At 46.0% G+C, this 69,188-nt stretch overlaps 2 protein-coding genes across 2 annotated transcripts; both read left to right on the top strand.

Annotated features, from left to right (window-relative positions):
* Window positions 1-14,103: 14,103 nt before the first annotated feature.
* Window positions 14,104-38,952, top strand: wdr26b (WD repeat domain 26b). Its single transcript, XM_060913545.1, has 14 exons — window positions 14,104-14,699; window positions 15,758-15,857; window positions 15,939-15,995; window positions 18,030-18,166; window positions 22,823-22,920; window positions 30,806-30,962; window positions 31,045-31,183; window positions 31,276-31,416; window positions 31,678-31,797; window positions 31,879-32,024; window positions 32,126-32,204; window positions 32,295-32,424; window positions 36,351-36,545; window positions 36,689-38,952. Exons 1-14 carry the CDS (start codon window positions 14,410-14,412, stop codon window positions 36,712-36,714), a joined length of 1,815 nt encoding a protein of 604 aa, XP_060769528.1. The 5' UTR covers window positions 14,104-14,409; the 3' UTR covers window positions 36,715-38,952.
* A 16,275-nt stretch (window positions 38,953-55,227) lies between these two features.
* On the top strand, window positions 55,228-66,523 carry fez2b (fasciculation and elongation protein zeta 2b). Its single transcript, XM_060913543.1, has 9 exons — window positions 55,228-55,483; window positions 55,781-55,950; window positions 57,039-57,147; window positions 57,354-57,467; window positions 57,792-57,933; window positions 58,042-58,298; window positions 58,966-59,041; window positions 59,155-59,220; window positions 66,349-66,523. Exons 1-9 carry the CDS (start codon window positions 55,364-55,366, stop codon window positions 66,363-66,365), a joined length of 1,071 nt encoding a protein of 356 aa, XP_060769526.1. The 5' UTR covers window positions 55,228-55,363; the 3' UTR covers window positions 66,366-66,523.
* The last annotated feature ends 2,665 nt before the right edge of the window (window positions 66,524-69,188 follow it).

Below are 69,188 nucleotides of genomic sequence, written 5' to 3'. Positions count from 1 at the left end.
ATTTTAAATAAATACAAATAAGATGCAATAAAACAGGCCTGGGTGCTGAAAACTGAGAATGAAATGAATAAATAAGAGTATAGGAGTAAAGGAGAGCGGTGGTGTATCTGTAACTTATTATTAGTGCAGTATTCCACTGCAGCTGTGCTCTCTCTCTCTCTCTCTCTCGATTCTGACGTTTCCACTGAATATTTTTTCAGGGTTGAGGCTCGGAGACGGACACAAGCGTGGAAACCTTTTATTTCAACAGGACAATCAAAGGAACAAAAAACGGCAGGCACGAAAACATGACAGTAGAAGCGAGGAACATGATGAGCATCGGCATAGAAAATAAAATCAAACGCAAGACAAACTAGCAGAAAGTGGGGTTTAAATCAGGAGGATAAGGAGTGAAAGTGAAGCAGGTGTGTGTTAATGCTGTCTATGAGCAGGTGTGTAAGTCAATGCTTGTATGTTTGAGCGAGTCGGAGGATACGGCGTACACAACAGTGGATGTGTTGCTCGAACAACATAAATGTTCAGAAACAGGAAGAGACTCAACAGAGACGTGATGCTGCTCGACTCGTGCCATGTTGCTAACGTCTCAGCTTGGGATTTTTACACTAATGGTCTCACCACCCTGCGAATTATGAGTCATATCTGGTTTTGTAGGGTTGGTGCCCCGTTAAATACATTCAGGTGCGAAAACGCCACATCCGTTACTTTTCCTTTATGGAAGACTGAGTAGGAATGAAAATTTGTTATTTATTCTTTGTTGTTTTTTAACTCAAACCTTAATGGATTATAGCCAGTGGCGGTTCTAGGATTTTTCTGAAACAGGGGCCACTATGGGGCCATATGTAACCTTCAGGGGCCAACAGTGTCGCCACTATCTTTATCCAGTGATAACGCTGCTTGAATGAACATCAATGGACGTTTTCTTTTCAACGGCTAGTTTGTGCTGTGTCCATGCAAACATGGCACTTCTGTGATGGTCAGATTTACAGTGATCTTTAAAACCACCACTTCTGCACAGTGCTTTCTTCCAATTGCAGAAGCCAGATTCGGACTTAAATACAGAATTTGGTGCACTTGGAAGTGAGAAGTGGCGGCAAGGGTAGCAAAAAACAGAGTCTTTAGAGATAGAATACTCCAGCCACGTAAAGTCTTTGTACCACGCTTCATTGAATCCTCTCTTCCTGTTTCCCTGCTCTGTCTTGGGGAAGACCTTGAGGACAGGTTGCTCTGGACTTGGAAATGTCTGCATGTTTTTTTGTTAAATGAAAGTACAACCCCGATTCCAAAAAAGTTGGGACAAAGTACAAATTGTAAATAAAAACGGAATGCAATCATTTACAAATCTCAAAAACTGATATTGTATTCACAATAGAACATAGACAACATATCAAATGTCGAAAGTGAGACATTTTGAAATTTCATGCCAAATATTGGCTCATTTGAAATTTCATGACAGCAACACATCTCAAAAAAGTTGGGACAGGGACAATAAGAGGCTGGAAAAGTTAAAGGAACAAAAAAGGAACAGCTGGAGGACCAAACTGCAACTCATTAGGTCAATTGGCAATAGGTCATTAACATGACTGGGTATAAAAAGAGCATCTTGGAGTGGCAGCGGCTCTCAGAAGTAAAGATGGGAAGAGGATCACCAATCCCCCTAATTCTGCGCCGACAAATAGTGGAGCAATATCAGAAAGGAGTTCGACAGTGTAAAATTGCAAAGAGTTTGAACATATCATCATCTACAGTGCATAATATCATCAAAAGATTCAGAGAATCTGGAAGAATCTCTGTGCGTAAGGGTCAAGGCCGGAAAACCATACCGGGTGCCCGTGATCTTCGGGCCCTTAGACGGCACTGCATCACATACAGGCAAGCTTCTGTATTGGAAATCACAAAATGGGCTCAGGAATATTTCCAGAGAACATTATCTGTGAACACAATTCACCGTGCCATCCACCGTTGCCAGCTAAAAGTCTATAGTTCAAAGAAGAAGCCGTATCTAAACACGATCCAGAAGCGCAGACGTCTTCTCTGGGCCAAGGCTCATTTAAAATGGACTGTGGCAAAGTGGAAAACTGTTCTGTGGTCAGACGAATCAAAATGTGAAGTTCTTTATGGAAATCAGGGACGCCGTGTCATTCGGACTAAAGAGGAGAAGGACGACCCGAGTTGTTATCAGCGCTCAGTTCAGAAGCCTGCATCTCTGATGGTATGGGGTTGCATTAGTGCGTGTGGCATGGGCAGCTTACACATCTGGAAAGACACCATCAATGCTGAAAGGTATATCCAGGTTCTAGAGCAACATATGCTCCCATCCAGACGACGTCTCTTTCAGGGAAGACCTTGCATTTTCCAACATGACAATGCCAAACCACATACTGCATCAATTACAGCATCATGGCTGCGTAGAAGAAGGGTCCGGGTACTGAACTGGCCAGCCTGCAGTCCAGATCTTTCACCCATAGAAAACATTTGGCGCATCATAAAACGGAAGATGCGACAAAAAAGACCAACTAGAATCCTACATTAGACAAGAATGGGTTAACATTCCTCTCCCTAAACTTGAGCAACTTGTCTCCTCAGTCCCCAGACGTTTACAGACTGTTGTAAAGAGAAAAGGGGATGTCTCACAGTGGGAAACATGGCCTTGTCCCAACTTTTTTGAGATGTGTTGTTGTCATGAAATTTAAAATCACCTAATTTTTCTCTTTAAATGATACATTTTCTCAGTTTAAACATTTGATATGTCATCTATGTTCTATTCTGAATAAAATATGGAATTTTGAAACTTCCACATCATTGCATTCCGTTTTTATTTACAATTTGTACTTTGTCCCAACTTTTTTGGAATCGGGGTTGTATTAGACCGCTGTACACACCTCACACGGTGTATGGTTACAACAGCAAGAGAAGAGAACCGTCATCATCATGCCATCACTTATAAACAGTTTTTTTTTTGACCGCTAAGTGAATCTATGTATGTATGTCTGCAAATGTGTGCAATATATTGGATCTGTGAAATGCGTATTACGTGTATGTGGCTAGACACCTTAATTTTCTTCTGGAAATCTGGATCAATAAAGTACCTCTACTCTACTATTGTTAAGCAATGCATAGTTGTTGTCAACTGACAACTTCAACAGGATGCTGGGCATACAGTACTGTACATACCATCAGGTCCAGGTGGCGCAGCACAACTTGTCTGCTCTGACCCCTCTGCTAGGCACTGGGACATGTCTACAAAGAGCAAATGGAAAAGAATGAAACAATCTCAGTCAGTGCAATACACATTGCCTGTAATCTTTAAGTCATATTTTAAGACGAACGCAGCTTACCATTGGAGGAAGCACTATCTGCGGACTGTGGTCCGGGTCGTTCTTGTGGGTTGAAGCAGTCAGGTTCACCCTCACTCTGGCTTTCATCATTTGAACCTGCACCATCCGATAGAGCTAATACAGAAATATGTCACAAAATAAATAACCCGTATTTCTATAGACCCCTTCGCATGTCTGTAAACAAACCGACCGTTGCCAGGATGCGTGCGCAGCCTGGACTCGGAAACAATGGCGCTGCCCATAGACCGGCATTATGAGCTGTCAGATTATGCCAAACAATTGTCGTTACAAGATCGAGAATGCTACATAAATAAGTTAACTCTAACAAGTGGACATCGCCTACCGGATCCGCATTTAATTAAAGAGTGGACAGACGATGTTAGTACTGTAAGTTCCCTGGTATACAATGGCCAGATATATACTCGTACCTTATTGACCAGACTTCAGTGTACACCCACGAAAAACTTCGTGCCTACAAGTCTTTACACGCATATGATTGTTATGATGGCACAAAATCTGGACTGCTTGAGTCAAGCGAGACCTCTCCTACAAACAAAATTGCATGCGAAGCTGAGTTAACATGCTAACAACATTGTGTAACTATGACCCAGCTAATCAGACAAACGTTACCAAAATATTTTGCTACATCAATAAACGAAGACGAGAAAGAATAAAAAAGAAAGATTTAATAAATAGCCTGATCTTACAGTACCTGTGATGAAGTGGGCGCTGCAAACCCGCGCATTTTTGATGGTGCTTTCATCCCAGTCTACACGTTTGATGGCTTGTAGCCATAGACGTCGGCGATTTTTTTGGAATGGGTGAGACCCTGCTGGAATTCTGTACGTTTTTGACACCCGACAACACAACAACTAGGTATTTCTTCCAAATATTTCTTCTCATCTCTACCGTCGCGGAGTCTTTTTTGGGTCCAGCGCAATTTCCTCTTACGTATGAATGACGTTTACTGCGAAGGGGTCTATTCAAAATGCCATCTGACAACTACCAATTTAGTTATTTTAATAAATAAAATGCAATTAAGTACATTACACCCATACAACATGGCATCATTACCTAGAGGGTTACTATTACAGCTAAAGTTGAACTACATACAAGTCTAGAACTAAAGTCGACCCTTAAACTGTGCATGTCTCCTCTATGCAATCTCAATTAGTACCATTTCCAGAAATACCGGTACAATATATTGTATTATTTGTAGTCATCTGGGTTTGCCTACTACATCATGTTTTCTCTGACCTGGTGAAGAGGGGCTTGGGCTAGCAGACTGGTACTGCAGTTGTTGACCGTCCTGTGGCGCTGGTGCCCAAGGGCGCAGATGGCACTGGGGACGGGGGGGGCATGTCCCCCCCAGATTTATAGTGACCCTTATCTGTCCCTCCCACCCACCGTCCCTACGTAAGGCGCCAAACATAGGTAGAAAAAGTGAGGATTAATGTTCCGTTAGTTAGGCTAACTTACACTGCAGCACAAAGTTGAAATGGCAGTAGCCTTGTCTGTGATCAATCCATTACACCGATTCAAGAAGGGGAAAGGCTGGAACAGATCCTTACAGAGTTGGGAAAGCAAGGTGTTCAATTTTCCACGTGATTCTGGGTTAAAGGACCCATGGCATGGTGGTTTGTTGATGCTTTAAACGGGCTCGTGGAGGTTTCCGGATGTTATATCCGCAGCCTTTCTCGAAATGAACCCTCGGCACGTAGATATAGCCTCCTGGGAGAAAGCCCCATTTCAGCGCTTTTCCCAGTGCGTCGTTTTGCTAATGAGAAGCAGGAGGCGGGGAAGGGTAGACGGTGGGGACGGGTCTTATCGTTAATATTCATGACATGTAAACGTGTTACCTCTGATTGGCTAACAGCACTGTGACGCTACCTCCAGTGGGTCAGAACAAGCGGATGTGGGTGTCTTACTATGGCGAGAGAGAAGGAACAAACCGCGAAGGGAAAAATACCGCGCGCTGACGTCATTAAGGTGCGACGCGAGGAAATAAAATAAATTCAACAAATGTTTGGGTTTTTACTGAACAAACAAACAAATAAAATGAACGAGTGACTTAAAAAAAAAGAATGTGGTTTTGTAGCGCAGAGTACCTGGCTAACTGCAGGAAGCGGTTAGCTGCACAGCTAATGTAGCCATTGCAAGGCTAACGCACCGATTTTAAAACACGGCAAAACGACTTAACAGTTCTACACTTACTTGTTGGGTGTTTGAGGCTGATGCGGCAGGGATGCTTGGTACGGACCCAGGCTTCAGTGACAGTTGATGTGCAAAACCTGCCCTGTACTGTCCCAAGTTGTGGAAACATTCCTCAGGAAAATGCTTCCGACAAACATACACCGTCTTAGGTAGACTCGACGGCGTATTATTGGAGTAAATAAAATGAAGCCACTGCGTCTTCAGGGGCTCTCCCGTCGGCAGTAAAAACAGACTCTTTTCTGTGTTGTCACATCCATGTACAGCGCAACTTCCATGTTTGGTGGCAACTTTTGAGCTGGGCGGGGCAATCCATACAGTGGGTGGGAATCCAGAGGGGGGGCGTGGGGATCATCTCCGTTGCTGACGTAGTAAAGGGAAGAGCTTCTCAACGCGCCGTTTTGACGCGCCATTCTCAAATGTTGGGCATAGTTTGGTTTACACATTATGAAATTTCTAGCCACTGGGGTGACTTAAGAAGGTCAGAGGAACTCATTTTAACGTTAAAAAACCTCAGAAAGTGAACATTTCATGCCATGGGACCTTTAATAACACTGCACAGCTCATCCATTTGATAGCAACGGTGTTTCTGCTACGACTAATGGTGCGTTCAGTTGTACTCGTAAGTTGGAAGTTTGAAGTCGGAAAAGCACGGAAATCTAGCATCTACTAGCATAAACGTTGGGGTTTTCGTTTCATTTCATTAACTGTCCATTTTTTTTTCGAATTCCATGTTCCATGATGTCCCAGTTTTTAAACTGGGAAGCGGCGGAGAGATGGTTTTGGGACCCATTGAGCCTGCTTCTAGACGGTCAATTTGTTTGGCTGCAGAGGGAAATTTTTTTTTCTATCAATTTTGTTGATTGGAAAAAATACTTTTTATTTTTATTTGTGTGAATCTGTTGTTCAAGTGTTTATACTTCTGTTTTCATACACTTTTTATGTTTCTAATCATTTACATGAAGGCACGAGTGTGAATCATTTCAATTTTATTTTGCTATTAATTTTGGACGTTCCCTTTTTGTTAGAAGTTACAGTTAAAGTTTCTGTGATGAGATTCTTCATCCTGCTGAGATCAGCAAATGTTTAAATAAAACATGCAGAAGACATGAAGTTTTGGAGCCTGATTAACATAAAAGACAAATAACAATTTGATCATGTATGGCTAGTGTTGACCAGGTAGACCTTTGTCTATGGAATCAATTTTGTGCCAAAATGTTCATACAATACTTTTGAAATATCAAACAAAAATGACAAATCAAAATACAAAAAAACAAAGTCAATTTTTTATTGACTTTTATTGAATTTTTTATTTTTGTTCCGCGTCTTTCTCGGTTTTGTTTGGCGCAATTTATTTTGGTTGCGATTCCAGCTTTCTCGTTTGCGCTCCCTGACTTTTTGCTTGCAGTTTTGGCACAAACTTCACGTGTGGGCGGGCTGTCCAGGAACGCATTCCCATTGGCTAACTTGTGTTTGACTGACAGCTACGCTCAGCCATTCCCTACTAGGATTCTGGCGGACTGTTTGACGAGTGACCGATCCATTGACGGTAAACAAGGATGGAGTGGACTTCAGTGGCGACTATGATACTGAATTAATTCAACAAAGTGTAAATTCAATATCATAGTTGCCCATAGTTGCAACATCAGTCTCGTCGCCAGTTGTACTGACGCAACAGGCGCACTGCCACCAACAGTTTGGGGGTGGAACTGCACCAGTGATTATTGAATTCTCCGGTTGTTCTTCTCACCAGTTGATTGACAGAACAGGGGCACTTCAGGGGCCAATCAAATTAGAGGCAGGGCCACGGCCCCTGTGGCCCCGCCCCTGCAAATAGCAAATGCAAATTGCTTTTACTGACATTTTGTCGTTGAACCATAACACCGTCAACGCTTGCGCAGGGTGAAGCACTTATACTTACACATAACATTAACATGTCCTCTAGGAGGCGCTGTGACAAGAAACACACCTGAACTTCCTGCTTTTTAACGATAAACCAAGTGAATTCTGATGAAAAGCATTTCTGTGATTTCGTGTATTGTGCAAGACGAGCGACGCGAAGTGAAAGTCCCACTGCATGCTTGGGACGGAGGCACAAAAATAACACCATAGTGTTTAAACGCCACAGGATTAAACTCATGACCTACAGAGCCTCAGACTTTATACATTTATATTAACACAATATCCTGAGAGCAGATTTTGGATTTTCACACAGAAGAAAGAGCAGTGATGTGCCACGCTGACTAGATGGCCGACCAACGGCGGGTGGTGTGGTGTGCTGTGGTGTGCGTCACTGTGACATGGAGTTACAGTTCTGTCGAGGAGCACGGCAGGCTGCGGTGCAGGGGTCGGGGTCACGCCTTACCCTCCGTTGTTAAAGGGCAACTGAAGAAAATTTTTTTTATCATCAAAATTCTATTTCTCGTTTTATAAAATGTAGGAATGCATTTCTGACAGCTATTTTGTTGCTGCTATAGCAAGTTATGAGTGTGTGAAATACGCTCTGTAATATATCAGTCCACATGTCAAAGCAATAGCCGTAAACGAGATTCACTGAGACCTGTGCGAGACATCGTAGGACGGAAGTAAAACGTACAGCGGAAATCAAAGTCACCAACATCTGCCAACGTTGTCAAAAGACGCGCGCGCCCTCTTTCGAATGCTGATGTAATCAAGCCGGAAGTTTTCCGTGTCTGAAATCGCTCCCTACTCACTATATAGGGCACTATATACCGGGGACGCCATTTTGTAGTGCTGTCCGAAACCTTAGTGAGGATTATGTGGGAAGTGCGCTCGGTATAATATGTATTTATCACAAAAATACAGTGGTGCTTGAAAGTTTGTGAACCCTTTAGAATTTTCTATATTTCTGCATAAATATGACCTAAAACATCATCAGATTTTCACACAAGTCCTAAAAGTAGATAAAGAGAAACCAGTTAAACAAATGAGACAAAAATATTATACTTAGTCATTTATTTATTGAGGAAAATGATCCTCTGTGAGTGGCAAAAGTATGCGAACCTCTAGGATTAGCAGTTGATTTGAAGGTGAAATTAGAGTCAGGTGTTTTCAATCAATGGGACGACAATCAGGTGTGAGTGGGCACCCTGTTTTATTTAAAGAACAGGGATCTATCAAAGTCTGATCTTCACAACACGTTTGTTGAAGTGCATCATGGCACAAACAAAGGAGATTTCTGAGGACTTCAGAAAGAGTGTTGTTGATGCTCATCAGGCTGGAAAAGGTTACAAAACCATCTCTAAAGAGTTTGGACTCCACCAATCCACAGTCAGACAGATTGTGTACAAATGGAGGAAATTCAAGACCATTGTTACCCTCCCCAGGAGTGGTCGACCAACAAAGATCACTCCAAGAACAAGGCGTGTAATAGTCGGCGAGGTCACAAAGGACCCCAGGGTAACTTCTAAGCAACTGAAGGCCTCTCTCACATTGGCTAATGTTAATGTTCATGAGTCCACCATCAGGAGAACACTGAACAACAATGGTGTGCATGGCAAGGTTGCAAGGAGAAAGCCACTGCTCTCCAAAAAGAACATTGCTGCTTGTCTGCAGTTTCCTAAAGATCATGTGGACAAGCCAGAAGACTATTAGAAAAATGTTTTGTGGACGGATGAGACCAAAATAGAACTTTTTGCTTTAAATGAGAAGCATTATGTTTAGAGAAAGGAAAACACTGCATTCCAGCATAAGAACCTTATCCCATCTGTGAAACATGGTGGTGGTAGTATCATGGTTTGGGCCTGTTTTGCTGCATCTGAGCCAGGACGGCTTGCCATCATTGTTGGAACAATGAATTCTGAATTATACCAGCGAATTCTAAAGGAAAATGTCAGGACATCTGTCCATGAACTGAATCTCAAGAGAAGGTGGGTCATGCAGCAAGACAACGACCCTAAGCACACAAGTGGTTCTACCAAAGAATGGTTAAAGAAGAATAAAGTTAATGTTTTGGAATGGCCAAGTTAAAGTCCTGACCTTAATCCAATGGAAATGTTGTGGAAGGACCTGAAGCGAGCAGTTCATGTGAGGAAACCCACCAACATCCCAGAGTTGAAGCTGTTCTGTACGGAAGAACGGGCTAAAATTCCTCCAAGCCGGTGTGCAGGACTGATCAACAGTTACCGCAAACGTTTAGTTGCAGTTATTGCTGCACAAGGGGGTCACACCAGATACTGAAAGCAAAGGGTCACATACTTTTGCCACTCACAGATATGTAATATCGGATCATTTTCCTCAATAAATAAATGACCAAGTATAATATTTTTGTCTCATTTGTTTAACTGGGTTCTCTTTATCTACTTTTAGGACTTGTGTGAAAATCTGATGATGTTTTCGGTCATATTTATGCAGAAATATAGAAAGTTCTAAAGGGTTCACAAACTTTCAAGCACCACTGTACATGCATGTATTTATTATTTTGAAAACCCACCAGCCGCCTGATCTGGCATGTTTTAATTGTGCGACAGTAATGACGTAAATACCAGCATGAAAAAAAGGTCAGTCCCAGCTTGGGTCAGCCCACTGACCTTAATTTTGACCACCCCACTGGCATATGATGTAGCAGATATGCGTCTCTCAAGAGTTCACTATGCGCCATTGCCATTGGGGGATGCAAGTATGGAAGAGAGCAGCCTACTTACCCACAGTCCAGGGTTAGCATCCCTTGATTGTGGATCTTTATACCTGCTACTAACCCTGAAACCAGCGCGATGGACTCGTCCTTATCCTGCCGTCTTTCCAACTTTTCTCTACTCCACATTGGTTTGAAGTCATATGGAATAATCTCCATCACTGATGACGCTGGCAAATCTTGAAATTGATCTAAATTGGAATGATCTGGCTGCTGTGTAAAGAGTTTTCAAAATGGCGGCGCTGGCACTTCACGTTTGAAGTCTCGCACAAGTCTCATGAAGATCGCGTGGATAAGGGTAGTATCTCACTGGGCGGCGACTAGTTGGAGACACAACAGTTGCGATAAAATATGCGAATTAGTGACAATTTTCACTGAACTGATATTCGCATATTTTACCGCCATTGTTGTGTCTCCAACTAGTCGCGGGCTGTCGCAGCCCGGCTTTCCCTCGGCAGGCAGGGAAGTAGAGGAAGCCTCACGGAAACTGACTTGAGAAGGGTTCGCGACGGCTTTGCGACACCAGCGACGCATTTGCAGCTATTTTGAGAGAAATTTTGTCGCACGAATTTTTTGAACACGTTCAAAATTTCAGCGACGAAGGAGCGACACTTTACGACTCATGTGAGGAAATTGAGAAGCCCCGCGAATGTTTCAAGACACTTTTGAAACTCTCTCGCGAATGACATTCGCAATTTGTCGCAAGCTGTCGCAGCCCAGTGAGATACTGGCTTAAGCGACGCCTGCTGTGGACCAAACGAACTACATTCAACCGAAAAGTGACATCAAGTCATGATATAACGTTAATAAAACTGAAAACGTAATTGAATAAGACTTTAAGAAATAAAGCGAGTTTAAAAATGACTTCAGGACTGCAGTTGACTTGCTGACTTTGGGACCGCGGTTGTCGTGAACGGTTTTGCGCTCGGGTTTCCATTGCTGGGGAGGTTTATAGCATCAATGAAGCTGACTTTATGTTAAAACTGTTAATGTTATAGTCATGCTGTCTGTTGTTGCCCAAATGAGGATGGGTTCCCTTTTGAGTCTGGTTCCTCTCGAGGTTTCTTCCTCATGTCTAGATCAAAAGGTGCAGGCTATCTGCTGGTACCTCGTATAGTGAAGGCTACATCAGGGGGCGGAGCCTTTTCTTACAAAGCCCCACAGTTAGGGAACAGCCTTCCAAGTAGCGTTCAGGAATCAGACACAGTCTCAGCGTTTAAGTCTCGGCTGAAAACACATCTGTTTAGTCAAGTCTTGTGTTTATGAGGTAAAGGAGTAGATCTGGAGGATCCTCAGACAGAGTGTTTTGGTAAACTGGGATGTATGGATGCTGTCAGTCCCCACTCGCTTGCTCACTCGAGTTTGTTGACGGTGTAGTGGCTGCTGCTTTATGTCCCGGGGCCCCTCATGCCTGTGTTACCTTCTGGCTCTCTCCTTTTAGTTATGCTGTCATAGTTAGTTGCCGGAGTCCCTGCTTGTACTCGGTGCAATATGTATACTGTTCCTACTTATTCAGGTGACATTAGGCATACCTAACAACCTGTGTTTTCTCTCCGTCTCTCTCCCCCCAAATCCGTCCCTCTGAGTTACATGTCGGTCCTGGGATCGAGATGCTGAACCTCTTCTGCTCCTCAGACCTGCCTGATCCATCCTGGTGCCCTGTGTCTGGCTGGAGTCTCATCGCATCGCTCCTGTGGAGGACGGCCCCATGAGGACAGTTGGGGGTCGCACCTGGAGGATGCTCTGGACTCTTGCAGTGGTACTTTTGTGGCTGGGGACTGCGGTTGTCATGAACAGTTTTGCGCTCAGGTTTCTGTCAGTGGGGGGTTTATAGCATCAACGAAGCTGAATTTATGTTAGGACTGTTAATGTTGTAATAATTATAATAATAGGTTCAATTTATATAGCGCCTTTCTCAAAACCCAAGGTCGCTTTACAATTATAGACAGAAAAAAAAACCCCACCAAATAGGGGTCAGGATGTCATTCCAGTGGTGTAGCAGCCACAGTCCCACCAAAAGGCGCACGAAAACAAGTCCCACGCCGCCAGCAACATCGCTCGAACACCACACCATGGATCCACAAAGCGAGCACAGAAGCACCGCCACGCAGAGCGCTGGCGTGTCCCAAACTGCCTGCACAGCCGCTACGATGCCACCGAGCAACATCACTCGGAACATCACGCTAAGCACTAAAGCACAGAACGCTGGACAACCACGATGTTAAAACGAGCAACGAGCTCACTGCAGTCCACAGCTGGGAGCGCAGGCATCACCCACAGCGAACCAAGGCCTGGAGGGAGCCGACGCCCAAAACTGGGTCTGGAGCTACACCATAACCGGCAGACAAAACACTCAAACAAACATCAAACTACACAAACACACAGAAAAAAAGTAAAAATAAAAAAGGAGAGAAAATAAAATAAAATAAAAAAGCTCCTGTGAGAAGCGGCAGCCAGAATGCGCACGACGTACTCTCAACCGGAAACAGAAATGAAAAAACAAAACAAAACCCAGGATTAAAGATCCTGGAATGTTGTAGTCATGTTGTCTGTTGTTGCCCAAATGAGGATGGGTTCCCTTTTGAATCTGGTTCCTCATGTCGTCTGATACCCCTTTTCCACCAAATCAGTTCCAGGGCTGGTTCGGGGCTGGTGCTGGTTCACAGCTCGTTCAATTTGCCAGCCAGCTGAGAACCAGTTTGCTTTTCCATAGCTCGCGGTGCTAAGGGGAGCCATGTCATTACGTCACTGCGTTTGCATAAACCTTGGCGCGAACATCGAAGCAACAACAACAACACAAAACCCTTTTCCACCAAAGCAGTTCCAGGGCTGGTTCGCAGCCAGTGCTTAGTTTGGAACTGGGTTTTCTGTTTCCACTGACAAAGAACTGGCTCTGGGGCCAGAAAAACCGGTTCCAGGCTAGCACCAACTCTCTGCTGGGCCAGAGGAAAGAACCACGGGGGGTGGAGTTGTTAAGACCAACAACAAGAACACGAAAGATCGCTATTTTTAAGCGGCGAGAAGCAGCAGCTGTACAAACGCGAAGTCATCCATTATTATTATTATTATTATTATTGCTGTTGTTGCTTCTTCCGTGTTGTTTTTGCTTCGATATTCGCGCCAAGGTTTATGCAAACGTAGCGACGTAACTGACGTGGCTTCCCTTAGCACCGCGAGCTATGGAAAAGCAAACTGGTTCTCAGCTGCCCCCGAACCAGCCCTGGAACTGATTTGGTGGAAAAGGGGTAACGGAGAAGAAGAAGCAGCAACAACAATAATAATAATAATGGATGACTTTGCGTTTGTACAGCTGCTGCTTCTTGGCGCTTAAAAATGGCGATCTTTCGCAGTCTTGCGATTGTTGTTGGTCTTAACGACTCTGCCCCGCCGCCGATGTAAGCGGTTCTTTCCTCTGGCCCGGCAGAGAGTTGGTGCTAGCCTGGAACCGGTTTTTCTGGCCAGTGGAAACAGAAAACCCGGTTCGAAACTAAGCACTGGCCCCCGTCGCCACAGGTTTCATCGCCGGGGATGAAATTCGCGCGACAATGTGTGGCACAGATACACTCGACTCCTCCTTTCATAATGAACTGATTCATGGACGCGTTAATAAACACTAAGATTAGAGTTAAAGGAGCTGAAAGCTGTGGAGAGTCTTTTTCTTCCTTCCTTGTACGTCACTAAAGATTTCTCTCACTTCCGCCATCACTGTGACGTCGCCGCTTCGCTGCTCTATAGGAATTTCCGGTGACGTCAGCGCGTCTGGACTCCATTAGAAGCTGCAGCTGTTTGGAGAGAAACAACAACAAGGAGAAGAGAAAAAGAAACGCGACGCTTTTTTTTTTTTTAAATCTTTTCTTTTCTTGCTTTCTTCTCCGCCTGACAGTCACGGTGGAGTCCTGAGGCCGCCCCGCTCCCCCCCCTCACCCCGCCGGGAGCCGAGCGTCTCCTGTCCCCGGATCCCTCGCGGGGCATCACGGGCTTCTCACCACGGCCGCTCTCGGTGAGGGAACTCTGGCCTCCGCTTCCTCCTCCTCCGACTCGGACACCGGCGGAGCGTCGCCGCCCCCGCGGAAGAAGCGCCGAGCCTCGGCGGCGGAGGGAGCAGGAGAGCCCGAGGCTTCAGCAGTAGCAGCAGGCCCGGCGGGCCGTTCCGCTCCGACTCCCCCGCACTCCCACCCCGCTCACCTCAGCCGCAGCGCCGGCACCAGCATGCAGTCCAACGGCGCCGAACAGGGACCGGACTCCGGGCTCAGCTGCCAGAACAGCACCGCACAGAACCTGGAGAACGGAGAGAGCTCCAGCGGCAGGCCCGACACCGCGCACTCCAACGGGCTCCTCTCCGGATCCGGCCCCGGCAGCAACACGGCCCAACCCGGGACCTGCGCCCTCCTGTCGCCCGGTTCTGGTTCCGCTTCCTTAAAGAAGCTGAAGCGCCTTTCGCAGTCTGAAGAGGATGTGATCCGACTCATAGGGCAACATCTGCACGGGCTGGGGCTCAGGTAAGCACTGATCATCATGATGATGATGATTCTGATGGGCTGAGAGCCTGTTTGACACCAGGATGGGGAGAAAGAGGGTCCATTTTGCACACTGCACTGTGTTATTAACCTCTCATTCCACCAGAACGCTTCAGCTCTAAAAGCTCCTGACCTCGGCGGCTCATCCACAGGAAGAACATCTTTCAGGATCCCGCAGGTTCTGGAGCTTGAAACCCGTCCGTGATCCGCTCCTGGATCTCCAGGTTTCCTCCTGATCCGTGTTCTGACGCGCGCTCGGACCGGGTACCGCGATATCGGTTCTGCGTCTCTGTACTCAAACTCTTACTTCTCACGGTCTGAGATGCTGTGAAAGATTCACAGCCGGTCAGGACAAAAGTAACAGCGCCCTGTAAGAGTTGGAGGAAGAGGCGCTACAGTGGCTGAGCTGCATTACTGTACCGCCTGTACGCTTTTAGCTTTATTAGTGTGCTTCTTTTTCCTTGTGCAGTGACAACTAAACACGCCCTGTGTGTAATATTAAACTCGCAGTGGAAGTGTGGTGTTGAAATGCAGCACTGCTTCCTGTTTTTCTGCATTTCTCTGTTGTAAGGATAAAAGACTTTTTCTGTCCCCCCGGTGAACACACACACATACGTCACACATCTGACCGTTATGACCTCAGTAGACACACGAGCCAAACGGGGCCCAGTATGCAAATGAAGACCATGCACCATCATTGTCGAGCAGGGAAAAGGGGCGTGGTCTTTTGACAGGTGTTAATGGAATTTGCATGACTTCAGTGAACGGACACTGATTTATAAAATGTATAATGTAACGCGGCTCATCCTCGTGTGTGTGTGTCCGTCCATCTGTCTGTCCTGGTCGTCTCTGGTGCAGTTGTGCGGTTTTCAGGTGTAAAAGCTGAGCAGAATAAGAGAGAACACTGCAGTGCCACAGCAATGATGTCATCATCTCTCTCTCTCACACACACACACACACACACACACTGTGTAAATGAAGGCACTAACATACAGTGACAATTATTTAACACTGTCTCGCATGTGTGTGTGTGTGTGCAGTCAGACAGTGGATCTGTTGATGCAGGAGTCGGGCTGTAGACTGGAACACCCCGCTGCTACCAAGTTCAGAAACCACATCATGGAGGGAGAGTGGGACAAGGTGTGTGTGTGTTCAGAGTTTATAATCTAAAGTGAGGGGATAAATGTGAAATGCTGAACTGTCTCTCCTGTGTGTGTGTAGGCAGAAAATGACCTCAGCGAGCTCAAAGGCCTGATGCATTCACCAAACGCTATTGTGGTAGGGGACACACACACTTTCTCTTACTTTCTGGAATGTGTGTGTGTGTGTGGGGGGGGGGGGGGGGGTTGAATGGTGGTTCTTCCGGATTTTCAGGCATAAAAATGCGACCCTCGTGAATCATGCAAATTCTTTTTTTTGGGGGGGGGAGGACCACATTATCCATGGGCAACTCCAATGAGCCATGCGTGCGCATAATAACCTACCCTAGGTTAAGCGGTACCAATAATAAAAAAAAAAAAAAGCTAGCTAGCTGGCGTTGTTAGCATTACGGTTAGCTCGGCCAGGAAGCACCGGACAACAGGCTGGAGACGGAGCGGCGTTTTTGTGAGCGTTGTTATCAACACCTACTATAGGAATGCTGCCCACCGGAGGCCACTCAAGTTTTGGAAACTTCTGGGTGAGTGTCTGAGTGTGTGTGTGTACGCTAAAGCAGCCTGGATGTAATAATATAATAATAATAATAAATTCAACTTGTATAGTGCCTTTCAAGAAACCCAAGGACGCTTTACAATTATAAACAAAGAAAATAAATAAATAAAAAGTCCACCAAGTAGGAGTCAGGATGTAATTCCAGCCACATCGCTCAAACACCACGCCGTGGATCCACAAAGCGAGCAGAGAAGCTCCGCCACGCAGAGCGCTGGTGTGTCCCAAACCGCCTGCACAGCCGCTGCGACGCCACCGAACAACATCGCTCGGAACATCACGCCAAGCGTTAAAGCGCAGAGCGCTGGACAACCACGAATGTTACAGTAAATGAGCAGCGAGCTCACTGCAGTCCACAGCTGGGAGCGCAGGCATCACCCACAGCGAACCAAGGCCTGGAGGGAACCGACGCCCAAAACTGGGTCCGGAGCTTCACCGCAACCGGCGGACAGAACCTTCAAACAAACATCAAACACACAGGAAAAAATAAATAAAATGAAAATTGAAAAAGAAATAAAATTAAAAAAAAAAAAGCTCTGGTGAGAAGCGGCAGCCAGAATGCGCACGACGTACTCTCAACCGGAAACGGAAACCAAAAAAAAAAAAATGGATGTAGAAACACATTACACCGTTAGCTTGCAAACTAATTTAATACTTTACACACGAGTGAAGTTAGGAATTAATCAGTTTAATTCATCAACAGTGTTGTTTTCCAGGTAGTAGTTTTAAAGTGTGCTCCAGTTTGAATTCACTGGAAATTGTAGTTAGTGAGTTAGTAACACATCTATAAACGAGCGCTATTACGCATGCGTATGAACAGGCCGAATCCCAAACGGCTCCTGGTTGGAGACGGAGTGCACTACTGTAGAAGCCTTTTTATACTTTCTATAGGGCGGTTTTGGGATTCAGCCGCAGCTAGCTGCTCTTTTAATAATAATAATAATAATAATAATAATTAACTGAGTCCCAAATGCCCCCCAGCTCTCTCCAAAACCGCCCTATAGAAAGTATAAAAAGGCTTCTACAGTAGTGCACTCCGTCTCCAACCACGAGCCGTTTGGGATTCGGCCTGTTCATAATCATGATGATAATTATATGATTATTATTATTATTATTAGACTGCACGGTGGTGTAGTGGTTAGCACTGTCGCCTCACAGCAAGAAGGTCCTGGGTTCGAGCCGCGTGGCCGGCGAGGGCCTTTCTGTGTGGAGTTAAACTGCTCACCTTGAATCCCATTTGGCCGTTAACGGGGTGCTGAGTCATTATAACGTCTCATGGGTAAAGTTCTCTGAAACTGCGTGTTTAAACCACACCACACTGCTGCCGTGTCGCATTATGGGTCTATATATTCTCCTGCTTTTTTGTCCTTGGCCAATCACGTCCCTGATTAGCGATTAGCGACCTGTGCTAACAATGAAAGCTCACCGTGTGCCGGTGCGGTGTTCTGTAATTCACATTCACTTCCATCCAGCGCTAGTCTGAGCGTACAGGAGGAACTCGTCTTCACCGGGATTAACGATTAGCGTTATCGCTGTTAGCATGTTTAGCGGGGTTGTGTCCTGGATGTCTGAATAAAGTGTGTGTGTGTGTGTTTGTGTGTGTAGAGGATGAAGTTTCTCCTCCTGCAGCAGAAGTATCTGGAGTATTTGGAGGATGGGAAAGTTCTGGAAGCGTTACAGGTGTTGAGAGGAGAGCTGACGCCACTCAAATACAACACGGACCGAATCCACGTCCTCAGCGGGTAATCTAACCCTCACTCAGCCCGGCTCGGTATAAATAGAATACCGCCGCACACACACTGGCTCTGCGCTAATAACCAGTGCAGGGCGGGGGTTCTGATCCCGTCACTTATGAACATGCGATGATGATGATCTCGCACTTCCTGTGAGTCACTGCCAGCGTTGAGTGTGAGGGAGGAGTGCGTCAGGTCGCCTGTGTGTGATTGGCTGACACGGTTTCCGTACATGCTGCAAACTTTTCCACATATCACATGATCGTTTAACAAAGCGAGCTGTCTTCATCAACAAACAGCTGTTCTTAGATTTCAAACCCCACGGCTAATAACAGCTCGGTCAATTTATTACGAATGTTAAAAAAGTATTAGCAACTTATTCTGCGGTCTCAAAAGTAGCCGGTCACCGGCGGCAAATCGCCGTCTGTGGCTCGTTATTGTCAGTCGAGTCACAAAATTTAACATTAAATATTTCTGACGGCAAAAAAAAGTTGTGAGCGTAAATTACATCCACTATGTCATGTATGTCCGTTGCCGCGTCAACTTTGTTTACATCCTCGACATGAGTGCAGCCATTACCGCCCCTTGTGCCATACGTAAGCCGTACTCTGATTGGCTTAGAGTGTTCCATGGACTGAATGGTTCATACCATCATGTGACTCACAAATGGCGACGAAGAGAGTTGCGAGCGGCTCCATGCTGGATGCGTGGCTAAAAAGGTCTAGAGGGAAAGGTAAGTACGTTTTGAATGCAAATTTATTCCGTCATTGTGTTGATATAGAAAAATAAATACGTCTTAGTCCACCGTTTCTCAGCCTTGCTTAAGACGTTATAATCGCAGATCGTAAAGTTGACTCTGCGTTTGACAGCTGCTCGAAAAAACAAACTGCGTGCGTAACAACGCTAATCAAGCTTAAGCTAGACGACCCGCCTCAAATACCCGTCCCGGGTAAATGTTATATCAGTGGCGGCTGGTAGTCTTTCAAACAGGGGAGGCTGGTCGGTTACGATATTTCCAGATTTTAAAAGAAAAAACGCATCAATTTTGCCCATACTCTTGCCTCTGATCTGGCTGATTGTTGGCAGGGTCACAAACTGTGAAATAACAGGTTCTTTTGGCCCATTAGCCTACTGTCCAATATACATGATGGTGGTGTTGGGGGGGGGGTATATTTTAACATTTTATATTTTAAAATTGTGGCATGTTGTTTAAAAATTGATCATTATTGAAAGCAGCTCTTTGTCAGGAACCTCAGCAGTAACAGCAGAGTGTTCTGGAATAGGCACAAGCACTGACCTTGGGGAGCCAAACATAGAGCTGGGGGCCACACATTTCATTCAATGACACTTTCCCTATATTTTACTTATTTTGACCGAGAAATGTTTTATTGACAATTTTGATAACCCTTCACTTTTAATCCAGGTCTGTAGTGTGAAATGTTCTCGTCTGTGTTTTTGTTTAAAAATGTTTTCCAAATTGTAGCTGTGTTTAATTCATATCCAGAGAAATATATATTCCAATATAATATACTCAGCATAAACATTTTAAATAGATTCTATATTTTTGGTCCATCCATGACATATTACTAAAGTAGCCTATTTACTGTTGTTGATGTGGGTCACTTGCTGTTAGCCAATTCACTTTCTCGTACCAGGAGAGCTGAAAGGAACGAGTATTATTCCCTACCTTTTTCACCAAGTCAATTTGAGGCGTTGGTCTACCCTGCTCTTTAATTTTAATTTTTTCCTCGAAAGGAAGACTGGCAAATGGCTTCGCCAAAATTAAATCAGCAATGCTTGGCATCCGTGCGCAGCTTTCTTGCTAGCTGACTAGCCCCCTCAAGTTCAAGTTCAGTCACTCAAATAAACGACATTTTTGGAACTTGACAACACTATATTTACAGTGAAAATATATACAAACTAAAAAAGCTGGTAGAAACCGTATGTAATGAATGAAATCGAAATGTAAGCTGATCTCTTACAATACACCACAGCACTCGCGAATCCGCATGGGACTGAACTGAAATTCACCGCTGCCTGTCTATATTTGAAACGAGCTGTCAATCAAAGAAAATATCCGGCCGCTTTCACCAATCACCAGTCTCCTCGCGGAAAGCTTTGCCATGTCCCTCCCACTGTGAGGCTGGGAGTCCGTGGGCGGGCGTTTTCGCAGTATTTGTCCAGTAACCGTCTTGCATTTTGAGATTGAAAGCGCAGAGCTCCCAAATGCCGTTGAAGTGCACTGAGGCTGGGCTGCATCGCGCTGTCACGAGGGGGAGAAACTCATGCGCAGATTAGGCGAACTGGGGAAAGTTATAACGGAATGATTTCGCACTGTAGTGGGTTGAGCACATATATTTCTATGATTCTGGATCTGAAATAGCAATATTATAAGGTCGGCTATAACATAAGCCTAGCGCAATTCATCCTACATGATGTTCGTCATTTTTAGAGGAGGCAGAGCCTCCCTCGCTGTCTTAGAGCAATCGCCCGTGCTGATTTTGTTGGTTTGGCCACTAATAAAGACTCGATCAGTCTGTAATATTAATGGTAGGTGTAGTCTAACATGCTGAGACAGAATATCACAAAGAAAATCCAGAAATCGCATTTTATTGAGGAAAATAAGTATTTGAACCCTCTTGCCTAAAGGACTTTGTGGCAAACCCCTTATTAGCAAGCACAGAGGTCGGATGTTTTTTGTAGCTGATGACCAGGTTTCTGCACATATTAGGAGGAATTTTGGTCCACTCTTCTTTGCAAATGACCTCTAAATCATCAAGATTCCGTGGCTGTCGCTTGGCAACTCTGAGCTTCAGCTCTCTCCATAGATTTTCTATAGGATTCAGGTCCGGAGACTGGCTGGGCCACTCCATGACCTTGATATGTTTCTTCTTCAGCCATTCCTTGGTTGCCTTGGCTGTATGCTTTGGGTCATTATCCTGCTGGAAGACCCATCCACGACCCATTTTAAGCTTCCTGGCAGAGGGAAGGAGGTTTTCACTTAGGATTTTACGGTACATGGCTCCGTCCATCCTCCCATTGATGCGATGAAGTAGCCCTGTGCAGAAAAACACCCCCAAAGCATAATGTTACCACCTCCATGCTTGACAGTGGGGATGGTGTTCTTGGGGTCATAAGCAGCATGTCTGTCCCTCCAGACACGATGGGTTGAATTGATGCCAAAGAGCTCAATTTTGGTCTCATCTGACCATAACACCTTCTCCCAGTCACATTCAGATGTTCATTGGCAAAGTTCAGGCGGGCCTGCACATGTGCTTTCTTAAGCAGGGGTACTTTGCGAGCACTGCAAGATGTTAGACCATTGCGGTGTACCAACTGTTTGCTTGGTGACTGTGATCCCAGTGCTCGCAAAGTACCCCACGAGGTGAGATCTTGTTTGGAGCCCCAGACCGAGGTCGATTGATGATCATGTTGTGAGTCTTGTACTTGTGCACAGTTGCACCAAGAGTTGTCACCTTAACGCCCAGCTTCTTGCTAATGGTTTTGTAGCCCATACCGGTCTTGTGCAGGTCTACAATCTTCTCCCTTACATCCACAGAAAGCTCTTTAGTCTTTCCCATGTTGGAGAGTTTGGAGTCTGACAAACTGATTGATTCTGTGGCTTTTCTACAAGTCATTAGTGATATCAGTCTTCAGTTTAGGTGACCAGGGTAATTTGGAGAGTCTAACTTGTCTGTATTAACAAGATGGTTACTAGGGGATCGAATACTTCTTTTTGTCAATAAAATACAAATAAATTAATATAGATATTTAAAAGTGATTTTGATATTCTGTCTCCACATGTTAGAATAAAAATTCCAGACTGATCAAGTCGTTCTTAGTGGGTAAACCAACAAAATCAGCAAGGGATCACATACTTGTTTTCCCCACTGTAACTAGACTTATATAATTTCTATTCAGGAGGCCCCTACATGATTAGGTTGATGAGATTTGGATAAAAGTTATTTTCAATAGAAATGCTGAGACGGTCGACGAGTGCTGCGAGCTGCTGTTTTTTAATAACGATGAAGTCAGCTGATGAAGGACATGTAGCTGCATTTTATGTAACGGTTTATTGACTGCCAAAAAATAAACAAGTTGTTTTGTTCTTCATCTGTATTCAAGATTTCACCATATTCTTCAATAGTATTAGAGAATCTGGAGAAACTTGTCACCTTAGCTTAGTCAAAGTGCACATCAGACTTAAAATTATTATATCATCCATATGTGGATTTCAGTCGGACTACTTTGTGTTTGTTTGCAAAGATTTCTGAAATTTGATAAAATGACTGAGGTATGGTTTCATATTTCAAGTTTCCAGATGGTATTGATTACCCTTTATTTTCACTGTTAAAAGTTACCAGAGGCCACGATTTCTCAGTGCATTTCATAAACTTTGTACCCTGCTATTCTCCCAAACTTTGAAGCCCCTGCTTATTTTTCGACTGGAAAAAGAGACAATTGAGAGACGGGTCGCTTTCTGATTCCTGTACAAACGCCGCGCCGTGCCCGTTGCCATAGAAACTGTAGTGGACGTGGGGTGTATACACGCCATTCGCTCTGGAAAAGTTTACACGCCCACTTTCTTATCAATTATTGTACATAATGGTGGTGTCGAAGTCTTTCCTGTTTCGATGACCTCATACACTGTTACACCTTGTGCAGGTATCTGATGTGCAGCCACGCCGAGGACCTGAGGGCCAAAGCCGAGTGGGAGGGGAAAGGAGTGAGCTCGCGCTCCAAACTGCTCGATAAACTACAGAGTGAGACACACACACACACACACACACAGTCAGCAGTACAGGAGATACTGTAGACATTAAAGTGCTGATGACACGTTTGGCGATGTTTTATAATATAAAAAGTAATTCCCGATGATCCATATATTAATTCACGAAGGCGCCTATTTTACAAGTTATGATAAAAATCGCAGCTATTTGGGCAAATTTGACGGGGCTGCAGCACCCAGGAGACGAAAGAGGAGGAGGAGGAGGAGCTATATGACGTCAGCGAAAGAACCTTCCTCCTAGTTATTATGCCTTCGCGTTGTGTTGCCGGCTTTTGCTCCAAAACCCACAAGGATGGGGTAAGTTTATTCAAGTTTCCCAGGCGCACTCGTGACAAGTGGGAGCCCTCACCAACATCCGTCCTGTGCTCTGAACACTTCGATTTGGATTGTTTTGACACCCTTCCCAGCTTAAAGGAATCTCTTGGGTGTTCAGTTCAGCACAAACGTGTGCTGCTACCATCAGCAGTGCCGACACAGTGTTGCCAGATACTGCTGACGTTTTCCAGCCCAAAATGCACTTGAAACTGCCCAACTGGGCGGGATTCCTCCCAATCTGGCAACACTGCCAGTATTCCGGAAGGGTCTACTAGTAGCTACGCCGGATCCAAAGACAGTCCTCCTGTCAGAACATGCGTTGTGAAACGACATAAGATAAAGGTACGTAGAGCTATAGATTCTACATGATAATCATAAAGTCGGCGTGATATCAGTCTTGTGAAAGCTTGCGGCTTTCATGTAACGAGAGGCAAAGGGTAAAGAGGGTAGGCTATCATAGATTCTATTCGGAAGAGATCAACACAATTCTAGACTCCCAGAAGAGGAAGAGCTAGCACTAGAGAGTTCACCGGCGTTTTCATGCGCCATTTCCATCGAGTAGAACAGCGGCGTGTTCTCCCGCTGACGTCACAGCATGGCCGCGAGCCACGGACCCAGTTTTCTTGCGCTGTGCAATTAAAAGTTGGATATTCGCGTAACAGCTTCTTTTCATGTAATTATAACAGAAATCTAACATGTTTGTATAGTTTATTTAAGAAATTGCATAGAGTCATGTTCGTGTCATCAGCACTTTAATGTGCATCAGTTCTTCTGATCATGATGCATTTTTGTTTTTATGTTCCTTTTGGTAAGAAAACACACCGGGTGAAATATTTTGACAAAATTGAGTTTTAGCTGTTCATTGAATCATTGTTCAGCTACTTTTAACCAATACAAATGGATTATGAATCACATTAATGGCAGATTCTACCATAACAGAGGCCAGTTAAGTCCCATCTCTTTAAATTGATTATTTTGATCATTCTATTAAGTTTTTCTAGTAGCATTTGGGGTCTTGGACATTCACAGTAAATTTTAGGACAGTAGTCGTGGTAACTAATTAATAAAAGCCTGACATGCTAAATGACAATACAAACACATCGGTTTCTATCATCAAAACCTGACAGACAAACTAACGTCTACCATCATATTCTGACAGACACTCTAGATGACAACAGCAACAAAACTGTTTCTTACATTATTAATCTGACAAATTTAGTAATAATATTAAATCCCTCATCACTAGAACCAAACATTGAAATAAAATTTATTTTCAAAATTGAAATATCAACAATAATTGTCAGAACAGTGACGATAGACACGACTGCGTCACTTCCGCGGGGAAATAACACACTGAAACGGCCTGTCGGCTGAAAGGGTCGCAAGCGGCTCTGATTTATCTCAACTTGCGATGGTTTTCCTCCAGAAAACTTTAAATATGAACGCACAGATATATTCTCAATGTTTCTATCGTCAAAAATGTCTAATCTTACCTTGATTTATTTGATGAACTCTAGCTGTCAGAAGTCTTGCCCGGAAGTAAATGTCTGCCGTCACAAAACTCATGCGCAGTAGAATTTCCTCTTTGCGTCAGTCAACATGTGCGTGGCGAGGGCTTGAATTTCGCTCTCGTCAGGTGCGTTTGACTGACAGACTGACGATAGCGTTTTTTAAAAATAACTGCGGGCTTCTCTCGTGAGCGAAATAGTTTTTTCGCTGTTAATCTATTTCAACTCTATCTGTCGACACCCAAAAATGATAACGCCTGCTTCCACACGATAACTACCAAAGATCCACGTTTTATTCTGTAGAACAAACCAAGATCACAAACATGATACAAAAAGTCATTCCAAAGTGCAACTTCTTGGCCTTCAGAAACGCTAAAAGAAACGAAGAAAATACATTACGATAGTCAGCAAGTGTTACTTTTATAGACCAAGCACAGGGAATAAAAATATGGAATCACTCAATTTTCAGGTAGAAAATAAGGACTCAGCCAGTCAATTTCCTTTCCCTAAATTGACACCTGCCTCAGATTAGATCTGCTCGTTAGAAACAGCGCAGTTATCACACCTTGGAGGGCTGCTGGACCAAGAATCATGGCTCCAACAAGAGAGATGTCTCTTGAAACAAAAGAGAGGATTGTCAAACTTCTTAGAAGGTAACTCTTCACGCATGGTTGCCAAAGATGTGGGCTGTTCACAGTCAGCTGTATCTAAGATATGGACCGAGTACAAACCGCATGGGAAGGTTTTTAAAGCCAAGCGTACTGGTAGACCAAGGAAGACATCAAAGCGTCAAGACAAAAAACTTAAGGCCGTCTTGAAAACCGAAAAAGTGCAACAAAACAAATGAAGCATAAATGGGAGGAAGCTGGAGTCAGCGTACAAGTATGTGACCGAACGGTGAGAAATCGCCTAAAGGAAATGGGATTTTCATCTAGGAAAGCTAAAAGAAACCCATCATTGACACCTAAGACTACAATGGGCTAAGGAGAAGCAATCATGGACTGTGGATGACTGGATGAAAGTTGTCTTCAGTGATGAATCACGAATCTGCATTGGACAAGGTGATGACGCTGGAACTCTTGTTTGGTGCCGTTCCAGTGAGATTTATGAAGAGGACTGGCTGAAGAAAACATCCAAATTTCCACAATCCTTGATGATCTGGGGCTGCATGTCAGGCAAAGGCACTGGGGAGACGGCTGTGGTTACTTCTTCAATAAATGCACAGGTTTACATTGACATTTTGGACAGTTTTCTTATCCCTTCAATTGAAAAGCTGTTTGGGGATGATGAAATTTTCCAAGATGACGATGCATCGTGCCATAGAGCAAAAACGGTGAAAGCATTCCTTGGCGAAAGACACATCCAGTCAATGTCATGGCCTCCAACCCAATAGAAAACTTGTGGTGGAAATGGAAAAAAATGGTCCACGACAAGGCTCCGGCCTGCAAAGCTGATCTGGCAACTGCAATCAAAGAGAGCTGGCACCAGATTGATGAAGAATACTGTTTGTCACTCATCAAGTCCATGCCTAAGAGACTGCAAGCCGTTATAAAAGCCAGAGGTGGTGCAACTAAGTACTAGTGATGTGTTTTGAATGTTCTTTTGTTTGTCTGTTTTTCATGATTCCATATTTTTTTCCCTGTGCTTGGTCTATAAAAGTAACATTTACTGACGATAGCAACAGGGATAACGAAAGTGATTTTTAAAATGGCATGGGAGTTATGTCTGTCAGATATGTCAAAGAAATAGAACTTTTTATTCTTTAAAAATCTTTTATTGATATACTCGGTGTATTTTTCAATCTTGAATATATTACCTCACTGAAAAAAGGACAAGAAAAATTTCTTATTTTGTGGTTAATGGATGCTTCTCAAGCCCTTGCAAAGGTTCTTAACATGATCTCTGGCTCACAAGAAATCAATAAACGGAGTCCGACATTGTGATTCAAACCTTACCAGGGATCCCAGACGTCCGCTATTTAGCGGAATTCCGCTATTTTCTAGCAAAAGTTTAAGTAAAATGACCAGCAGAATGCGTTCTGATTTGGTTTGCTTGTTTAGCGATTTTGTTTTCGTCGGCTTCGTTTGTTCTCGTTGACATTCGGGAACACTCGGAAGTTAAATTGATGTAAATACTGCGAGTAGTGTTGCCAGATTGGGGGGTTTCAAGTGCATTTTGGCGGGTTTTGAACATATTTCGGGCTGGAAAACGTCAAGAGTATCTGGCAACACTGACCGCGAGACTGTACGCGATAGAACGAGAAAACAATATGGCCGCGCCCATTTGCTAGAAAACCATGTTTTAACTCCGCTTTTGTTTCTAACGCGTTGAACTTTAATTCAGAGCACTGCAGGAACATCAGAAGGAAAGATCAGAGAAAACTGGAGGAAAGATCACAGAATGCACCCCAGAAAAGAGCATTAAACTCCTTCACAGTGAAACCTTTCAAAAAGAGAAAGGTTTAAATCAGATATCTCCAGTATTTGCTGTACATATGTATATATTAGTGCTGTCAAGCGATTAAAATATTTAATCGCGATTAATGTCGCGACTGTCATAGTTAACTCGCAATTTAATCGCACATTTTTGTCACATGAAAAACCGTTGTAATTCTCTTACCAGCATAAAAAAGTGAATGGGCTCGCTCACCGTTCGAACTACGGGGGTACACGGGGGATCCGAGATCCCTTGAAAACATGATTTGGGAAACGTTGCGGGGTCTCTAAAATATTGGCAAAATGATGTTTATTGACATAGCAATCGTGTGTAACTTGTCACAGCCACTGCAAAGTGGGGCTGGAGCCGCTGATGGGAAAACGAAACCTAAGCCGAGCACCGTGGCTCTTCGGGGCAGGGCGGAGGACTCTGGCTGTGCGTGGCGTGGCGTGGCATCATGTCACAGAGTGTTAATCTCGCGATAAAAAAAATGATCGCCGTTAAAATTGAGTCAACGCGTTAATAACGCGACGTTTTTGACAGCACTAGTATATATCTAATATTACTGAATCATTGATTTCTGCTCATATTCATGATTTTTGAAAAATGAATGTGGCTTATATTAGACTAGTTTTGACATTAACTTGAAACAAAAAAAAAAATAAATGAGATGAACTATGGATGCTATTGTTATAACAAAATCGGTGGAATATTTAGGCAAGTATATTCTTCAAAGCTACATTTTTATAATTTTTTTTTTTTTGCCACATGTTAGGGCTGGGCAATAAAATGATAACGATACGTATCGCGATAGACACATACTTGATATCAATAGAAAATGCGTTCGATAGATTTTATTTTTTTTTTTTCAAGAAACAAGCATTAGCCAGAGCTCTCTCTGGTTTAGGTCCGCTTTCAATCAACTGTTGTTGCGAAGCAAGCTTGGTTGCATGAGCAAAGGCACTCGTCCTCTGGTTCCAGAAACAGCGTGGCCAAGAAAAGAAAGATGAGTGCCGGAACGAGCGAGGAAATTGTGGATAAAGTCAGTAAGGTCAGATGTTACAGATGTAAAGTCTTAAGTCTACCTCAGTTTTACTTTAATTTCTTCTATGTTTTACAAAACACTATTTTTATTTTATTAAACCTTCACTGAAAATATACTTGAATAGTTTAAGAATAGTCTAAGTCTACCTCAGTTTCACTCAATTTCTTTTATGTTTATAAAGCACTGCATATTTTTATTTATGTTTTTAAATGTTATTCACCAGAGGGTGAACTTTTTTTGCACTAAACTTGCAGTAAAAAATTAAAAATATGGCGGTCCTTCTCACATAGCAGGTTTTGCTATGTTTACATTTAACACTTTGCTCATGTTTTTATAACACTTGAGTTTTTTAAGCACTTTATTATTGATAATTGCTCAGTTTTTGTTGTGATCGTAACACTGAACATGCGTGTTGACATTCCTTGCTTATTGGCTGTCAGAGGAAGTTTAAGTTTAAAATAAATGTTTGAAATTTAGTATTGTTCCCTCCTGGTCCTTATTTTAAATAGGTCATAAAATGTTTCAATAATTATCGATATCGACCAATATGAAACACTTGTATCGTGATACAGATTTCAGCCATATCGCCCAGCCCTACCACATGTCATTGATTACAAAATATGGCATCAAATACAACCCCGATTCCAAAAAAGTTTGGATAAAGTACAAAATGTAAATAAAAACGGAATGCAATGATGTGGAAGTTTCAAAATTCCATATTTTATTCAGAATAGAACATAGATGACATATCAAATGCTTAAACTGAGAAAATGTATCATTTAAAGAGAAAAATTAGGTGATTTTAAATTTCATGACAACAACACATCTCAAAAAAGTTGGGACAAGGCCATGTTTCCCACTGTGAGACATCCCCTTTTCTCTTTACAACAGTCTGTAAACGTCTGGGGACTGAGGAGACAAGTTGCTCAAGTTTAGGGAGAGGAATGTTAACCCATTCTTGTCTAATGTAGGATTCTAGTTGGTCTTTTTTGTCGTATCTTCCGTTTTATGATGCGCCAAATGTTTTCTATGGGTGAAAGATCTGGACTGCAGGCTGGCCAGTTCAGTACCCGGACCCTTCTTCTACGCAGCCATGATGCTGTAATTGATGCAGTATGTGGTTTGGCATTGTCATGTTGGAAAATGCAAGGTCTTCCCTGAAAGAGAACTCTCTAGAACCTGGATATACCTTTCAGCATTGATGGTGTCTTTCCAGATGTGTAAGCTGCCCATGCCACACGCACTAATGCAACCCCATACCATCAGAGATGCAGGCTTCTGAACTGAGCGCTGATAACAACTCGGGTCGTCCTTCTCCTCTTTAGTCCGAATGACACGGCGTCCCTGATTTCCATAAAGAACTTCACATTTTGATTCGTCTGACCACAGAACAGTTTTCCACTTTGCCACAGTCCATTTTAAATGAGCCTTGGCCCAGAGAAGACATCTGCGCTTCTGGATCGTGTTTAGATACGGCTTCTTCTTTGAACTATAGAGTTTTAGCTGGCAACGGTGGATGGCACGGTGAATTGTGTTCACAGATAATGTTCTCTGGAAATATTCCTGAGCCCATTTTGTGATTTCCAATACAGAAGCATGCCTGTATGTGATGCAGTGCCGTCTAAGGGCCCGAAGATCACGGGCACCCGGTATGGTTTTCCGGCCTTGACCCTTACGCACAGAGATTCTTCCAGATTCTCTGAATCTTTTGATGATATTATGCACTGTAGATGATATGTTCAAACTCTTTGCAATTTTACACTGTCGAACTCCTTTCTGATATTGCTCCACTATTTGTCGGCGCAGAATTAGGGGGATTGGTGATCGTCTTCCCATCTTTACTTCTGAGAGCCGCTGCCACTCCAAGATGCTCTTTTTATACCCAGTCATGTTAATGACCTATTGCCAATTGACCTAATGAGTTGCAGTTTGGTCCTCCAGCTGTTCCTTTAACTTTTCCAGCCTCTTATTGCCCCTGTCCCAACTTTTTTGAGATGTGTTGCTGTCATGAAATTTCAAAATGCCTCACTTTCGACATTTGATATGTTGTCTATGTTCTACTGTGAATACAATATCAGTTTTTGAGATTTGTAAATTATTGCATTCCATTTTTATTTACAATTTGTACTTTTGTCCCAACTTTTTTGGAATCTGGGTTGTAGATGCACGTTATTGTTAAATTCTGTTGCTTTTCTATGTTAATCTATGTAAAAAATGTGTTCTATAGCATCTTTAAATGTTAAAATCTCAACAGCTTCAGGCAGCCCCCTTGACCCCTGCTGATAGTTTCTTACATTCCTCTATTTTTTTCAATTACTGCTGGGATCCCTGCCTTACACACACATATAAAATAAAATAAGCGTTTTTTGGCAAAAAATGAACCTCATGGTGCCACCGTTAGACGTCTGAATATGGCCAAAAAATTCTACAGGACGTCTTTATTGGTGAAAAGGAACACCCGAACACAAACGCATCAGATTTTATGAAAGTGAGGGAAACTGATGCGCCCTAATAGACATTAATGGTTATATTTATTTTAATGTGTGTGTGTGTAGCGTATCTCCCCCCCTCGGTGATGCTGCCCCCCCGGAGGTTACACACACTCCTGCGTCAGGCCGTGGAGTTACAGAGAGACCGCTGCCTTTATCACAACACCAAGACGGACAACAACCTCGACTCTGTTTCACTACTGCTGGACCACGTGTGCAGCAGGTACACTCACTCACTCGCTCGCGCTCGCGCTCTCTCTCTCTATGTGCTCGCGCTCACTTCCTGTTGTCTGTTGCCCGTTCAGGAAGCAGTTCCCCTGTTACACTCAGCAGATTCTGACCGAACACTGTAACGAGGTTTGGTTCTGCAAGTTCTCCAACGACGGCACCAAACTGGCCACCGGATCCAAAGACACCACCGTGATCGTGTGGCAGGTGGACCCGGTCCGTACTCCCCCGTCCCATCAGTCTCCGTGATCCGGCACTAAGGCGTGTCCAGCACTGAGCGTGTTCTCCTCCTGTCCCCTCTGTAACAGGACACGCACCAGCTGAAGTTGTGGAGGACGTTGGAAGGTCACGCGTACGGTGTGTCTTACCTGGCCTGGAGTCCTGATGACGTGTACCTCATCGCCTGCGGCCCAGACGACTGCTCGGAACTGTGGCTCTGGAACGTACAGGTAACTCCGCCTGTACCATACAGGCCTCTCGTACAGGTAACTCCTCCGCCTTTAGGTGCCCGGCGAAGATTACATGTTCCTCACGTAGCTCCCTACAGTAAATATTACCTGCTCGGAGCTGGTGGCTCGATAGTTACCTTCCCTCCAGGTGGCTCTGCTTCTCGAGGCGTTCTATGTCGCTCCTGCTGCAGGTGACGCTGCCGGCCGTCTGTTTTAATGCACTGTTGCGTTAAGTGAGTGTTGTCGCCCCCTGTTGTTCAGACAGGTGAACTGCGGACTAAAATGAGCCAGTCTCACGAGGACAGTCTGACCAGCGTCGCCTGGAACCCCGACGGCAAGCGCTTCGTTACGGGAGGACAGCGGGGGCAGTTCTACCAATGCGTCAGTCACTTTCCTGCGTCTGTGTTTCTCTTTTACCCCCGAGAGTGTGTCTCTGCCGGGTTTAATGTCTTTCTGTCTCAGGATCTGGACGGGAACCTGGTGGACTCGTGGGAAGGCGTGCGCGTTCAGTGTTTATGGTGTGTGAGCGACGGCCGAACAGTTCTGGCCTCCGATACACACCAACGCATCCGCGCCTACAACTTCGAGGACCTGACTGACAGAAACATGTAATCAGCGTGATGTTCCTGTCTTTAGTGTGTAAGGTACAGAGGTTTCCTGAAGATAAAAAAGGAAAGTAATATTTTTGTTTGTTTGTTCTGTCGTGTAGAGTTCAGGAGGATCATCCGATCATGTCCTTCACCGTTTCTAAGAACGGACGATTAGCTTTGTTAAATGTAGCAACTCAGGTGAGTGAATCTGGAGAGGATGGAGTCGGAGGTGATGTTAGGTGTGTTTTTAAATATAAAAGTTGTGATCTCTCTGTGTTCTTGATGCAGGGAGTTCATCTCTGGGACCTACAGGACCGTGTGTTGGTGAGGAAGTATCAGGGAGTGACGCAGGGCTTCTACACCATCCACTCCTGCTTCGGTGGCCATAACGAGGACTTCATCGCCAGCGGCAGTGAAGGTACGGAGACGGATCATGGGTTTAAAAAGATTAGCCCCAGCGCAGTTTCAGATTTAATAACCTGTTCTCCACATACAAGGAGATTCACTACCTCTTTACGGACCTGTTTACTCCTACGATTTTTCAAAACAAAATACAGACTACGAATTCTTGTCCAAAAACTACGATTTATGGCCGAAATGTTTCAACAGGCTTTCGTCTAAACGGGGGAACAGGGGCGCTGCGCCCTCTTACTCTCGGCGTGCGCCCCCTTACCGACTCCGTGAAAACATCCCAGCAACACTACGTGACAATGTGTCTGATCATCAAATACGTTATAATTGCTCCAAAAATATTCCAATCATAGTAGATACTAGGGCTGTAACGATACACCCAACTCACGATTCGATTCGTATCGCGATTTTTGACCCACGATTCGATACGATTTTTTAAAAATGTTTTTAAAGATTGCTTTATTTCTCAAAATAATACTGTTGAGCCGGAAGCTCTGTTTTTTTTCGGTTCTGAAAAATTCATTTTTCCAAATCGTGTAAATCCGTTAAGATTTTTTTTTGGGGGGGGTGGCTCTCTCACTGTCTCACTCTCATAGGGCCAATGATTTTCTGCGATCGCGGAAAACAGATGGAAATTACGGAATTTTTATGGTGAAACGTTGCTCGCGTGTCAAAATGTAACTGCTGCTAACGCCCAAGCAGACATGCCTTCAGTGTTGCCAGATATTGCTTCCACCCCAAAATATGTTCAAAACCAGCCAAAAAGCACCTAAACCCGCCCAATCTGGCAACACTGCATGCCTTTCCGGTCAAGTGATTGTGATTGGCTTGTGGCACACCTAGCCAGCCAATGAGCTGCTTGTTTACAGATTCGCTCCCCGCGTCACAACCAGAATGGCGACCGCTTAAAAGAAACGAATGCTCTGCCAGTGGCGAGTGTGGACGTTGCGTGACTCACAGAAGATTGTCGCAGGTCGGCGAAAAAACGACTTACTAATAGATATAAAAAATGTAATTTAAATAAAAAGTAAAGTATTCATAAATTGAAGTTTGGAAGCGCCTCTGTTTTTGGGCTGAGGAGAAGTTTGAAAGGGTGTACCACGATTCTGCCGCCTTGTATCGCGATACGGATCGTGGCTCTGCGTATCGCGATTTCGATACGCATATCGTTACAGCCCTAGTAGATACACCGCCAGATGGTGCAAAAACAATCCGAATTGGCGTTTTCCAGACTGAGGCGCCATGTTTAGTTGTTTACTTGTCGCGGCTGCTCTCGCGAGATTTGACATGGGTTACATACAAGGTCAGCTGACTTGTAGAGCGAGATTTCTCGAGACTGAATGACCTTTCAGCCACCGGCGCGGGAGCTTTTGACAGAAGTAGTTCGCGAGTTGTTTTTGTTGACACTTGGGCATTTAAAGATGTCATCCCGCGGCACGAAGCAGAAGAAAGCCAAAGACTGTCCGGGGCAGAAGAAGATTACTTCTTTCTTTTTCAATGTTGACAGACAATTTCCCTCTCAGATAGCCTCAGAATGTCCCATTGGAGCATTTTTCAAAGGCTTCGCACGGCGGGGGGGGGGACAACCGGCACTATTCCCCCCCCGCTTCGCTCCCTCGCCATGGTGAGTGCCCTCATAGTTTAATCACGTTTAAGCCACGTTTACCGTACGTTGCATTGTGGGAAGGTTCCATCGTTTCAACTTTGGTTTCTGAGCACACAATCATGGCGGCCGCGAAGCGAAAGGCCGATGGCATTAAATGACTTGTGATTTGTTAGTAAAGAGTGTGAGATCAGTATAGCTGCCAATCAAGTATTAAGTAGCCTATTAGAGCATAGTATGGTCTCTGAAATATTTGTTCTTATTGTAGCATCCTAAATAAGTATTCCTGCTCGTCTTCTGGTTATTTCAGAGATACTGAAATAATGAAATGTATGAGGAGTCAACAAGTCGACCTTAGAGTCTGGGCTTGGTAATATGAGGATCATGGAGCAGATCTAGAATCTTACATGGGTTTGCTTTTTGGTTCTCACAGGTGCTTAATTTGACAGAAAAAATAAGACCAGTGCTAGATTTTAATTTTTAAAATTTTGTTCACGTAATCGATCACTTACTTTCAACTTGAATGAGTACTATTATCCAATAGGCTGCTTTCTACTTTTTGTCTTCGATACAATACATAGATTGGACCCTAGTAAAATTCCTCCTGACAGCTTACCAAAACTACTGACAAGATATTGCAAGACTACTGACAGGGCAAATTTGGGGTAAACAGGTCTGTCTTTATTAATAGTTACAGTGGTGCTTGAAAGTTTGTGAACCCTTTAGAATTTTCTATATTTCTGCATAAATATGACCTAAAACATCATCAGATTTTCACACAAGTCCTAAAAGTAGATAAAGAGAACCCAGTTAAACAAATGAGACAAAAATATTATACTTGGTCATTTATTTATTGAGGAAAATGATCCAATATTACATATCTGTGAGTGGCAAAAGTATGTGACCCTTTGCTTTCAGTATCTGGTGTGACCCCCTTGTGCAGCAATAACTGCAACTAAACGTTTGCGGTAACTGTTGATCAGTCCTGCACACCGGCTTGGAGGAATTTTAGCCCGTTCCTCCGTACAGAACAGCTTCAACTCTGGGATGTTGGTGGGTTTCCTCACATGAACTGCTCGCTTCAGGTCCTTCCACAACATTTCCATTGGATTAAGGTCAGGACTTTGACTTGGCCATTCCAAAACATTCACTTTATTCTTCTTTAACCATTCTTTGGTAGAACGACTTGTGTTCTTAGGGTCGTTGTCTTGCTGCATGACCCACCTTCTCTTGAGATTCAGTTCATGGACAGATGTCCTGACATTTTCCTTTAGAATTCACTGCTATAATTCAGAATTCATTGTTCCGTCAATGATGTCAAGCCGTCCTGGCTCAGATGCAGCAAAACAGGCCCAAACCATGATACTACCACCACCATGTTTCACAGATGGGATAAGGTTCTTATGCTGGAATGCAGTGTTTTCCTTTCTCCAAATATAATGCTTCTCATTTAAACCAAAAATTTCTATTTTCGTCTCATCCATCCACTAAATATTTTTCTAATAGCCTTCTGGCTTGTCCACATGATCGTTAGCAAACTGCAGATGAGCAGCAATGTTCTTTTTGGAGAGCAGTGGCTTTCTCCTTGCAACCCTGCCATGCACACCATTGTTGTTCAGTGTTCTCCTGATGGTGGACTCATGAACATTAACATTAGCCAATGTGAGAGAGGCCTTCAGTTGCTTAGAAGTTACCCTGGGGTCCTTTGTGACCTCGCTGACTATTACACGCCTTGCTCTTGGAGTGATCTTTGTTGGTCGACCACTCCTGGGGAGGGTAACAGTGGTCTTGAATTTCCTCCATTTGTACACAATCTGTCTGACTGTGGATTGGTGGAGTCTAAACTCTTTAGAGATGGTTTTGGAACCTTTTCCAGCCTGATGAGCATCAACAACGCTTTTTCTGAGGTCCTCAGAAATCTCCTTTGTTCGTGCCATGATACACTTCCACAAACATGTGTTGTGAAGCTCAGACTTTGATAGATCCCTGTTCTTGAAATAAAACAGGGTGCCCACTCACACCTGATTGTCATCCCATTGATTGAAAACACCTGACTCTAATTTCACCTTCAAATTAACTGCTAATCCTAGAGGTTCACATACTTTTGCCACTCACAGATATGTAATATTGGATCATTTTCCTCAATAAATAAATGACCAAGTATAATATTTTTGTCTCATTTGTTTAACTGGGTTCTCTTTATCTACTTTTAGGACTTGTGTGAAAATCTGATGATGTTTTCGGTCATATTTATGCAGAAATAGAGAAAATTCTAAAGGGTTCACAAACTTTCAAGCACCACTGTGTGTGTGTGTGTGTGTGTGTGTCAGATCATAAGGTGTATATTTGGCACAAGCGTAGCGAGCTGCCTATAGCCGAGCTCACAGGACACACTCGCACTGTGAACTGCGTTAGCTGGAACCCGTGTGTCCCGAGTCTGATGGCCAGCGCTTCGGATGATGGCACGGTTCGAGTGTGGGGCCCCGCCCCCTTCCTCCCAGCACAGGAAGTGGACGCTTTCAACGGTAATACCCGCTTCCTGATCACTGTACACGAACATCTGCAGCAGTTACGCTCAAATCTCTCTCTCTTCATGTGTTGGACTAAAATATGTCTTCCTTTGTCTCTCACTCTCGATCTGTCTGTCTGTCTGTCTGTCTCTCCACAGAGAACTGCAGTAACATGTACAGTTGATGAAGTCCATTTCAGAGAAACAATCAAAAATATCTACAGAATCGATTCCACGTCAACAAACGAACAAAAGCAGAACAGACAATACAGAGCATCAACCTGTGTGTGTGTGTGTGTGTGTGTGTGTGTGTGTGTGTGTGTGTGTGTGTGTGTGTGTGTGAGAGTAAGTGTTCGGGAGCTCAAAATCGTCACGGCGACTGAAGCTGTCAACCCAACAAACGTTTTCCTAATGATCAGAGAGATGGAGGGATGAGGGGGTAAAAACTAGCCTCGCTTTCTCGTCACATGTTCATCACACAATAAGATTCTTTCGTTCTTTTTAAACTCTTTATTTAAAAACATTACTAACCATAGCAGGTTAAACCTCAACCTCTCATCCATCCATCCATCCATCCATCTTTTCTTTCCCTGATTCCCTCAGCTCTGAGTGACAGGGTCAGGGGTCAAAGGTTACTAGTTGGTGGTTGCAGGTTTGGTGTGTGTGTGTGTGTGTGTGTGTGTAGGAGGAATAGTTTTAATCTGATTCAGAGCCCCACTGAGACCTTCATCTGTGGAACAACAACAAAGATGCCGTTTTTGTAATGTTATTGTTTTAAAAAAAACACAAAAATGAGGGCTGATTATTATTTTTTTGTTTCCCCTTAGATTAAAAATGCGTAATTTAAAAGAAGTGTAGCTGTGAAGAGGGGGTGGAAGTGCAGAATAATATCCACATCTACCGTGACCCTTCAACCGTTGGCGGTGGGCGTGGTCATCTGCGATATCACAGAGCATCCGTCGAGGATCCCGTTCATGTTTGGATATACTAAAGCACTTCTCAATGTAACGCTCGCCAGCTAACGGTACCTTCCTGCTACGTTAGTAATTAGCTCGGGTTAGCACGCACACAGCTACCCGGTTTTTAATCTTTAACACTTCTTCAGCCAATCAGAAATTGCTGTGCCCTCGTGAGGGGGCGGGACCACCACAGTCATCACACTGGCTTCTGATTGGACCCAGTTATTAAGAACTTCCTGTACATTGCACAAGTCTGTGCATTCTGCACTGATGTCCCGGGAGCCCCTTCTCATATGATCTATGCAGCAAAACTCCACCCACAAATTTTAAATTTGTCAGATTGCTCCGCCCCACCCTGCCCCGCCTCTTGAATCTCCTATGATCCGTTCCTGGAACTCTTCCTCACTATGCAGTAAAGCTCCGCCCCAGGAATTCAGTCACGCCTGTTTCGATTTGCGCAAGTCTGCTAAGCCCCACCCCCACCCCCAGACCTGTTTTATAAACTCAGTAAACCTTTTAAAGGCTGAAAAAAACCCTCCAAAGCCACGTCCGTTTAATTACACATTGAACTAAAGGTATTTCTTATTTATGACCTATGCAACAGAGCCCCACCCCAATTTTATAGAAGGCTCCGCCCTCTCTTCACTAATTCTAGTGGTTCATACAGTTGCCCCGCCCCTTTTGTTTGTGTTCCTGTTTGAGGAATGGTTCCTCATTTATGACCTATGCAGCAAAGCCCCACCCCAAAAAAAAAAAGGCGTTTCATGGAAAAGCCCCGCCCCTTTTTGAGTTCCAGTGTTGGGGCAGTGTAAAGGGGACTTAGTCATTTTGCACTACACATCCCATCATCGTATTTCTGCCATAAACGCTGGCTTTGGTGAAATCTGCCGACATGCTGGAAACTTCGAACATCGGAAAAGTGTTAATTCGTGTGAATTTTCACGCTGTCGGCTCGCTGTGTTTACCTTTAGGTACATAAAGACATTTTTCAGGCAGTAAAGTTGTTTTTTTTTTTTTTTTTTTTTGAGTTTAGAGCTTTCAATTCCCCTTTGTTTTGGAAAGAAACGATATTTACTATGGACTGATAGTAATGACCTTTCTGTTTTTTATTACATTTTTTTGTTACTGTTTTTGGGGGGTTATATATATTTTTCTTTTGTTTGCTTTTTGGTTGATCCTTTATCCCTGTATTATCATATTAAACTATAACCAGCCAAATTGTCTCCTCGTTATTAATTTTATGATTTAACATTAACATTTTTTTTTTTTACTTTTTCGTTTTGTTGCATTCATACTTTTTTATTTTAGTTTTCATTTTAATTAACCTTACTTGACAACTTCTAAGTGCACTATGGAGTGAGCAGAGCTGAGATGCTCTGAGGCAATATGTTCGGTCTGGATGTGATATTTTTCTTCCTGTATGTGCCATTTAAAGAAATAAAACACAGAGGTTTTGTACTTGAACCAGTTTTACAGCCTGTACAGAAGGAGAGATGTGGGTTTGATGTTTTTTTTTTTTTCCCCCCAATGGGATTTAAGAGGTATTTTCGCCTTGCTTTGATTGTTTAAGCCACGCCCATTCTTACAGGGAGACTCTGTGTATAAGTGCCATTTTCTTGGTTGCACCATTGATGAGTGATTGATTGAAGACCTCTAATGGAGTAGGGACGTGTCCATGCTGCTACTCTAAACCCCACCCATCTTACATTTGGCCCCACCCACTAGTAACTTTTTATTTAATTTATTTTTATTTTTTTACCACTAGTCATTGGTCTAAGAGCTGTGTGAATATCATAACACACCCTGAATGCATTTCTGCATTAAACTTTTTTATAAATCACACAAAATGGCAGACGAAGCTGTTTAGATGTGCAGCAGCTGCACGCTTCCAGGTCCTGTGGGGACGTCATATGTACCATCAGCCATCCGTCTGTGCTGAAGTTTGGATTCTTAACACGATGAGGAAAGAATAAAACAGAAAAACCTTCCAGTTGTAAATCCTGAAAGAAGAAGGTGGTGGTGGTGGTGTCTCTCCATCATCTGAGTCCCAGCTGAGCTTTATGTACCTTCTCCTATGACCTGTTTGGCTCCTCATAAGGCCTTACACTGCGGTGAACAGTGTGTATGTGTGTGTGTGTGAGAGAGAGAGATTTGGGGAAATGATTACGTGTTAACTCTGTTATTTCACATGTGACTATACTGTTTTGTATTGTTGTGTAGGAGATGTGTTCACTAGGCATATTTTCAATAAAGCTTTCAGGGTTTTGAAAAATGACATGCACCATGTTAATAACTTCCCCAATGAGATCTAGAACCATGAATAATAATTAGTACATAAGTGCGAATTAAGAGCGTGTTCATAATGCTGGGCATCAACACCCAGTGACCATGTTTTACAGTGGTGCTTGAAAGTTTGTGAACCCTTTAGAATTTTCTATATTTCTGCATAAATATGACCGAAAACATCATCAGATTTTCACACAAGTCCTAAAAGTAGATAAAGAGAACCCAGTTAAACAAATGAGACAAAAATATTATACTTGGTCATTTATTTATTGAGGAAAATGATCCAATATTACGTATCTGTGAGTGGCAAAAGTATGTGAACCTCTAGGATTAGCAGTTAATTTGAAGGTGAAATTAGAGTCAGGTGTTTTCAATCAATGGGATGACAATCAGGTGTGAGTGGGCACCCTGTTTTATTTAAAGAACAGGGATCTATCAAAGTCTGATCTTCACCACACGTTTGTGGAAGTGTATCATGGCACGAACAAAGGAGATTTCTGAGGACCTCAGAAAAAGCGTTGTTGATGCTCATCAGGCTGGAAAAGGTTATAAAACCATCTCTAAAGAGTTTGGACTCCACCAATCCACAGTCAGACAGATTGTGTACAATTGGAGGAGATTAAAGACCACTGTTACCCTCCCCAGGAGTGGTCGACCAACAAAGATCACTCCAAGAGCAAGGTGTGTAATAGTCGGCAAGGTCACAAAGGACCCCAGGGTAACTTCTAAGCAACTGAAGGCCTCTCACACATTGGCTAATGTTAATGTTCATGAGTCCACCATCAGGAGAACACTGAACAACAATGGTGTGCATGGCAGGGTTGCAAGGAGAAAGCCACTGCTCTCCAAAAGAACATTGCTGCTCATCTGCAGTTTGCTAAAGATCATGTGGACAAGCCAGAAGGCTATTAGAAAAATATTTAGTGGATGGATGAGACCAAAATAGAACTTTTTGTTTTAAATGAGAAGCATTATGTTTGGAGAAAGGAAAACACTGCATTCCAGCATAAGAACCTTATCCCATCTGTGAAACATGGTGGTGGTAGTATCATGGTTTGGGCCTGTTTTGCTGCATCTGAGCCAGGACGGCTTGCCATCATTGATGGAACAATGAATTCTGAATTATACCAGCGAATTCTAAAGGAAAATGTCAGGACATCTGTCCATGAACTGAATCTCAAGAGAAGGTGAGTCATGCAGCAAGACAACGACCCTAAGCACACAAGTCGTTCTACCAAAGAATGGTTAAAGAAGAATAAAGTGAATGTTTTGGAATGGCCAAGTCAAAGTCCTGACCTTAATCCAATGGAAATGTTGTGGAAGGACCTGAAGCGAGCAGTTCATGTGAGGAAACCCACCAACATCCCAGAGTTGAAGCTGTTCTGTACGGAGGAACGGGCTAAAATTCCTCCAAGCCGGTGTGCAGGACTGATCAACAGTTACCGCAAACGTTTAGTTGCAGTTGTTGCTGCACAAGAGGGTCACACCAGACACTGAAAGCAAAGGTTCACATACTTTTGCCACTGACAGATATGTAATATTGGATCATTTTCCTCAATAAATAAATGACCAAGTATAATATTTTTGTCTCATTTGTTTAACTGGGTTCTCTTTATCTACTTTTAGGACTTGTATGAAAATCTGATGATGTTTTCGGTCATATTTATGCAGAAATATAGAAAATTCTAAAGGGTTCACAAACTTTCAAGCACCACTGTAAGCTTCACATAATGAATAAATCTATATTTCTGTAAGAGTTGAACATCAGGTTGACAGCAGTCTGAGAAAACAAATCCAGCACGAGGGTATGTTGGAGCTGCCAGATCCAAAGTTTATTTGTACAGCGCTTTTAACAATAGACATTGTTGCAAAGCAGCTTTACAGAATTTGAACGACTTAAAACACGAGCTAATTTTATCCCTAATCTATCCCCAATGATGAAGCCTGTGGCGACGGTGGCAAGGAAAAACTCCCTCAGACGACATGAGGAAGAAACCTCGAGAGGAACCAGACTCAAAAGGGAACCCATCCTCATTTGGGCAACAACAGACAACATGACTATAACATTAACAGCTTTAACATGAAGTCAGTTTCGTTGATGTTATAAACTCTTCATTGATGGAAACTTGAGTGCAAAACTGTTCATGACAACTGCAGTCCTAAAGTTAGCAAGTCAACTGTAGTCCTCAGCCATAAAAGCATTACTGTAAGAGTCCAGAGCGTCCTCCAGGTGTGACTTTCAACTGTCCTCATGGGGCCGTCCTCCACAGGAGTGATGCAATGAGACTCCAACCAGACACAGGGCACCAGGATGGATCAGGCAGGTCCGAGGAGCAGAAGAGGTTCAGCATCTCAATCCCAGGACCGACATGTAACTCAGAGGGACAGATTTGGGGGGAGAGAGAGAGAAAAACACAGGTTGTTAGGTATGCCCAATGTCACCTGAATAAGTAGGAACAGTATACTGTACATATTGCACTGAGTACAAGCAGGGACTCCGGCAACTAACTATGACAGCGTAACTAAAAGGGGAGAGCCAGAAGGTAACGCAGGCATGAGGGGCCCCGGGACATAAAGCAGCAGCCACTACACCGTCAACAAACTCGAGTGAGCAAGCAAGTGGGGACTGACAGCATCCATACATCCCAGTTTACCAAAACACTCTGTCTGAGGATCCTCCAGATCTACTCCTTTACCTCATAAACACCATTAACAAAAGGCTTGACTAAACAGATATGTTTTCAGCCGAGACTTAAACACTGTGACTGTGTCTGATTCCCAAACACTACTTGGAAGGCTGTTCCATAACTGTGGGGCTTTGTAAGAAAAGGCTCCGCCCCCTGATGTAGCCTTCACTATACAAGGTACCAGCAGATAGCCTGCACCTTTTGATCTAAGTAGGCGTGGCGGGTCATAGAGGAGCAGAAGTTCACTCAGGTACTGTGGTGCGAGAACATTCAGTGCTTTAAAGGTCAATAGTAGTATTTTATAATCAATACGAAATGTGATTGGGAGCCAATGCAGTGTGGATAAGACAGGGGTGATGGGGTCATATTTTCTAGTTCTAGTAAGGACTCTTGCTGCTGCATTTTGAACTAACTGGAGCTTGTTTATGCACTTATTGGAACATCCAGACAGTAAGGCATTACAATAATCCAACCTGGAGGGAACGAAAGCATGAACTAGTTTTTCCGCATCATGTAGTGGCATTAAATTTATTATCTTAGCAATATTTCTGAGATGAAAGAAAGCTATCCGGGTGATGTTATCGATGTGAGTTTCGAATGAAAGACTGGGGTCAATAATCACTCCGAGGTCTTTTACTGCTGCACGTGAAGAAACAGAAAGGCCATCCAGAGTCACTGTGGAATCAGAAAACTTACTTCTAGCTGCATGTGGTCCGAGTACAAGTACTTCAGTCTTGTCAGAGTTAAGCAGAAGGAAGTTAATAAGCATCCAGTGTCTAATGTCCTTCACACATTCCTCAATTCTATTAAGCTGGTGTCTCTCATCAGGTGTTGCAGAAACATACAACTGTGTGTCATCAGCATAACAGTGGAAACTAATACCATGCTTACGAATAATATCACCCAGAGGGAACGTACATAAAGAAAAAAGCAGTGGACCCAAGACAGAACCTTGTGGAACACCAAACTTTACCTCAGTATGTCTAGAAAAATCACCATTTACATCAACATACTGATAGCGATCAGTTAGATAAGACCTGAGCCAGGAGAGGGCCGTTCCCTTAACTCCCACAACATTTTCTAGTCTATCCAGAAGAATGGAATGATCAATGGTATCAAATGCTGCACTAAGGTCAAGCAACACAAGCAGCGAGACACAGCCCTGATCAGACGCCAACAGTAGGTCGTTTACTACTTTAACCAGAGCTGTCTCTGTGCTATGAAGATCAGGTATATACTGGTTTATATCATGGTCCTTTTCTATCTCCGGTGTGATACCTCAACCCTGCGATGATGTACAAGAGCTCATACCTGTGTTGAATTTTAAGAACTAGAAGCAGTTTGATCATACACACAAAAAATGGCACGTGTGGATGTAATCTGTGGACTATACCATTCAATTGTTCCAAGGTGATCATTGAGAATGGAGATACGCTCACCATCCACCTGCTGTTTTCTGCAGTTATCTAATCAGCCGATCCCTTGACAGCATAAAATCACGATGCATCAAATCATGCAGATACAAATCAAGAGCTTCAGTTAACATTCACAATGTTCAAACATCAGAACGGGAAAAATCGTGATCTCGCAGTGAAGTGTGACTTCCTTTCTTTCACTGTGGCAGTACGGGTGTTGGTTTGAGCCAGATGAGTATTTTTGGTTTGAGTATTTCAGGAACTGCTGATCTCCTCCTGGGGTTTTTACACGCAACAGTCTCGACACAGAATGGTGCCAAAAACAAAAAACATCATCGAGTGAGTGAGTGAGCGACAGTTCTGTGGGTGGAAAAAACAAATGCCTTGTTGATAAGAGAGGGTCAGAGGGAAATGGGCAGGTTTGAGGTGGTTGGAGCTTTTATTTTTTGCCAGGAAGGATATAGTAACTCATATAATCACTCTTTACAACCGTGGTGAGCAGGAAAGCATCTCAGCATGCAACAGGGGAAAGAAGACCATATTGGGTTCCACTCCTACAGCCAAGAACAGGGATCTTAGAATCAAGAACACGTTCCTATTAAAGTAGCCGTGGAGTGTATCTGCCGTAAAGATCCGATATAGTGTGATGGGTCAGACTGAAACTGATAGGAGCCCGTAATAATGATATGTTTGCTCGTTTTATTGTTTCCATCCTACAGTGTGTGTCTGTAACACGGCCGCAGCTCCTCACTACAGCAGGCACCTGTAACACTGACCTGATGGTGGAAAAAAGCTCATGATCATCTCCTTATGTAAAAATCTGAATGATGTGGCTGCCATACACTTTACAACATGTGTATTAATATGGCCCAGTTAATTGTTCAGCAGTGGTGTGTCACTGTTGATGCCCAGGATTGGAACACGTTCCTAAACACAGTGTTGGGAATTCTTCCTTCATAGTAGGAGGAAAATCAATAACACATACTGCAACAAACAAAATCCGGCTGATGTTTGCTCTTTGAACATTGTGATAGCAGCGAACAAAAACCCAAAGGTTGTCCGTTTTGTTCATTTGCTTGTGTTTGAATCAGGAGATTTATTTTCTTGAATTAATTTGCAATAATATATTGGCAATGGAAAGCAGCTGGCCAGTCCCCAGCTTTGCTAAATATCATTCGGTTACTGATTAATTCTGATAAATTCATTACAGATCTATATGCAATTGTATAAACACGGGAACAGAACATTTTGCAAAGTACAACTGTTAGGACTTGGACTATCTGGGCCTCTAGAGGCCGCTATTATTTCCTTTTGTTGTCATGTTTGTTTTGACTGCTAGAGGCCGCTATTGTTTCTGTGTGTTGTGTTTTGTTTTGACAGCCATGTGCCTTTTGTTTTTTCCATGTGCCTTGTGCCCCGCCTAGTCCTCATTATTGTCACCTGTGTTCTATTTAGTTTTGTGTATAAATACTTCCTCAGTTTGGTCCCTAGTCACGGAGTCTTTGTGCTGTGATGGTTATCATTAGCAACTTCTGTTCCGTGATCCTTGCCTATGTCTTTGTGGTTTTTGTACTTTGCTTTCTTGTGGACTTTTTGGACTTTGTATTTACCGTTTTGGATCTTCTGAGCATTTGGTTTTTTGCCCCTTCTTTTTGATTTTTGGCTTTTGTTTTGGCTTTGAACTTTTGGATTTTTATTTTTAATTTTTGCCCGTGTATCTTCTGAGCATTTGGGTTATACTTTTGTTTTTTGCCTTGGATTTTGAACATTGTAAATAAACCGTTTTTTCTACTCTACTTTCACCTCACTCCTCTGCACTTAAGTCATTCCCCTGGTGGCCTAGTGGGGATTTGCTGGATTACTACACTAGCGACCCGCGTTCGATTCCCAGCAAAACCCTAACAACAACAAGTGCACATCTAGTTTTAAAATGTAGATTAGATTCTAAATCTATTAGTTTATCGGTACTCAGGAATGTATTCAGGAAAGATGTGGGCTACTTTAACTCTAATCACTACTACAATCACCAGAAATGTTTCTGAAATATTTCCAAATGATTTGAAAGGAGGGCGGTGCAGTGGTGTAGTGGTTAGCGCTGTCGCCTCACAGCAAGAAGGTCTGGGTTCGAGCCCTGTGGCCGGCGAGGGCCTTTCTGTGTGGAGTTTGCATGTTCTCCCCGTGTCCGCGTGGGTTTCCTCCGGGTGCTCCGGTTTCCCCCACAGTCCAAAGACATGCAGGTTAGGTTAACTGGTGACTCTAAATTGACCGTAGGTGTGAATGTGAGTGTGAATGGTTGTCTGTGTCTATGTGTCAGCCCTGTGATGACCTGGCGACTTGTCCAGGGTGTACCCCGCCTTTCACCCATAGTCAGCTGGGATAGGCTCCAGCTTGCCTGCGACCCTGTAGAACAGGATAAAGCGGCTACAGATAATGAGATGAGATGAGTGTGACAGTTCATATGGGTGGGTGGAGCACAGAAGGACGGCAGGCCAGCACTGAGTTCACAAAACTCTTTTTATTGTACCACTTTTCAGCATTACACCACTCTCCCAGACACTCAGACACACGCGCACACACATCAGTCATCTGGTTCGGGGAAGAGCTCCCTCTGCTCTCACTCTCTCTCCTTAAATAGGGCACGGTCACTGGGGAAGACACACAAACACATTAACATCAGGTGCAGTGATTCTACCACTTACTTTCCCTGACTCCGCCCTCCGGTCACAGACCGATGCTTGACCACACCCCCGCTGCCACATACCCCCACCGCCCGACTCAGGCCGGGCGGCCGTCCGGCCCGCAGCCGACTCCCCCCCCCCTTGACGGGAGAGGAAGTCTGCCACGACCATCTGCGCCCCCGGCCTGTGGATCACCTTGAAGTTAAAGGGTTGGAGTGCCAGATACCAACGGGTGATCCATGTGTTGGCATCCTTCATGCGGTGGAGCCACTGGAGGGGCGCGTGGTCCGAACAGAGGGTGAAAGGGCGTCCCAGCAGGTAGTAACGGAGGGTGAGTACCACCCACTTGATCGCCAGGCACTCTTTCTCAATGGTGCTGTAACACCCCTCATGCACTGACAGCTTCCGACTGATATACAGTACGGGGCGATCCTCCCCCTCCACCTCCTGGGACAAAACAGCCCCCAGCCCTCTGTCCGACACATCTGTCTGTAACATAAAGGGGAGAGAAAAGTCAGGGGAGTGTAAAAGTGGCCCCCCACACAGTGCAGCCTTTACCTCAGAAAAAGCCTGCTGGCATTGCTCCGTCCACTGGACCGGATCTGGTGCCCCCTTTTTAGTCAGATCAGTCAGCGGGCTGGTGACGTCCGAATAATTAGGTATAAATCTACGATAATAGCCAGCCAGCCCCAGGAACTGTCTCACCCCCTTTTTGGTCTTGGGCCTCGGGCAGGCCGCAATTGCTGCTGTCTTGTTAATTTGGGGACGCACCTGCCCGTTGCCCAAGTGGAAGCCCAGATACCGTACTTCTACCCGCCCAATCGCACACTTCTTCGGGTTGGCTGTGAGACCCGCTTGCCTCAGCGATCTAAGGACGGCCCTCAGATGTTCGAGGTGCCTCGGCCAGTCATTACTATAGATAATAATGTCGTTGAGGTAGGCGGCTGTATAGGTGGCGTGGGGGCGGAGGACCCTATCCATCAGCCGCTGAAACGTAGCGGGCACCCCAAACAGCCCAAAAGGAAGTGTGACAAATTGGTGTAAGCCGAACGGTGTGGAAAAGGCCGTTTTTTCCTGAGATAATGGAGTCAAGGGGATCTGCCAATAACCCTTTGTTAAATCCAATGTTGAGTAAAAGCGAGCCGTGCCTAGTCGATCGAGCAACTCATCAATACGAGGCATTGGGTACGCGTCGAATTTAGACACCGCGTTGACTTTTCTATAGTCTACACAGAACCGGACCGACCCGTCGGCCTTGGGTACCAAGACCACTGGGCTGCTCCAGTCACTGTGGGACTCCTCGACAATGCCCATTTCGAGCATGGCCTCGAGTTCTTCCCAAACCACTTTTTTCTTGTGTTCGGGTAGCCTATAGACCCTTTTCACTCACATGACCTTCGTAAACGCGACCGCCATTTTGGACATGAAGAAATAACAGTTTATGGCACAGACCCTTTCGGTTCTCACTCATCTAGCTGCTACAATGACTGCTTAGACTGCAACAATAATACCTAACACACATTTAAGTATCCGTCGTAAAGACGTGAAACTCGTCGAGTGACGAGTGTGTTCATTGATAAGCTAACACAATCTAAAAGTAGACATACCATCACACTGCCCTGGCGCTGTGTACAGTTTACCTTCTATGGTTTGTGCACTCACTATTTGCCATTACTTTCTCCAACCCAGTGTTCGAACTATGCCGATATTTTCGGGGGGTCCCTTTTTTTCCCTTGGGGGGGTGCTTGCGCTTGTCTCAGAGCGCGGATCTCCAAACACATGAGAAGCCTATCTTACGCACATATCACGCGGACTCCACACACGCATCGCGTCTGAAGTCATAACTCATCAGGGGAAATCGTGTCCGCATTGGCATGTTCAAAAAACAACCTCGCGTCAACAATGATACCACACGCAAGAAAAAAAAAACAGTCGGGCTACTCAACACATCTGATCCACAGCAGCACCAAAGCTTCACTGGAAATCATGTCAACAACCAATCTTCCATTTCAACACGCGTCAACAAACATGAACGAATCGGTCAGGCTACCGATTCCAAACCCACAGCAGACGAATAATTAAATGCATCTTACCTTAAAGCAGAATCGACCACAAAGGAAGTCTGTTGGCACACTTCCTTTCTACTAGTTTGTGTCCCCAACGGCAGCAGCAGTCGTTTTCATATCGGTTTATTTTATCTTTGATGTAAACACAACACTTCGGATATGCAAATGCTTCCCGTTACACACGATTGCTATGTCAATAAACATCATTTTGCCAATATTTTAGGGACCATCCATCTTCTCTGTCGGTCAGCATCTGTCGGGATCCGATAAAATGATAAATCTTACCTTGTGTGTTGATGGTTACTACATCCAGGTGCACAACAATATAATGGCATGATGGAAGTCTTGCTGAAAGTAAAAACTTTCTTTGATGGCTATATTCCTTTCGATGCTTCGCTGTCGTTCCTCGTTGTTGGCTGTGGTAGACTACTGGTAGTTCATGTCCAAAATGGCGGCCGCGTTTGTCGTGACGTCACGTGGGAAGGGTCTATAAGGGCGGCTACGCACTACCACCCCCGGGGGCGTCTCAATGTGGTGCTCTATGAGGTTGGTGTGGCCGGGCAGGGGTGAGAACTTGTCCGAAAACTCGGTCTACAACTGGACAACCTCCGCGAGTTGGGTCGGGGAGAGGTGGTCTCCACAGGGGACCGGAGAGGTATGTGATGCCAATGTTCCCTTTTGAACCTCCGGCCCCAGCTCCGCCTTCTCCGGAACCACTGACACCAATGCCACGGGGACCTCCTCGTTCCAGAGTTTGAGCAGATTGAGGTGGTAAACCTGTAGCGCCCCACCCCTGTCCGTTCGCCTCTCCTCATAGTCAACGTCCCCAACTCGCCGTGTGACCTCAAAGAGTCCTTGCCACTTGGTGACTAATTTGGAGGTTGATGTGGGCAACAGTACGAGTACCTTATCTCCCGGTGCGAACTTCCTAAGGCGCGTACCCTTGTCGTACAGGCGGCTTTGTCGTTCTTGGGCCTGACGCAAATTCTCCTGAGTTAGGTGTGCGAGCGTGTGGAGTTTTGCACACAGGTCAATAACGTATTGGATTTCATTTTTACTTGGTGAAGGTCCCTCCTCCCAATTTTCCCGCAGCACATCTAGAATGCCGTGCGGCTTACGTCCATATAACAATTCAAATGGGGAGAACCCCGTGGAGGCTTGGGGGACCTCTCGCACTGCAAATAGCAAGGGTTCAAGCCATTTATCCCAATTACGTGCGTCCTCACTTACGAATTTTTTAATTATATTTTTGAGGGTGCGATTGAACCATTCAACTAAACCGTCCGTTTGTGGGTGATACACGCTGGTGCGGATCGGCTTAATACCCAACAACCCATACAGTTCGTTCAGTGTACGTGACATAAATGAGGTGCCTTGGTCAGTCAGAATCTCTTTCGGGATTCCAACTCGGGAGATGATGCGGAAGAGTGCTTCCGCAATACTGCGTGCTGAGATATTGCAAAGAGGCACTGCTTCTGGGTATCGCATTGCATAGTCCACCAGAACTAATATAAAGCTGTACCCTCATGCTGACCGATCTAATGGCCCGACGAGATCCATCCCAATTCTTTCGAACAGGGTCTCGATTAACAGCAGAGGGCGCAAAGGCGCTTTTGGAATGGCCGCTGGATTTACTAACTGGCATTCGCGGCACGCCGTACACCACCTATGGACATCACCGCGAATCCCTGGCCAATAGAACTGGGACATTGTTCGGGCTAGTGTTTTATCCTGCCCTAAGTGTCCAGCCATGGGATTAAAGTGAGCCGCCTGGAATACCAATTCCCAGCGGCTCTTTGGGATCAAAAGCTGCGTGACTCGCTCTTTAGTCTGAGTGTCTTGCGTCACTCGGTATAATCTATCCTTCATAATTGCGAAGTAGGGGAAGGACGGGGTGGCGTTAGGCTGGAGTATTTGACCATCAATTACTCTCACTTGGTCAAATGCATGCCGCAGAGTCTCGTCTCGCGACTGCTCTAATGGAAAATCTGCGAGGGATTCCCCAATAGAGAGAGGAGGAGCCGGCGGCTCCTCACTCTGACGCGGAGATGACGTAGACGGCTCTGTGACAGCTGCTCCCGCCAAAGCGACACTGGGACCTCCCCCTGTTAAACTATGGCAGGACCCACCCTTCACTAGATGACTCATTAACTCCCCAAATCCCAGCCAATCAGTCCCCAAAATTATCGAGTGGGTAAGGCGAGGATTAACCGCCGCCTTCACTATAAATTTTTCCCCTCGAAAAAGAATGTGGACCGACACTAGAGGGTAGTTGTGAACATCCCCATGCACACACAACACCTTCACCAATTGTGCTCCCCCCAATGCCTCGTCTTGCACCAGGCTTTGGTGGATTGAGGTCTGATTACAACCAGAATCTACCAACACCTGATATGTATCCCCTTGGACACTCACCGGTATGCGATACGCTCTGGCCCGATCGAGGGTGGCTCCTGGCGCGTCGGGGATCCAAACCACCGCGCCCACCTCCATCACCGAGCACTGCTGTTGGAGGTGGCCCGGCTCCCCGCAGCGCCAGCAAACCGGCCCGGGCTTCCTCTCTGCACTAGTGCTCTGGGGCTCACTCACCTGAGCTGGGGGAGAGACAGACACAGAAGGGAGAAACGGGAGGGCACTGCGGGTGCGGCGGGCTGGCTGAGGTGGCGCCAGCCCCCGCCTCCACGGTGGGGGAATGGGGCGAGGAGGAGACACAGGAGGAGGGGGAGAGAGAGAGAGGAGAGGAGAGAAGAGGTTGTCTGCTGTCCTGCCGTCGGGACAGCCGCCAAATGGTCCTCCGCCAGCTCGATTGCCTGATCCAGCGACGCCGGGCGGTGGCACTGGACCCACTCTGCAGTTCCTGCTGGTAAACGCGCGATGAACTGCTCCAGTACCACCTGGTCGATGAGTCCCTCGGCGTCGTGGTTGTCAGCCCTCAAACACTGCCAGCAGGCGTCCCGGAGTTGCTGGCCAAACGCGAACGGTCAGCCGACTTCCTCCAAGCGCAGAGCGCGGAAGCACTGACGTTGTTGCTCGGGGGGTGCGCCCCACACGCTGGAGGATGGCCCGGCGAAGGTCCGCGTAGGCCAGCCGGCGGTCGGCGGGGAGTTGTAGCGCGGCCAGCTGCGCCTCTCCCGTTAGCAGGAGGAGGAGGCGCGCTGCGCGCTGTTCCACCAGCCACCCCGAGGTCTAGGCTACCTGCTCAAAGAGCGTGAGGAAGGCCTCGGGGTCATCCTGCGGGCCCATCTTCATTAGGGTGAGGGGGAAGGGCCTGCGGCGGTGGAGTTGGTGGACCCCGCCGACGCGAGGAGGTGCCGGAATGCCCGACGATCTTCCTGTTGCGCCAGCACCAGGGCCTCGAACCGTTGTTCTTGCTCCTTTCGGAGGGCAAACAGCGCCTTGTGCTGGCTCTGTTGGGCCGTGGTGAGGGCGTGGATCAGGTCTGTGAAGGGGGAGGACTCCATGGGGCTGTTCTCTTCTGTGCTCACTCCCGGGTTTCAGCACCACTGTGACAGTTCGTATGGGTGGGTGGAGCACAGAAGGACGGCAGGCCAGCACTGAGTTCACAAAACTCTTTTTATTGTACCACTTTTCAGCGTTACACCACTCTCCCAGACACTCAGACACACGCACACATATCAGTCGTCTGGTTGGGGAGAGAGCTCCCTCTGCTCTCGCTCTCTCTCCTTAAATAGGGCGCGGTCACTGGGGAAGACACACAAACACATTAATTAACATCAGGTGCAGTGATCCTGCCACTTACCTTGCCTGACTCCGCCCTCCGGTCACAGACCGATGCTTGACCACACCCCCGCTGCCACAATGAGATTTGAAAGGAAAGAAGGATTGAAGGAAGTTAGAAAGAAAAGTGTTGGGTGTAATGACATACAGATCCACAACATGATCACAAAGTAAATACTGACACTCATGCATTAGTGCACAAGAGTTATTTAGTTTGTTTGGCACGGTGGTGTAGTGGTTCGCACTGTCGCCTCACAGCAAGAAGGTTCTGGGTTTGAGCCCAGTGGCCGACAGGGGCCTTTCAATGTGCAGTTTGCACATTCTCCCCGTGTCTGTCGGGGCTTTTCCACTACCAACGCGGCTAAGTTGGGCTGAGCCGTGCGGTGCTGAGTTGGGCTGAGTCGAGCTGAGTGGGGCTGTTGGGGTTGCATTTCGACTACAACCGCGCTGAACCGTGCTGGCTGGAAGTGGGTGGACACATTGGGTGGAGTTAGTGAAAGTGGGTGGACATCACGTGATGTCGTTAGGCGGCGCAAACAGTGACATCAGTGACCTTTTAAGCGGTAGTCTCACGACCCGGATAGTAAACAATAAACATGGAGGACATGGAGTCGTTAGTGTTGCTGGTCTTGGTGCTGTGGCTTGTTGTCACTGACAATGCCAACAGATACTGGCAAGAGCGTATAGATGAGGCGAGGCGCATAAGGCTTCAGAAAGAGAGGGAACTTCTTCAATTCCTTCTCAATGAAGACGACGAGGACACAGACGACACGGACAACACAGACACAGACGATGGAACAGTTTCTGACATGGAGTTCGAGCTCGCTAGCAAGAGACAACGTGTAATGGTGTTTACAGATCCCAGCGTGCTTGCGGGGCGTGTGTGGGCATGTGAGGACACTCCTCCTCACCAATCAGTGCACAGGGGAGTGTCTCCTCACGCCCCTAGCCCCACTTGGCTCGGTTGGGCTCACTTCAGCCCCACTCCAAAACCGTGCGAGTTTTGGGTGCTGAGTAAGGCTGAAGCGAGCTCAGTCGTGCTGCTCTGAGGTAGTCGAAACGCGAGCCGTGTTGGGCTGAAGTGAGCTGAAAAAGGGTAGTGGAAAAGGCCCATGTGTGGGCTTCCTCTGGGTGCTCCGGTTTCCCCCACAGTCCAAAGACATGCGGTTAGGTTAATATGAGGCAGCTGTGGCCTGAGGTTGGCCTGAAATGCCCTTGAGCAAGGCACCAAACCTCCACTTGTTCCTTGGGCGCTGTAGCATCGCTGCCCACTGCTCTGTGTGTGTGTGTGTGTGTGTGTGTGTGTGTGTGTGTGTGTGTTCACTGCTTCAGATGGGTTAAATGCAGAGGTTAGATTTCACTATCGTGTTCAAGTCTGTTCTTGAGTGTACGTGTGACAAAGACTACGTTCAGACTGCACCCTGAAACGACCCATATCCGATTTTTTTGCCCATATGCGACCTGTATCCGATTTGTTAATTGACAGTCTGAACGACACAGATCCGATTTTTTCACATGCGACCCAGGCCGCTTGGATATGTGGTCCTAATTCCGATGCATATCCGATATTTTCACATGCGACTGCAGTCTGACCGGACAGGTCGCATTCATGCGACCTACACGTCATCAACAAGAGACAAACGTCACTATTCTGCGTTGGCTAATCCCGCCTCTTTGGTGGAAAACAACAACATTTGTACAGTTTTCAGAATTTAAATAGACTTTTATAGAATTGATCAAGCTAATGGTGGATTTGGTAGGGACCTGGATGTTGATCTGTTAGCCTGATTAAATAAAACAGTTTCTATAACTGATTTATAACTTAAACCATCCTGGATTACAAGATAAGATTGTTCTGGAAATTTCCAGTAATTTGACACCTTCGGTCTCATTAGTCTGCTGCCCACATTAATCAGATTATTGTGTGAGTTCCGCCGCCGCCACAAAAACCACATCGCCAGGTCTCGCCTCATCTCCATCGCAAACTGCACTGGTGTTTCTGCACCTTGAGCCAGCGCTGAGAGAAGCTGCAGAATTCAGCTGGCTATAAACAATCTAAATAAATATTTATAAAAATGTAGAAAAAATTTTTATTAATATGACGAAATAAATATGTGCAAATTATTAAGCCTGAATTAAGAGTTTGGTAATACAGCGGCCGCATCCCAAATGACTGCCTACTGAAGCTCGAGTGCACTATAGAGTTTTTAAAAATCCATTACTTCCTAGTAACATGTAGTGCACTTATATAGAAATTAGAGAGACATTTAGGAGTCAACCCTCGTTACCAGGCTACACGGTTTCATTTCAGTTCAGAAACAAAAACACACACGCGACCTCACACTTTAACACTAACCAGATAATTAAACAAACAAAAAAAATCATGAAACATGAAGAGTGCGCTTTTTTTTTTTTTGTTTATGTATTACGTAGATGTGCTTATTACGTGTCAATTTGCGCATGCGGGACACTTTTGGGTCGTTTTCCGTTCATATTGGAGATCGCATACAAGTCTCATATAATTGGTAATGTGAACGGCCTAACAAAAAAATCGGATTTCATAACAAATCGGATATGGGTCGTTTCAGGTTGCAGTCTGAACGTAGTGTAAGGCTTCTTGGCTTCTTTTCTCTTGTTTATTTGTTATAAAATTATCACAATCTCAGCACACAGAAGTCACATAAAGACAACATGTAAAACTACAACTAAATAAAGAATAAATGACAAAAAAACAAATAGATAAATAGATGCACACACACTATTCGGCCATATTGGATTCTTCCCCCCCCCAAAAAAAAAAAACAGTACAGTGTACGTCATTGCGTCATGTACGTGCAGCGTCAACACGCACTTTGGATGTGACGTCACGACGCACAAACGTACTCCCTGCTCGGACGGGATGCGGAAGAGCGCCGTGTTTTCGTCACCGGGTCTCGGAGCAGGTTGGGGCCGGTGAGAGGAGCTGCCTGTCCGGTCCAACTCTCTCAGGAGTCCCGCGGAGAGCCATGGCGGCTCTGTCGGCTCAGTGTGAGGAAGACTGGCAGGACTTTAACGAGTTTACAGCGGCCTCGGAGTCTGAGCCGGGAGAACCGCTTCCTCAGGGGGAACACTCAGCTTTCTGCTCCGCCGGGGAGAGGAGCAGCGGGGCGGCCGGGGAGAGGAGCAGCGGGGCGGCCGGGGAGAGGAGCAGCGGGGCGGCCGGGGAGAGGAGCGGCGGGGCGGCCGGGGAGAGGAGCGGCGGGGCGGCCGGGGAGAGGAGCAGCGGCGGGGCAGCCGGGGAGAGGAGCAGCGGGGCGGCCGGGGAGAGGAGCAGCGGGGCCGGGGAGAGGAGCAGCGGGGCCGGGGAGAGGAGCAGCGGGGCGGCCGGGGAGAGGAGCGGCGGGGCGGCCGGGGAGAGGAGCAGCGGCGGGGCAGCCGGGGAGAGGAGCAGCGGCGGGGCAGCCGGGGAGAGGAGCAGCTGGAGGTCCCCGCAGGATCTGCTGCAGGACTTGGAGCAGAAACTGAACTTGTGTTTCAGAAGCAGCTCCGCAGACTGTGAGGACCTGCCCGATATTAAACCCATCACCGAGGAGAATTTACTCCGAGAGGACGAGTAAGATCCAAACACAGGCTGCTTTTAATGGGCTCTGATCGCATCCCTTTTGAAAACTTAGTTATGACGTCATGCATTTTTATTTTTTTTATTTTTTAAAAATATATTCACATTATAAACTTTTTTTTATTCTCACACACACACACACACACACACACACCAGTCTGCTCCAACCTGGAGCTGCGAACCCAGTCCCTTCTCTCTGATATCCGTATCCTGGACCTCACACAGGTCGCTGTGCCAATCTGAAGCCAGTATCTCACTGGGCTGCGACTAGTCGGAGACACAATTGCGATAAAATATGCGAATTAGCGACAATTTTCACTTGGAATCGCACTGAATTGATATTCGCATATTTTATCGCAATTGCTGTGTCTCCAACTCGTCGCAGGCTGTCGCAGCCCAGTGAGAACTCGCACTTCCTGTCTCACGGAAACTGACTTGCGAAGGGTTCGCGATGCATTTGCAGCTATTTTGAGAGAAATTTTGTCGCATGAATTTTTTGAACATGTTTAAAATTTCAGCGACGAAGGAGCGACTCATGCGAGGAAATTAAGAAGCCCCGTGAATGTTTCGAGACGCTTTTGAAACTCTCTCGCGCATGACGTTCGCAAGCCGTCGCAGCCCGGTGAGATCCCGGCTTGATGTCGCCAGGTTTAGTATGAGAGTCTGATTTGCCATTGCCTAATGTACAAATCTGATCTCGACAAGCTTAGCTTCTGAATATGAATCCAATCTCGCTGACTTTGCTGTACAAATCTAATTAATCAGACCGGTGTTGGTGGAAAATAAGACATTGTAGTGTTTGCCAAACGAATCCGATTAATCGGTAGATCGGATCTGGCGATGTTCGACCCGCTGATGTTCTCTGGATGAAGTGCAGATGGAGACGGCGTGCTCGTAATAAATGTTACTGTAGGTTTAGTGTGGCTGGAGGGCGGGGCCAGATCAGAACATTATATAATAAGTAATTATAGTGTGAGAGTGAGACAGATTCACTTAGTCACTGTCTTTTTTTTTTTTTCTGTCTCACTCATTCATGTGTGGGGGTGTATATGTGTTCAAATTGTCTTTCTCTCTGTCTGTAGGATATGGAACGCTCTGACAGATAACTACGGGAATGTGATGCCTGTGGACTGGAAGACTTCTCACACTCGTTCTCTCCATCTTCCCTCACTCAACCTCATCCAGCAAACGGTAACTCACTCTATCCATCCATTTCTTTTTTCATCCTTTCTTTTAATCCCTCTTTTCCCTTCATCCATTCTTTCCTTCTCACTCTTCTGTCATTTCTTTGTGGGTGTTAATGACAACAGGAAGCTGTGCCCAAATATGGAAAGTGGAATATGAAAAGTGGCAGGTCATCAGTGTGTGTGTGTGTGTGTGTGTGTGTGTGTGAGAAGGTGGACGGTGTGAATCTGGACCTGTCTGATGATGAGGAACTCAGGGAGCAGATGGACCTTCACTCCATCATCGTCTCCTGCGTTAATGAGGAACCACTGTTTACTGCGGAACAGGTCACACACACACACACACACACACACACACACACACACACACACACATTTGAAAAAATAAAAGAATGCCTGAGGTGCAAGAAACATCGTAATGGAAAACATTCAGTATTTAAATGCATGTATATATTTGAATATGTGAAGATTTTAACATATGTAATGAATATTAATGAGCTTATAGCATTAGATTGTCACAAGTGAACTTTAGTGCGTTTATAAATTATTCAGGGTTGTTCAGGAGTGTTTTTATCTTTTATTATGTAAATATTATAAACAGTTAATAGCTTTGACGAAGGAATAAATGCTAGTTGTTTTTTTTGTGTGTAGGTGATCTCAGAGATTGAGGAGATGATGCAGGAGTCTCCAGATGCAGAGCCGGAGCAGTGTGTGTCCCCACCAGACCTGTCCATCCTGTCCCAGGAGCTACACACACTCTCACACTCCTCATCCACCAGCAGCTATGAAGAGCGTCAGTGTCACCACCACGTGTGTGTGTGTGTGTGAGAGAGAGACATATTAGGACAAAAAAATAAAGGTGAGCATGTGCTGATGAGGAAACTTATTTTGTGTGTGTCAGGTCTGCATGGGATGAGTGTGTGTGAGCTGGAGGTGCTGCTGGACGAGGTGGAGAAGAAGATCCGGGTGTTCTCTGAGGAGCTGATCGATCAGCTGGCTCTGCGTGATGAGCTGGACTTTGAGAAGGAGGTGAAGAACACTTTCATCTCGCTGCTCATCGACGTGCAGAACAGACAGAAGGAGCTGATGAAGAGGAGGAGGAAGGGCAGGAGCTCGAGCGGGACGCCCCGGGGAGAGCGCGCGCACACACCCGGGACTGTGAGGAGAAACACACGCGCAGTCTGCATGTTTTATGTTGCGATTATGTCATTGTTGATTTTCTGTCTCATGATGCTCAAATCACACTACGCTGATTGCTGGTGGGCGTGTCCTGTCTTTACTACCTGTTGCCATGGTTTCACTGATAACCTTAGTGAATGTGTGAAAACCCCGCCTCCATTCTTTTTTGTATAGTGAGAACAGACTGGTGGAACTAAAACTAAGGAAGCGTAGCTCCTCCCCTCACTCCTATTGGCCATCACTTCACTTCTCATTTACATAAAGTTCAGAACTCATTGCATATTTATATCCTGCGTCCACACAGTGTTCTGTCACACCATCACGCAAACCTGTCTGTCCTCCACCTGTACCACATGCTCCCTCTGTCTATCTCTCTCTCTATCACTTTCTCTCTCATCTGTTTCATTGTCTCTCTCCATCTTTCTCTCGTTCTGTTTCTTTTTCCTCCTGTCTCTCTCTCTCTCTCTCTCTCTCTCTCTCTCTCTCTCTCTCGTGCTTCACTGTGAGTTCTTCCTCTATAATTGAGAAATTGAAGAAAACTCCATCTCTGCTCCTTTTTTTCATCCCTTCATTTCTGTGCATTTCAAAATCTGTTTTATAGCTTGATATATTTGTATATGCATTAATATCTCTCTCTCTCTCTCAGTATTTAACTACAGTTATACCGTATGAGAAGCGAAGCGGCGCTCCATCAGTTGAAGACCTGCAGATCCTCACTAAGAGTAAATATATATGTGTGTGTGTGTGAGGTCTAAATGATCTGAACGTTGACAGTTCTAGTTTTCCTGATGCTGCAGTGTAGTGATGTGTGTGTGTGTGTGTGTGTGTGTGTTAGTTTTACATGCCATGAGGGATGACAGTGATAAAGTTCCCAGTTTGCTGACTGATTACATCCTAAAAGGTAACACATTTCAGATGCGCACACACACACAGACCGTGACACTTCCACTTTTTTATTTATTTCTCCTTTTACTTCGCTTGACCTTTGACCTTTAACTTCTTTCTGATTCTGAAATTACTTTTCTTTTTGCCTTCGTTATAGTGGTTGAACTTTGACCTTTCATTATGTTTTCTGCTTTTGCTGCATTGATCAGCTGTGGTGGTGTGAGAGAGTGACAGGTGTTTTTTTCTCTCTCTCACACACACACAGAGTACATTAACCAAATCTTTATTACTCGGTGATTTATAAGTGCACTTGAGCTTTGTTTTGGCTATAACTGTGGACTGAGCTCAGGACTGGTGAAGGGGACGAGCTGAATTCGAATAAAATTCACACTAGGGGCTGGACAGGACTAAGGGATGGGCGTGTAAGGGTACTGAAATATAGACTGGACTGAAGGTTGGCTAGGAGATGGGGCAGGACCACAGGACAGGATGGTCTACACCAGTGGCTCTCGATTAGTTTTGCTTCATCTGGACCTCGTCACGACTCAAAACTGCACTAAAGTTGTGAGGGGGTGAGGATGATGAGGGTGAGGAAGGTGATGTGGATAAGGGTGAGAGGAATGAGGGTGTGAGGGTGATGTGGATGAGGGTATGGGTGATGAGGGTGAGAGGAATGAGGGGGTGAGGGTGATGAGGATTAGGATGATGAAGGTGTGGGTGAGGAGGGTATGGGTGATGAGGGTGAGAGGAATGAGGGTGGGAGGGTGATGATGATGAGGGTGTGGGTGAGGAGGGTGATGTGGATGAGGTGATGAGGGTGAGAGGAGTGAGGGTGGGAGTGTGATGATGATGAGGGTGATGTGGGTGAGGGTGAAAGGAATGAGGGGGGTGAGGGTGATGTGGATGAGGATTAGGATGATGAGGGTGTGGGTGAGGAGGGTGATGTGGATGAGGGTGAGAGGAATGAGGGGGTGAGGATGAGGTGAGGAGGGTGAGGGTGATGTGGACGAGGATGTGGGTGAGAGGGATGAGGGTGATGTGGATGAGGATGATGGAGTGAGGTGATGTGGGCGAGGGTATTAAGATGATGAGGGTGTGGGTGATGTGGATGAGGATGTGGGTGAAAGGGATGAGGATGATGAGGGTGTGGGTGAAGAGGGTGATGTGAATGAGATGGTGAGGGTGAGACGAATGAGAGGGTGATGTGGATGAGGGGTGAGGGTGAGGAGGGTGACGTGGGTGAGGGTGAGGAGGATGATGAGGGTGAGGAGGGTGATGTGGATGAGGTGATGTGGGTGAGGGTGATGAGGACAAGGGGGTGAGGAGGGTGATGTGGATGTGAGGATGAGGGGGTGAGGAGGGTGATATGGGTGAGGGTGAGAGGAATGTGAGGGTGGGAGGGTGATGTGGGTGAAGAAGGTGATGTGGATGTGGGTGAGGGTGAAAGGAATGAGGGGGTGAGGGTCATGTGGATGAGGATTAGGATGATGAGGGTGTGGGTGAGGAGGGTGAGGTGAGAAGAATGAGGGGGTGAGGGTAATGAGGGGTTGTGGGTGATGAGGGTGTGGATGATGAAGAGGGTGATGAGGATGTGGGTGAGAGGGATAAGGATGATGAGGGTGTGGGTGAAGAGGGTGATGTGAATGAGGTGATGTGGGTGAGGGTGAGAGGAGTGAGGGTGAGGAGGGTGATAAGGATGTGGGTGATGAGGAGGGTTTTGGGTGATGAGGATGGTGAGGGTTTGGGTGATGGGGGGTGAGGGTGATGTGGATGAGAGGTGGTAAGGGTGATGAGGATGTGGGTGGTGAGGAGGGTGAGGGTGATGAGGATGGTGAGGGTCTGGGTGAGGAGGAGGATGTGGGTGAGGGTGATGTCCACGAGGATGTGGGTGGTGTGGGTGATGAGGTTGAGGGTGATGTGGACGAGGATGTGGGTGAGAGGGGTGAGGGTGATGTGGATGAGGGTGAGGAGGGTGATGTGGATGAGGGTGAGGAGGGTGATGTGGATGAGGGTGAGGAGGGTGATGTGGATGAGGGTGTGGGTGAGGAGGGTGATGTGGATGAGGGTAAGGAGGATGAGGGTGATGAGGATGATGAGGGTGTGGGTGATGAGGGTGAGGAGGATGAGGGTGTGGGTGAGGAGGGTGTGGGTGAGGAGGGTGATGTGGATGAGGGAGGTGAGGAGGGTGATGTGGATGAGGTGATGTAGGTGAGGGTGATGTGGATGAGGATGTGGGTGGTGAGGAGGGTGATGAGGGTGTGGGTGATGAGGGTGAGGAGGATGATGTGGATGAGGATGAGTGTGTGGGTGATGAGGATGAGGGTGATGAGGGTGGTGAGGGTGATGTGGATGAGGAGGGTGGGTGTGGGTGATGAGGGTGAGGAGGATGAGGATGAGTGTGTGGGTGATGAGGGTGAGGAGGGTGTGGGTGAGGATGTGGGTGGTGAGGAGGGTGATGAGGATGTGGGTGGTGAGGAGGGTGATGAGGGTGTGGGTGATGAAGGTGAGGAGGATGATGAGGATGAGTGTGTGGGGGATGAGGGTGGTGAGGATGAGGGTGGTGAGGATGAGGGTGGTGAGGAGGGTGATGTGGATGAGGGTGATGAGGGTGTGGGTGAGGAGGGTGATGTTGATGAGGGTGAGAGGAATGAGGGGGTGAGGGTGATGTGGATGAGGTGATGAGGATGAGAGGAATGGGGGATGTGGGTGAGGCTGATGTGGACAAGGATGTGGGTGACGAGGGTGAGGGGGATGTGGATGATGTGGGTGACGAGGGGGATGTGGACGATGAAGGTGATGAGGATGTGGGTGAGAGGGGTGAGGGTGATGTGGATGTGGGTGGTGAGGAGGGTGATGATGAGGGTGAGAGGAATGGGGGAGGGGAGGGTGATGTGGATGAGGTGATGAGGATGAGAGGAATGAGGGGGATGTGGGTGGTGAGGAGGGTGTGGGTGATGTGGATGAGGATGTGCATGGTGAGGAGGGTGATGTGGGTGGTGAGGAGGGTGATGAGGGTGTGGGTGAGAGGAATGAGGGTGAGGAGGGTGATGTGGATTAGGATGATGGTGATGTTGATGAGGGTGAGAGGAATGGGGGGGAGGGTGATGTGGATGAGGATGAGAGGAATGAGGGTGATGTGGGTGAGGGTGATGTGGACGAGGATGTGGACGATGTGGGTGATGAGGATGTGGGTGAGAGGGGTGAAGGTGATGTGGATGTGGGTGGTGAGGAGGGTAATGTGGATGAGGGTGATGAGGAGGAGGGTGGTGATGATGAGGGTGAGAGGAATGAGGGGGAGGGTGATGTGGATGAGGGTGAGAGGAATGAGGGGGAGGGTGATGTGGATGAGGGTGAGAGGAATGAGGGGGAGGGTGATGTGGATGAGGGTGAGAGGAATGAGGGGGAGGGTGATGTGGATGAGGGTGAGAGGAATGAGGGGGAGGGTGATGTGGATGAGGGTGAGAGGAATGAGGGGGAGGGTGATGTGGATGAGGGTGAGAGGAATGAGGGGGAGGGTGATGTGGATGAGGGTGAGAGGAATGAGGGGGAGGGTGATGTGGATGAGGGTGAGAGGAATGAGGGGGAGGGTGATGTGGATGAGGGTGAGAGGAATGAGGGGGAGGGTGATGTGGATGAGGGTGAGAGGAATGAGGGGGAGGGTGATGTGGATGAGGGGGAGAGGAATGAGGGGGAGGGTGATGTGGATGAGGGTGAGAGGAATGAGGGGGAGGGTGATGTGGATGAGGGTGAGAGGAATGAGGGGGAGGGTGATGTGGATGAGGGTGAGAGGAATGAGGGGGAGGGTGATGTGGATTAGGGTGAGAGGAATGAGGGGGAGGGTGATGTGGATGAGGGTGAGAGGAATGAGGGGAAGGGTGATGTGGATGAGGGTGAGAGGAATGAGGGGGAGGGTGATGTGGATGAGGGTGAGAGGAATGAGGGGGAGGGTGATGTGGATGAGGGTGAGAGGATGAGGGGGAGGGTGATGTGGATGAGGGTGAGAGGAATGAGGGGGAGGGTGATGTGGATGAGGGTGAGAGGAATGAGGGGGAGGGTGATGTGGATGAGGGTGAGAGGAATGAGGGGGAGGGTGATGTGGATGAGGGTGAGAGGAATGAGTGGGAGGGTGATGTGGATGAGGGTGAGAGGAATGAGGGGGAGGGTGATGTGGATGAGGGTGAGAGGAATGAGGGGGAGGGTGATGTGGATGAGGGTGAGAGGAATGAGGGGCAGGGTGATGTGGATGAGGGTGAGAGGAATGAGGGGCAGGGTGATGTGGACGAGGGTGAGAGGAATGAGGGTGATGTGGACGAGGATGTGGGGGATGTGGACGATGTGGGTGATGTGGATGAGGGTGAGAGGAATGAGGGGGAGGGTGATGTGGATGAGGGTGATGTAGATGAGGATGAGAGGAATGAGGGTGATGTGGACGAGGATGTGGGTGACGAGGGTGAGGGGGATGTGGACGATGTGGGTGATGATGTGGGTGAGAGGGGTGAGGGTGATGTGGATGTGGGTGGTGAGGAGGGTAATGTGGATATGGGTGATGAGGAGGAGGGTGATGTTGATGAGGGTGAGAGGAATGAGGGGGAGGCTGATGAGGATGAGAGGAATGAGGGGGATGTGGGTGAGGCTGATGAGGAGGAGGGTGATGAGGGTGTGGGTGATGTGGATAAGGTGATGTGTGGGAGGGTGAGAGGAATGGTGAGGGTGATGATGAGGGTGTGGGTGAGGAGGAGGATGTCGATGAGGTGATGTAGGTGAGGGTGATGTGGATGAGGATGTGGGTGGTGAGGCGGGTGATGTGGATAAGGGTGAGGATGATGAGGGTGTGGGTGAGGAGGGTGATGCGGATGAGGGGGTGAGGGTGATGGGGGTGTGGGTGATGTGGATGAGGGTGAGAGGATTGGGGGGAGGGGGAGGGTGATGTGGATGAGAGGAATGAGGGGGATGTGGGTGAGGGTGATGTGGATGAAAGGAATGGGGGGGATGTGGGTGAGGGTGATGAGGGTAAGTGTGGGTGGTGAGGAGGGTGAGGAAGGTGATGTGGATGAAGATGATGAGGGTGAGAGGAATGGGGAGGGTGATGAGGGTGAGGATGTGAATGAGAGGGGTGAGGGTGATGTGGATGAGGATGTGGGTGGTGAGGATGATGTGGGTGTGGATGAGGGTGATGAGGGTGTGTTTGAGGAGGGTGATGTGGATGAGGATGATGAGGGTGTGGGTGAGGAGGGTGTGGGTGAGGAGGGTGATGTGGATGAGGATGATGTGGATAAGGTGATGTGGCAGAGGGTGAGGGTGATGAGGGTGTGGGTGAGGAGGATGAGGTGATGTGGGTGGTGAGGAGGGTGATGTGGGTGAGGGTGAGAGGAATGAGGGGGTGAGGGTGATGTGGATGAGGATTAGGATGATGAGGGTGAGAGGAATGAGGGGGTGAAGGTGAGGAGGGTGACATGGATGAGGATGATGAGGGTATGGGTGATGTGGATGAGGGTGAGAGGAATGAGGGGGATGTGGATGAGGATGTGGGTGATGTGGATGAGGATTAGGATGATAAGGGTGATGTGGATGAGGGTGAGAGGAATGGGGGGAGGGTGATGAGGATGAGAGGAATGAGGGGAGGGTGATGAGGATGAGAGGAATGAGGGGGATGTGGGTGAGGGTGATGTGGATGAGGATGTGGGTGACGAAAGTGAGGGTGATGTGGGCGAGGATGTGGGTGATGAGGGTGAGGATGTGATGTGGGTGAGAGGGGTGAGGGTGATGAGGATGTGGGTGGTGAGGAGGGTGATGTGGATGAGGATTAGGATGAGGGTGAGAGGAATGGGGGAGGGGGATGTGGACGAGGATGTGGGTGAGGAGGGTGATGAGGATGAGGTGATGAGGGGGATGTGGGTGAGGGTGATGTGGACGAGGATGTGGGTGACGAGAGTGAGGGTGATGTGGACGAGGATGTGGGTGAGAGAGGTGAGGGTGATGAGGATATGGGTGGTGAGGAGGGTGATGTGGATGAGGATTAGGATGATGAGGGTGAGAGGAATGGGGGAGGGAGATGTGGGTGGTGTGGGTGAGGAGGGTGGTGAGGATGAGAGGGATGAGGATGGTGAGGGTGATGTGGATGATGTGGGTGAGGATGTGGGGGGAGAGGAGGAGGATGTGAGATGGATGAGGATGATGAGGGTGTGGGTGAGGATGAGAGGAGTGAGGGGGATGAGGAGGGTGATGTGGGTGATGAAGGTGAGGTGATGTGGGTGACGGTGAGAGGAATGGGGGGTGAGGGTGATGTGGCTGATGTGGGTGAGGATGAGGGGGATGTGGAGGGTGAGGGGGGTGCAGAGGATGAGGGGGAGAGAAGGAGGATGTGAGGGGGATGGGGAGGAGGATGATGTGGGTGAGCGTGAGAGGAATGAGGCGGGTGAGGGTGATGTGGATGAGGGAGATGAGAATGATGTGGAGGGTGAGGGGGATGAGGAGGATGGGGGTGCGGGGGATGAGGATGATCTCTCGTGATGATCTCTGGTCGTGTGGAGAGCAGCAGGTCAAACAGCCTCCTGTGTCAGTGTGTGTGTGTGTGTTTTTATGAAAAGTGATGAGTGAGTGTGTACGATGAATGATGTCATCAGGTTTGGAGGCGTGGCCAGATCCTGTTGCTTTCTTTTGAAAAAACTCAACAGGTTTTGTCTTTATGACGCCTCACTTTTCTGTTTCACACAGTTTTTTGTTTGGTTTTTTTCTCAGCCTTTTACAGTAAGAGGGAATTTCACTCTGTTTATCAGTGACTGCAGCAGTTTACAGGTGAATTAGCACCAAAACCGACAATTATATTGGACACGAAGTGTGACATGAACGAGTTTATTTATTTATTTTTCTGAAGCAGTAATTGTCATTTTCCACACCTTTCTGTTTTAAAGGTCTTGTTATTTGAATGTAGCAAATATGTGCAAAACAAAGTCCAACTAGGGGCGGGACTGGGGCGGTGTGGATTATGTGGACAGGGTTGGGACGGATGAGACTCTGAGGAGGGGGAGGGGTTTCAGTGGACAGACTGCAGGAACCAGCTGATTGGTTCACACTCTGTGATTGACAGCTTGTTTGTCTTGTCCTCTCTCTCTCCTTCTCACTGTCTGTCTCTCTCTTTCTGCAGTCTTGTGTCCTTCCTAACCCGGATGAACAGAATTTTCCAGAAGGATCCAGATGAATCCTGGGATTGCGTTCTTCCTCCAGAAGCCAGAGTTTTGTTTTTTTTTTTTTATCCTGACCCTTTTTTTTTCTACATTATCGCTGTTTTAATGTTCCAGTAAAGTTATTTTTCTATTCTCCAGGCGTGTCCGTCTCACAGCGGTGTTCACAGCTTCCTCAGAAATGCCAACCAATCAGGGACTGAGTTTGGTGTGACCTCTCGATGGCTCCGCCTCAAACTAGACAAGTTCTTATAATGCATCGTCGCATTACTCATTTTTGGTAATTAGCATGTGAGTTAGCATGCTAAACAGTAAACACTTGTGTAAGCGCTGTGTTTTACGCTCCAGGTAATGGAGCTCTTATCTGGATCCTGAACCTTAAGGGTACGAGCTGAGCGCTAACTCAACACCAGCGTTGTGTGTGTTCGTATTCGCCTTGCCGCGTTAACGAGACTCTGTTGGAGTAATGGCTGTTTCTCAGCGTCATTAGATTTTCTATTTTCTGATGCAGTCGTGTTGATTACTGGATGAAACGTCTGCAGCCAGTCACACCACGTGACTCATCCACGTGAAGGTCGCACAGTTTCACACGACTGACACGAACGTAAATTTAGTTAATCATTAAAAATAATGATAGCGGGTTAGCATGACAAGGAATCTTTAGAGGTTAATAAGCTGATCGTTTACATGAATGAACCCCAACATGCTAACTGCACAGACTCCGCTGTAACGTGGACGGGGTTCTGAAGGTTCCAAAAGTTTTACTTTAGATCTTAATCCTCAACTGTTTTCTTACTGATTCTGTTTAAATGTTTATTCATTCTTAAATTCACTTTGACTAGCGCTCACTCGCTGGTGTGTCTGGCTGCAGGTGTTTCAGGAAATTATTTTTTTATTCGTAATTGACTGAGATTTTATAAATTTGTAGTTTTGATAAACAAAAATAGGGATAAAAACACAAATGTATGTGAACCGGTACAAACGAAACCGTGCCGGCTGGTGTCGCTAAACACAGCGTTACGTTTATTAACCGTATACATATCACACTATGAACATATCATTACTCCTTAAAGCTCTTTAAAGGTTCTTCAGTTGTTCTTAAAAGTTCAGCAGTGTTCCTTTCCTATCAGAACCTGTTAGGAGGAAAAAAAAAACAACTTAATTATCTAAAGGATCCTTGAAGAACCGTGATTTTTTTTTTCTTTTAATGGTGTTCAGGTACTTACTGTACCAAGAACTGTCAGGTTCTCAGCTCTGAAAAGGGAAAAAAAAGAAAAGAAATAATTTGGAGTTTGTTCCACATCCTGAACCCTTAAAACACACTCGGACTAACTCGGAAAGGTTCTTTAAGGGCTTACGGCCAATTTATGCTGACAACCCAGTCCTCGCAGATGGCGTCGCAGATGGCGTCTGCGTAGCCCCACCCTCCCCCTTCGCAGACGCTCTGCGCGCACCTCCCAAAAATTGTGACCACCGCAGAAGCGTCGCAGACAACAGGGCTCTGATTGATCCACAAGCGAAGATGGAGCAGCACGAAGAGCGGTTGATCGAGGAAGTGAGGAAGTACGTACATCTATACGACTCCAGTTCTAGTCATTATAAGTAACCGGAGGATAAACGCTCCACTAACCACACCCACCAACTACTCCTAGCGATTTCACACCCCTTTGCGTTGTGGCGGTGAATAACATCGCGCACGCCTATAACTCCCCGCTCAACAATAAATTACAACTGTCTGCGAAAAGCTATCTGCGAAAGCCTTGTCGCAAGAGCATGCAGAGGCCCTTACTGGATAGTAGGTGGTTCTTGACTTCCAAAATGTTGTTTCAGACTCCTTCTGAGGAAGATCCTTTAAGGGTTCCTCTACAGTGACCACTGAAGAACCTTTTTCAGCTTTTTTTTTTTAAAAGAAGTTCATGAGAATGTGTGTGTGTTAGTGAATGTGAGTCAGAACCAAACTGCTGGATGAAAACTGAAGGAAGGAAGAAACAGGGAAGGTTGTAAGTGATGCGCAGAAAGATCAGTCTGAAAATGTTTTTTTTTTTCCCTCCAAATTGCAGAAAAACAAATGTGACTGCTCACCGAATCCAGGGACACATGTCGGCCGAAACGAATCCGAGATAATCACAAAAGAAGCATTTTTTTTCGAAATTTGTGATTTTTGTTTTTTTCCATCATGTGCAAGTTGAGATCTTGAAGAATGCAATCAGTATTTCAGATAATAGATTGTTTTGTTGGAAAAGCATACATTTTTTGTTGCAAATTGTCTCGTTTTTGTCAGGACTGTAGCCTGCTGGGGGGTGTGGGTAAATTACCATATGGGCCATTCACATGATGATTTAAGTCTTTTGTTTTTTTTTTTTTTCTGTGAATCAGCTGTATGATACAAGTTGAGCGCATGGCTACTTAACTGCATACAGGCGTGTGATTTCACTATGGAATGAGTTACTAAACAGAGCGCAGAGGAGCTGAAACACCGCGAAGCAAACAGACACACGGTATTTACATCGGAGATCACCATTTCTAGCAAAAAAAACCGCAACCTCGTTTTCCAGATTGAATGGAATACTTGAATGATCGGATGATACACGGACCGTTCTAGGATTACATTCCATCGGAGGCATTGGTGTGTGCAAGGCGCCGTTTCTCTTTCTGATGGGGTGAGTTTATTAATCTAAGGCTGTGTGGTTATTTTTGCATGTAACGGAGAGTGTTGTGGTTTGGTTAAGCCTAGGTCACAACCGGATGTACGATTTTTTGGCCGTGTGATTTTTGGCGTTTCCCAAATCGCTGCGGTTTTTTT

The sequence above is a fragment of the Neoarius graeffei genome, chromosome 2, assembly GCF_027579695.1.
Source record: "Neoarius graeffei isolate fNeoGra1 chromosome 2, fNeoGra1.pri, whole genome shotgun sequence".
In the NCBI taxonomy this organism is placed as follows: Eukaryota; Metazoa; Chordata; class Actinopteri; order Siluriformes; family Ariidae; genus Neoarius; species Neoarius graeffei.
This window is presented reverse-complemented; position numbering and strand designations above follow the sequence as displayed.

What these genes read in the sequence shown, in the direction of transcription:
- wdr26b (XM_060913545.1), top strand. Translation starts at nt 14,410, where the DNA reads ATGCAGTCCAACGGCGCCGAACAGGGACCGGACTCCGGGCTCAGCTGC. An exon ending in CGAATCCACGTCCTCAGCGG is followed by an intron (nt 18,167 to 22,822) that starts GTAATCTAACCC and finishes CACCTTGTGCAG; the next exon opens with GTATCTGATGTGCAGCCACG. An exon ending in GGGGGCAGTTCTACCAATGC is followed by an intron (nt 31,798 to 31,878) that starts GTCAGTCACTTT and finishes TTTCTGTCTCAG; the next exon opens with GATCTGGACGGGAACCTGGT.
- fez2b (XM_060913543.1), top strand. Translation starts at nt 55,364, where the DNA reads ATGGCGGCTCTGTCGGCTCAGTGTGAGGAAGACTGGCAGGACTTTAAC. An exon ending in AACACTCAGCTTTCTGCTCC is followed by an intron (nt 55,484 to 55,780) that starts GCCGGGGAGAGG and finishes GCAGCCGGGGAG; the next exon opens with AGGAGCAGCGGCGGGGCAGC. An exon ending in AATTTACTCCGAGAGGACGA is followed by an intron (nt 55,951 to 57,038) that starts GTAAGATCCAAA and finishes CTCTGTCTGTAG; the next exon opens with GATATGGAACGCTCTGACAG.